Source organism: Tubulanus polymorphus, chromosome 4, assembly GCF_964204645.1.
Source record: "Tubulanus polymorphus chromosome 4, tnTubPoly1.2, whole genome shotgun sequence".
Classification (NCBI taxonomy): domain Eukaryota; kingdom Metazoa; phylum Nemertea; class Palaeonemertea; order Tubulaniformes; family Tubulanidae; genus Tubulanus; species Tubulanus polymorphus.
The window spans coordinates 8829173-8895530 of record NC_134028.1 but is presented as its reverse complement, the minus strand read 5'-3'; the positions used below and the strand labels follow the sequence as shown (position 1 = coordinate 8895530).

General features: G+C 37.4%; 4 protein-coding genes across 4 annotated transcripts; 1 reads left to right on the top strand and 3 right to left on the bottom strand.

Annotated features, from left to right (window-relative positions):
• Positions 1–13851: 13851 nt before the first annotated feature.
• Positions 13852–21992, top strand: LOC141903469 (glutamate receptor ionotropic, kainate 1-like). Its single transcript, XM_074791588.1, has 14 exons — positions 13852–14131; positions 14544–14732; positions 15273–15542; positions 15933–16111; positions 16303–16368; positions 16857–17117; positions 17770–17916; positions 18009–18101; positions 18392–18619; positions 19270–19969; positions 20212–20368; positions 20482–20677; positions 21068–21113; positions 21656–21992. The coding sequence occupies exons 1-14, from the start codon at positions 14023–14025 to the stop codon at positions 21685–21687; spliced, it is 2673 nt and encodes an 890-aa protein (XP_074647689.1). The 5' UTR covers positions 13852–14022; the 3' UTR covers positions 21688–21992.
• Positions 21993–24144: 2152 nt separating this feature from the next.
• On the bottom strand, positions 24145–34581 carry LOC141904281 (carbohydrate sulfotransferase 10-like). The gene is made up of 3 exons (XM_074792861.1): positions 34480–34581; positions 24515–24858; positions 24145–24376 (listed from the first exon to the last, which is right to left on the bottom strand). Exons 1-3 carry the CDS (start codon positions 34579–34581, stop codon positions 24145–24147), a joined length of 678 nt encoding a protein of 225 aa, XP_074648962.1.
• A 3236-nt stretch (positions 34582–37817) lies between these two features.
• On the bottom strand, positions 37818–43017 carry LOC141904280 (carbohydrate sulfotransferase 10-like). The gene is made up of 3 exons (XM_074792860.1): positions 42855–43017; positions 38238–38554; positions 37818–37928 (listed from the first exon to the last, which is right to left on the bottom strand). Exons 1-3 carry the CDS (start codon positions 43015–43017, stop codon positions 37818–37820), a joined length of 591 nt encoding a protein of 196 aa, XP_074648961.1.
• A 12365-nt stretch (positions 43018–55382) lies between these two features.
• On the bottom strand, positions 55383–57536 carry LOC141904279 (testis-specific serine/threonine-protein kinase 6-like). Its single transcript, XM_074792859.1, has 3 exons — positions 57243–57536; positions 55666–55678; positions 55383–55600 (listed from the first exon to the last, which is right to left on the bottom strand). Exons 1-3 carry the CDS (start codon positions 57534–57536, stop codon positions 55383–55385), a joined length of 525 nt encoding a protein of 174 aa, XP_074648960.1.
• Positions 57537–66358: the final 8822 nt, after the last annotated feature.

The window sequence follows — 66358 nt, the reverse complement described above, 5'->3', positions numbered from 1 at the left end:
TGGCTTTGCACCAAAATAAAATGCTATCAGCAAAATTTCGCTAAGCTGCTGTTAAGACAGTTGAAAGAAGTTTTATTTCGAACACGCATTATCATCTTTAACTAGCGGTCCTTTAAATCTTCCAACAAAAGTTTTGCCTGAATTCATTAACTGCGAATAATACGCCGCGTTTATGCAATTCTCAAAATTAGCAAAAATTGCAGTTTTTTCGCGGCCAGTGGTTTTATCCTGTAACATGTACATGTCATTACATGTACATGTACATGAGATACATGTCGACTGTGATCAATGAATAGGTTTCTAACGGGCCTATTGGAAGTAAAGATTGTTTAGGTTGGCCCAGACATGATTATTTATGGTAAAATGGCACAGGTTCCACATGTGAAAGTGAAAAAATTTGTCGATTGGGGAAATATTGAGGCGACCTATTTTCTCGTGTGAACCAGTGTGTTCAGAGAAAGCCTCCTTGCACAGACCCCCTGAACATGATGTGTTTCCATCACTCTTTAAGGTAATTCCTATCTTTCCGTAGTTACTGCAAACAAGTCATTTCCGTTTTGGAAATACAAAGGCAATATTTTTTAGGGCACTTATTCCACCAGCATTTAATAAGATAGCTACGTCTCAGTACCTAGAAATTGTATAAAATTGCACTGAAATTTCATATTTTTGAATGCTTGTTTTGTCTGCATGCATACACATGTACTTAACATGCCCTTTTCAATGTCCATGGATCCATGGATCCGTTCCTAGATATGCCCTTCTAGCATATTCAAGTTTCAAGTTTCAAGTTTGTTTATTCATCATAATCAAATGACATGATCGTCAATGAACAGCGAATTAGAAGAAAACAATATAATACATATATACAATACTAGGATTACAAACATGTTTACAAGAAAGAGTGCATAGGACATAGCGTACTGTACAATATAAGTCAAGCATAAAATTAAATGTAATGTTCAAATCCCGATTGGATATACTTCCCCAAATTTACCAATTCCGATTGACTACCTATATCATTAAAAATTCTATTTATATCATTTGCATCACCAAGTACCAAATCAAATTTCGTCCTGAGACTGTCGAATTTGCTACACGATAGGACGAAGTGCTGCTCGTCTTCCACACAGTTACATATATCACAAAGCCTGTTTTCTCTACTCAATCCCAGGTGTCTGCCTTTTTCTATCATCAGTCGATGGGATGAGGTACGTAGTTTGGCAATTGCACTCCTAATATTAAAATTCTTTACAACCAATAAATAGTTTTCTAGTTGGTAGGACTGTTTAATCGTATTATAAAAAGATAATTTCCTATGACGAATATGAAAATGATTGAAGGACAGGTCATTTATTATTTGTGAAGCTGCTGCGTCAAGCCCCATGGTGCTCTTGTTAGACAAAATAGCGTTAAGGAGATTCTTTTTCATGGGAGGCCCTATTTGAAGCATAATATGTAGTACATGTATTTTGCAGGTTACTTGAAAAGGTTCGCACTTTGTGGGATTTTCATGTCCATCTGGGCAATGGCCGCATCTGATGAGGCAAACGAGAAGGAACCATTGACCGATTCTTTAGAGAGAATGGTTCGCGAATGGGTGTGCGACCAAAATGGAGCCTGTTACACCACTCATAATGGTTGTTAGAGAGAACGACAGAGCAGCTTCTGGCAAATAACCCCACGACTCCAATTGAATACCATCGATATATCGTTTGAAATATTTGACCTTGTCTATTGGCTTTCAACGGGAATCTAGGAAGCCAGTCGTCTGTTTGTAATCTAGATAGTCCTAAGAATAAAATTGCATTTCTCTGCATATTATGATGTTTTCAATATTTTGTTTTTTTTCTGTTCTGACGCCACTAGTCATTTTCGAAAATAAAGTGTATTTCCTTTGCGAGTAGGCCGAAACAAAGATGTCTTCGTCAGAAAAGGAAAAGTACCGTATCGATGTAGGCTGTTTCGAGAACGTGAAAATTCTGACCAAATGAAATATAATACTTCTTCAAACAAGTTTTTTTAAGACACTGTGGGTGGCCATCGAAAAAAGACAGTGGACGAGCCAACCTGGATCTACATATATCATATGTTAAAGATAGTTTTAGTTTCCCCAAGCAGTAACAAGACCATAACACGACCTTTTTGCATTTTAAACATTCGATATCTGGAGTAACTATTGAACATTTCGTACCAATCCAAAATAGCTATCCACTCTCTTTCGCTCTAAAAATAAGGGCTTCGCAATAATGCATAAAAGCAATTATTGATTACATCTAGCACTACTATTGTCATTTCGAGAACATAGAACGAGCGTCAAAAGAACAAATATAGTACCGGTATAGATAATCCGACAGGAATGGGAATAAGACAGGAATTAGAATCGGCTCTTGTCCACATGTCAAACAGACTCTTTCAATAATAAAAACAGCTGGAAAATATAGCTAGCTAAATAGAGTTAGCTGAAACCGCAAAACATATAAATATTTTTTTAAATATTTTTCAAAGAGCTGGGAAAAGAAAGATTGTTTTAAAAATGTGAGAATGGACAATTCCAGGCAATATTGTCTTATAAGGAGTAATCGATTAGAATAACTGTGTAATTGGTTTTGAGCTCTGAGCTGGGAGTGTATCTGTGACAATTATGACCCACAGAATACATCATTTGCCATTTTATGAAAAGCTAACAGGCTGGCCATAGTGCCCTTTGGGGCTCTTGTTTAAACTAGGGAATAAAAAGCAGGGTCAACGTTATATGAATCTCTATGCCCCCTCCCATCCCCTCTCCATTTGTCTTGTCTATAGAACTCCCTCTCCCTTTGTCTTGTATGTAAAACGTCTCGTTGGAAGTTGGTTTCCATAGACTAGCGGTTGTCTTAAGTCAATAAGGTGATAGACCCCCAGTAAGAAGAAAAACTAACAAGAGATGATTGACGTTTCAACTTAATTCTATATGAGCCATTTTGAAAATATTTGAGTAATCGCTCATAGAATTGAGTTGTAACGAGAATTCTTTTTACTGTGGGTTTATGAACTTACGTCATTGGAATTTAGACTGAAAGGATCGTGATCGTCTTAAATCTATATTGCCAATAAATCAATATCCTAAAATTTGCCAAAGACTCAATACCAGGCCTACATGGTATTTGTTTAACAACTAATTTTCACTTGTTGGTTGGGAACTTCCTCTATTTTCCGCCCGATTAATACGTGTCGCAGATTCCGTTGATGAACTGCGACTTCCAGGTCCAGGTCCTCGAGAAATAGACGACAGAGCTCCAACTCCGATGAAACCACAGTTTATTTCAACTAAAGCTAACAAAGCCTTGGCGTTTTTCAAATATCGGGTATGAGTATTCCAAGTCACAGCAGGGATCCATACAAGACGAATGTCTAACTCTGTCTAACTGACTCTCTGCCACATAATTCTAGAAACATATATATATATATATATATATATATATATATATATATATATATATATATATATATATATATATATATATATATATATATATATATCACTATCAAGTCGATGCTCACTCAAGTAGAACGTTCACTGTCTCCAGTAAGCGACAAGAATGAACAAGATATAACATAAAATGCATACAGATACACATCAAATAAATTTACAGTTCTTGAAATTAATGATGATATATAATATTGAATCATATCTGGGACCAACTACGCTATATTCGGTCCAACCTATCCATTGCATCGGTCATCATTTTTTCCAAAACAACATTCACTTAATGGCATCTGTGCAAAACATACAGGAATGAAAATTGATCCCCATTCACTTCTGTATTATTTACTTGCAATTTCTGTTTTCATTGTTGAGCGCTTCGAATGGCCATTATGAGCTCCAAACTGAACAAACTGAAAACATATCTTAAATTACCAGCGATGTGTGCTGTTCTACTTCAAAATCCCCATGCAATTTACATGAACGAGCAACAAGGATGTATACGATCGCATTCGAAAAAAATCAAATAATTTGTAAATACCGTGCACTGTATGTGGTGGCTGATAAGAGAATCGTGCATTGTTTTATTCTAGTCGATCATGACAAAAAGAGCTGCATCCTCAAAATACATGTACCATCTTGTTTGTGCCCCATAAAATCTACGTAACACGATGGGATTGTTTTAACTACGTATTGCTATGCAAAAGCAGCTATCCCGCCAGATGGTGCGACGAACAGTAGGTCGTCCGTTGCCAAAATAGCAAAAGCAGCTATCCCGCCAGATGGTGCGACGAACAGTAGGTCGTCTGTCGCCAAAATAAGTAAATTTTCAATGAAATTTGAACTGGATGTTGAGACTCCCGAATCCATACATTATCACAGCACCCACCATTTATACTACTTGCATTCTTATACTCGGATATCCTTACTAGTTTTCTTAGTGATCCATTTATGAGAAACAATCATTTAGATTTATTCGAAATGTAGAAGAAATCGAATGCGGACGAACAAATCCGGATCCCCGTCTGCCATACGTGGCACCAGCGATTGCCTCAGTAGCGGAGTGGGTACCCAATTAAAACTCACTTGTGAATTACTACCTAGACCTTACGTATGAAAGTCCCAAAGATGCTCATCAATTATATGTACTTAAGCCGTTTAAATAACGATTCTTTTGCCTCATCATGATAAAAAGCTATTTGCATTCCGTGGACAGTTTCAAAACATCCAGTCTAAATTATGGGCCAAAGAAACGTACCGCAGTCATGCATATCATTTATTTCTTGATCGTTGAGGTTATGATATTTGCAAAACATGCATATATATATATATGTATATATATAATGTATATAGTGGGTTTTTATCTTATTATCAGATAACCACGTTTGAGATTGATTATCGTTCTATTATACCAGCGTTTAGCCTTTTACGAAGTGGATATTTAACCGTATATGGCAAAGTATTTACTTCCGCTATGTTACCGTACATTTTTACTTTTTACGACTTTTCGACTATTTTCGTGCTACTTTTGACATTTTTTGAGCTTCAGCGTCGATCAGTGTGAATGCACGAGATTAAACTTATTTTCACATACAATTACTTAGTTTAGTTGACACTTTTTTATAATAAAGTTTATTCAAATATTTATCGTTGAATATCTTTGCTATATGAGGAGAGACGAGACTAAAAAACCGATAACTTTTATTGTTCATGTAAAATATAATTCTCTACTGGAATCAAAGGTCAGCTTCCGAGCCTAATGTAGAACATTTTGATTGAATGAATCATGTGGCAAGTGAGGGTCTCTGGTTGTAACGGGTCCGTTTCGTAGTCCGAAAAATTCAGAGTTTCGGCGGAATTACAGGTATCTTTCAATATTCCTCTTTGAAAAAAAAAATTTTTTTGCGGTTTCAGCTAAACTCTATATTTTCCAGCTGCTTTTATTATTGAAAGAGTCTGTTTGACATTTGGACAAGAGTGGATTCAAATTCCTGTCTTATAACGCCTGAATAAACGGGATATTTACATGGTGATCCGCATGGTGAGTTAGTTAGCGATGTGGTTGAAATTATTTAAAAAGGCAATCGGAAGGGGGATGAACATAGCTGGAATTATTCCTGCCAAACACGTGAGTATGTGCTGAATATGGTATCAAGGAAAGAACATCATTTCAACTATTGTTGATTCTTGAGTCGAATCTTTTGGGATTAAGGCTCCTCTATCTATTTGCGATATTCATGGTGACGACATGTGAATTTTCTCCACGAATGTGTTTATATCATCCTTGCAGGTGCCGTTTTATTGATCACCCACAACGCTGAGCATCACCAACATGATCGGTAAGCTAACGATCATTTTAAGCTAGTTTTTCATAAAACCTTGGCGCGTATAGGATCCATCGTTTTCTATATCGGTACCCAGTAAACAGGACCCAGTTCTCCATATTTCGCGATCTGACGCTAGGGTTTTTGCTAAACTGTTGAAATGAGTCCTATCGATGAAAATGGCAACCTCAATGGAAAGTCTGGCCCATCGTTACCACTCCCTAATTCCACCCTTGTCATCAATTTAGATGGATCCTCTTGTTTCTACTGATTCGAGAATGAATCCTGTACAATCTCAGGCGCACGAGTTCGTTCACCCAATTAATTGGTTATGTTGGACTGAACTATGGAGCGCCTCCTAGCATTTAATTGTATATCGTTTTTTACAACGTATTCGAAATCGTACTATCAACCTAGAATATCGCAATGTTAAGATTTATTAGAAATAAACAATACGAATTTAGTGTATGCAAGACAATATGAAATTAATAATATTACTATACTTAATCAAATATTATCAAATGAATTATATTTAATTACTGAACTAATAGATACTTTAGATAATGGAACCAAAAATCCTAAAATATTTAATACAGTTTTAAATTATAAAGGTTATTTAGATGAAAACATAAAAGATATTCTTAAAATTCCTTTTAATGGAAGAAATGATGATTTAATACTTTCTAAAGGCTACAATGATTTGATTAACTTAAGAATTGAAAAACGACAATTTTTCAATTTTGATAATAAACAAATTATTTATAAAGAAAATTCATTAAATATTGGAATTCAATGTGAATCAGATAATAATAATTCTTATAAAGATATTGGAATTTAATGTAATTTAGATGGTGAATTTAGAAAATTCAATCCTAATGAAAAAGTGTATTGTTATTGCGGAGGTAAATATTTAAATTCACATAAATCAAAACATTATCAAACCAATAAACATATCAAATATGATAAGAATAATAATTCTTTATTGAAAATAGATTAAGTTGAAATATTAACATATTGAATGATACGTTTCAAATATATAAAAGTTAAATATTATAATCAAATCTTAAATATAAAATTGTATGTTTCAAATGTAAAAAAGTTAAATATTTCAAAAATGATTTATAAAATATTAAATTTGAATCTTTGATATTAAATCATATGTTTTAAATATTTATCAATTTTTAATTTTTTTTTTCTTAAATAAATGGATAGTTTCATTTCAACTGGAAAAAGTGATTTAAAACATTATCTTGTAGCAGGAGGATTAATTTTGGCCGCGCTATACTTTTGTTATGAGAATATTAGTAAAGATTTATTAATTGAAAATATGAAATTGAGTAAGAAATTAAAGAAGTTGAGTTAAATGGAAATAATCATAAGAATAATGATTTAAAAAAAGTTAATATTGAAAAAGATTTAGTGGATTAAGAAATTTCTTTACGCGACACTAGAATTATATTAGTTAGTTAGTTTATTAAATTTTTAATTGAATTCTATTTAGATATAAAGTAACAAGAAATATTAGATTTAGATAAGAATTGTAATTGTGTCGAGCCCACCAGAGACCAGCGCGATTTTCTAGTTTAACTATTGTATTTCTTTTTCAATTCTTTTTAAAATCTATAAGATAATTATACATTAGATCTTAACTATGTTTCATTATATAAAGAAATTTATTATAACTCTTATTTAAATCTAATATTTCTTGTTACGTTATATTTAAATAGAATTCAAGGCGAGGGTAGTAAGACTGTAGTACAGTAGTCTTAGTGCATTACACGGGACAATTTTTGATAATTTGGAGATGATACCAATGTTTTCGGATATCCGTTGTGGATATGATACTTATGTGTTTGTTCCTGTTTAGTTTTTAATCAATTTGAATGCCTATGAATTCGCTATCTTGAACCCTGGATAGGGATTTACCATAAACAAGTTCATTGGGATATTGCAATGTCTTCTATTAAAAACAATGTAGTACGCCTTTTTAAGATTTAACGATTATTTGTTTGCTTTAAACCAGTCTACACGTTCAGCTAATTCTATGTTTAATTTGAATTCATTTTAATTTTCATTTAATTTGTAATTTGAATAGAAATAACGTAGAGGGGACTGGAATTTTAGTCCGAAAAATCCAAATAAAACCGATCCGAATTAAAAGAGTTATACTGTACTGTAAAGATATGTTTTATCTTTAAGGTTACTTGCGTAGGTTCGCACTTTGTGGGATTTTTATGTCCATCTGGGCAATGGCTGTAGCTGATGAGGAAAACGAGAAGAAACCATTGACCGATTCTTTAGAGAGAATTGCTCGCAAGTGGGTTTGCGACCAAAATGGAGCATGTTACACCACTAAAAAAGGTTGCTAGAGAAAGTGACAGAGCAGCCTCTGGCAAATAACCCCACAACTTAATCAAATTAAGTGCCATCGATATATCATTTGAAACTTTTTGATCTTGTTTATTGAGTGTCGGGGAATCTTTAGAAGCCAATATTATCTATCTGTATTCTATATAGTCCTCGAAATAAATGGCATTTCTCTGTATATATCCTGTGTTCGATACTTTGTCCATTCTTCTGACGCTACTATTCATATTCGAAAAAAACGTACTTCTTTTGCGAGTGGGCCTAAACCAAAATGCTTCTGTGAGAAAAGGAAGTATCGATGACTAGAACCAGACAATTTTGACAAAATGAAAGATCACACTTCAACGTCCCTTGGATCCTCAAGGATTAGATTTAACAGTATATTTGGAAATGTTTCACTCTAAAGCAGGACGGATCTCATGCATTTCAGAAACATAAGGAATCAAGATCAACAAGACGTGTGCCAACTAAAGATCATGAGATGCCATCGGGAATCGTGAGATGCCATCGTGGGAGCCGCGACTGCCACGGTGGTACTCTAACCAAAAATGTTCTAAGAGCTTCCTAAGACATTTAGAAAAGGCAATGTAATAGTAATATAGCAATAAAAAGTACAATAATACTCTAACGACTCTAACAATTTTTTCGCGTTGGAATTCGATCGGGTATATCTTCTGTAACAACGATGGAACGTTTCAATACATCGGTTTCAATTACTTATGGGAAATCATTTTGAAATCGGACTACTTGTGACCACCGTTTGCCGTTTTGACTGTTGCTGACCATACGAGACCATAGTACCCCTATGTAGGTTTTCGATGATGGCTAGTTTCTATCTCAGCGTTGGTATAGCATCATCATGTATAATTACTAATCATTCTTGTTTGGCGATTTCTCTGTTATTACCATTTGCATAATGAAATTCGTGTAGAGACCCCCTAAAACCAATGTATCGTATAAATGAAGCTAATAAATGAAGCAAATAGATGAAGCTACCAGGAAATGTCAGTTGTAAAAAGTTTGGACATCGGGTTGTAAGGTAGGATCCTCGAATTTGAGGTCAAGTTGAGGTCACTACAAAAAATGTCTTTGCATTGCAATTTAGAAGCCAGAACAATAAACCGTGGTGCGACGAGCGCCACCCGAACGATTGCTTCAGACCTTATCCCATCTGCGGCGGAGTTGCGTCGACGGAGCACGTGGAACTTTCCATTTAGCCTTTCCCGCGGTGGTCTAAGTGAGGGTCGTCCTCTTTTTTTCTGGGAGCGTCATCGGCAGTTGGCGGAACTAACTGTAATCACGAAATTTTAGCAACGACCGAACAACAACGCCAGCGGCAGCGTTCAGTAGCTTGTTACGTACGTATATGAATTCGTTACACAGCTCTCAAGAGCCCGAACCTTTCCCATTATTTGATGGATATTCTGCTGGTGCCGTAGTACTTATTTAGGTGATAGTGTACGTTAGTCGACTCCTGACATGTGTTTATTGTATTCGCACATCAATGTCGGTTTCGTCATCGGGTCGCGTTGCCCTCGGCGATTGACTCGCGATCTATCGTCTCCTCGATCGTCGTGCGAATGAGGAAATCATAGAAATTCTTTTTATCACGCCAGTTCATAATCATAATTTACTCGTTCCGATAAGCAATAATTTCACCAGGATCCACTCTCGGAATTTCTAGTTGCGCAGCTTTACCGGCCCTGTGCAGTAAAATGGTTCCCGTGTTAGGCCTGAGTGGAACACGGATTAACGGGTTCTAGCTCAGACAAAGCCTAATTAGTGACCTTGGTTTTAAGTATATTTATGTATTGTTTATAGTAACTGTTATGTATATAAGATACTAACATACGTTTCAACTTGTCAATTCTACTAACCGACACTGAACTACGCTACGCTATATATTTATACCGATCGCTGTCTCTCGTGTTTGATCCGGGATTATCGTTACGGATTCGTGTATCAAAGTCTTACACCCGTATATAATGTCCGGCAATACACCGGGCTGCTATACAGGCGGTCGTTAAAGACATGGTGCCCACGATTGACGAACGAAGGCACAACGTCGAGGACAATTTGCCCAGTTTTCGCTAATCCTGGTTCGTGCGTTATCTGTAATGTGTGGGACGATGAATGTCACTTTTGTTCCATTGTAGAAGGGTCGCTAATCTGAGAAAGGAATTGAATATATCTATCTTAGATGTAAATAGTTTAATCTCCACTTTCGAAAACTTAAATTCTGCGACCAGTTTCGTTCAGCTAGCCAAATTTGCTAAACTCGGTTTGCCGTACTAATATTTTTTTTCAACAAAAAAAACGCGTTTCTATGAAGATATTTTTGCCAATGTTGTATCAATAAAATCCTCAGATAAAACTCTATCTTCAATGAAAAATTCTACATTGTATCTCAAAACATGAAAAAGTTACAGTCAATAACACAAAATTACCAATCTTTTTGAGGCGCCTCCCTTTAAGTGACGTACATTTTTTAAATTGTTGCCGTATCTGATTGTTGCAGCCGCGAAAAATAAAATAAACACCATCAGAGAATAGAAATGGTCACCTTTCTAACGATACATGACTTAAAGTTTTGAAGCAAAAGAGAGTGGACTACAATGAATCGCGCTAAAGGTTTTAGTTTACAAAATGTGTAAATCTTTCCAACAATGCGGGACCTGGCGCCTGGAAACCGGCAACTTCCCTATTATGTATATACGTGATTTTACCGAAACTGTATCAGTTGCAAACAATGTCTTTTTTATATTTGTGCCGAATAAAGTTTGAATTTGAATTTTGGTTCGACAACCTGGGTGTCATCTCGACCACTTTATTCAAAATATATCCTGAATGGTCATCATTAGTTGCAAGACGAGTTTGTCGATGACGTCATACGTAAATGATAGCATAACCACGTGCGTGCGTGATGCGGGGAACAAATTCAAATACAAAGACTTTATTTAACCAATTCTGTGCGCCGAATTGCTTAATCATAAACAAACTAGTATGTAAATAAACAAAATGAATTCTTTTCTTTTAGAAGTAGTAAATATCTTAAACAGTGTTTCCATGAAACTTTGATGAACGGTGTGAAACCCTCAAATCAGGCACGTAGGAAGCAATTTTGATTGCTGCGGCCAAATGCCGATTTTGGACAGGTTCTAAATATTGCCGCGGTGAATTTACTTAATTTCTTCAAAAACGTGGTGTAGAAAGACAAAAAATGTCATTCAGTAAATTATTGCTGCGGCTTTCGCATCTGCAGTCGCTGCACCAACGCCACTGCAAATACAAGAATGGATTAAAACGATTTTTTAGGTCAACTGCCAGTCCTTTGTCCTAATAAGACTTTTTTCAGGGATGTACCACCAAAACTGACTGAGCTAGGCCACCGTCTGATGTCTCAAGTCGAGTTGAAACGGCACGTGGTTATGTTATTATTTACGTATGACGTCATCGGCAAACTCGTCTTGGAACTAATGACGATCATCCTGAATGCGGGCATGCGGCCGTTTTCGAGAGAAGCTCTCATTTGGTAGGCTTCTTTGGACAATATCGCTTGTACGTCACTCTTCCATGAAGCCTATCTATGATTCATCCATGCAAATCTCCTGGAATGGATTGTAATGTTCAAACGTGGCATGATCTTATGTCACTTTGCTAGGGCAGGATCATTCGGGTCTGAGTGATTGACAGATATGGACCATGGTCATCTCAATCCGTTTCACACCCATCCCATCTATTTATGCATGTGTCAACAATCTGCCGCTTGGAGTTAGTTCCCGGCTGCAGATTGTCCGTAGTTAAACTCCAGTTTAGTTACATTTCACCATTAATCATAAAATGAAAAAAATCGCGGTGATTTATGTAACACGTATATACTGGGTATATTGCATTCATGAACAACAACATCCGGTTCACGACCGTCACAAAATAGATGACTTTTAGCAACAATTAATCGTCGAAGTTGTCTGTGTGTTTTATTCCCAATTGCATTTCTAATTTCAATTTACCAAGTGTTAGTCGTCGTTTTGTTCCATGACGCCATCACCATGACGATCATTTCGACTAATACGTACATTTTCCCTGGATATTGGGATATTTAATGCAGGCACTTTCATCCAAGTGATAATACTGAAACCGATTTAACTAGGGCTCCTCTATGAGGAGTGCCAAGTTCCCAACATCCCATCCACACAAAACCCCAGTCCCCGTGCAAAAACAAATGCAACAAAATCTTATTTTTTTCGTTTTCTGGTTGCGTTTGAACAGAGAACGACATTAACTACATGTAAAGTAGACACAGTTATTACGAACTCGGATATTACGATTCATTGGATATAACAGAATGAAATAGTGTCCCAATTAGAACACTTTAATCATTTGCATCTGGATGTAACGAAATATCGGTTGAACCTCCCTTCTGTTCCCGAAGTTCATAGTAATGAGGTTCTACTGTTTTTCAGTAGAAGTTTTAAACCAATCCCACCACCAAATTCTGTCCCCGTCCACCATACTGGTTGTTGGCTTTTTAAAGGCAGGTGATGGGAAATATGTCATCACACTAACCTTTGATGTTTCCTGGAGTAGCTTTAAAGGGTGAATGGAATACTGAACTATCTCGTCCAAAGGATCTTTTGGTATATTCGTACAAAAGGTTATTTAGTTTCATAAAAGCCTCTTCGCTTAATCTGAATCCAATCACACGCCTAACAAGCTTAAGGATATGCCTTCTTTCCAGTCTATAACAATTTCGACGGGATCACCATCTAAATCATTGAACATCTTTTACATATACAATTCAAGAACATTTATTCGTCTTACGGATTTCTGTAATTAGTCCCTCAATACCCCAAACTTGTCAACACTTCACTGCGACATACGAAAACTTTTATAGTTATACTACTTTTCACGATGACAACGGCTCTATATATGAGAATATTGATTCCCGTATGCTCCTCTCAAACTAAAAAACCAACCTCCGCGTTAACTGTATCCATACACAGTGAAACCATGGAGTCCATGGTGCAACCTAGCCACACATGTCCTTAGCACGCGAAGAGTAACACCGTCATGCATTCCGACTTACAGTCTCTTCCTCTACAATGGTAGAGAACCCGAATTGATCTCGGTATGGTACATCATCTTGCATAAAAAATCTATACGTTAGCAGTAAAGCTACCTTCTGCGATTTAGACAGCAACAGCGGATCAGACGAAGTAGTTCAGCATCAGCCAGGTAAACCGATCAACAAGAAACGACCAAATCTAAGATCTAATGTGCATCTAGCATCATGTATTGCTACGTAAGTAGAGAAGTGAGGTGCAAGTAGTATACAGGGTTTATATAGTCAAGTCACACAGCCAAGGTTCTATTGTTTAAGTGCCGGATTACTCAAGAGGCAACTCATAAAAGTGGCCCGGTTTCAATGTTTGCCCTAGGTGTTTGCCCTATCTACGTACACCCCTGGCTAAATTTATGAATAACTAATCTTACGTAAGGCCTAGATTAATTGTTCAGGTTCCTAGTAGTGCAGAAAATTATAATGCTGCGTTGGAAAGCTTTTTTGCGTTGATAAACGAACAGGTTTTAATCCCGTGGCCCAATTTTCGCGACCCGGTAAAAATATGAAGTACAATAACGCTTCCATTATATACCGTGCGACAAAAGCATTTCTCGAAGCGCGCGTTTGCTACATGCTATTTACGAAAAACACGCGCGTTTTATCTATTGGTATACACAACGAAAACCGTGGCTGCTGGCTTTTATAGATTCAGTACAGCGTTTTATCGCACAACACGCTGACTGGCTGTATGGAGTGTTGCTTCGGCTGGTGGTGGAACGCCTTCGAATAGACTGGTCGGGGAAATGGGCAGGATGTACGTTAAAATCAGCTCAATCTTATGGTTGTTCGTGGTGATTACAGCGGCACAAGACGACGATTCCGCTACACCGCGGTGCAGGAACATTAAAATAGGTCAGTTGGTTGGAGGTCCGCGTCTAGAGGTGACCTTGTCTTGCTTAAGGGGTGACCTTGTCCTTGCGGCTCTGGTTGAAATTGTATTTCTACGCGTCATTTTATAATTTTTGATAGCAGATTCGGAAACAATGAGCTCATTATAAAACTTGGGTCATAGATATTTTATTTCAGATACATGTTTTCATATGCGGCTCTGATTGGATTTGTATTTCGACATATACGTTTATATTCGTTTTATATTCTTTTATAGCAGATCCGGGAACAATTAGCTTATTTTGAAACTAGGGTCACAGACATTTTTTTTTCAATTTCTGATGCGTCTATTTGTTTACGATAATGCGATTTAATAATAATCGCTTACATATCGAAATGATGACAAATTAGTGTTATTTTTCTGTTATTTTGATAGGATTGATTGACCGTAGGGATATGTTAGGAAAGATCATAAGGGGTTTGGTGCATACTCAGCAAAGTGCTTTGGGAGAAATACAGATGCACTGGAATCACAACCCGCCGGTTTTATGTACGAATGAACGTCGTGGATACAAAATGAATACACAATTGGTTGACGTAAAACCAGAGCTATACGACGCTCAACGTGAGTTTCATCGTTCAGTCTTTATAAATTTGCCAGGGATCACGGTTCATATTTGTTTACAGTCAGCGAAAATTGGCGCGCACGAGCCTATTTTTGTCGAAACATAGTGCACGACAAAAACACCCTACGGCCTCGTTATACCTAGTCCCCTGTCAGTCCAGGGTTCATGTAATTTGATTATTTTCATGTAGTGTATTTGCAGTCCGGCCAGCCTTCCACCCGTGTCTCGTCAAAGGGCTGATTCATGGAGGGGGTGGATCGGTTCCGAAAAAGACCAGGAAAAGTAACTTGACTTAGATTTTCATAGATTTCCTTTTGGTGCTCCTCGTGTTTTGCGCGAAAATCTAATTTCCCATTCCAGTCTACCACTTTAAGAAAACCTAGACGCACCGTTGCGCAATCCAGATTCACGGGTTTGAATATTCCGGAATGGTTCGAGTCTGACAGTCTATCGCCGGTCTCTCTTTAATCAAGAGTTCATTTATAGTCAGTAGTTATTTAATTCAATTGGTCAATAAACATTCGAAACTTCATTTTTAGGTGATGCGATTCTAAAAGCTGATTACGACATTTTCATCGGCGAAGAAAACGAATTAATGCTAAACATAGCGACAGCTCATTCGATCCCGTATATTATATACGAGATGGGACAGAAAGATATGAAACAGCGACGCAGCGCAAAATACCGCAATTCTACAATAATCAACATGTTCCCCTTATTCAAAGATACAACACAGGTTTTCCTCGATTTCGCTAAGGTCCACTCCAGAACCAGGATCTACTTGCTCGCGGCTGCCGAATACTCCGAGAGTAAGTTGTTTACATTGAGATTAATGTGCATGGTAATCGTTGGTTCCGCTCATGGCAATCGAGGATCCTTAAGGTTCACTCGTAGGCTACATTTCGAATACGAATTTATGAAAACTTGATGAAAACTATACAAATCATCACTGTGTAGAAAAATGAATTCAAAGTATATTCAGTGGGCCCTGTGATAAATGTGTCGATTTAGTTAATATTGAAATAAAAAAGATTATATTTCGAGAAGGTAATGCCGAGTGCTCGTAATTTAGTCGAGTTCTTCATTAGTTAATCATTAAGTTAAGAATAACTATTTCAGTACTCATATATGGATAAGGTTTTTGTTTATTCTGAATTGACTTCAGTTTGCTGTTTAATTCGGGTGTGCTTCTCTTGTAGAAGCTGTCAGTATCCGGCAAGCATTTAGTAGCGATAACAAGTACATTGAGTTAAACGTTGGACTTCCATCTCATTCCAATACACAATTCGATGCTGCCGTAATCGCTAAAAGAATCGTCGAAAAAGGCATTGATATTGTTTTTTACTGGTTAGACCAAAAAGATTTTGATATTTTCCAGGTAAGATTGAGTGTTTATGCGCTGTTAGGAAGTCAACTCTCAACTCTGGAAGTTAACTCTTTGGACCTTAATATGTATTTATTATGTACATATATTTGACTGTTAACGTATTTTTATCGCAATAAAGACTCTCTGTCTACATGTTTAAAAGCGTTTGCCATGTATATTGAAATTGGCTCATTTATTTTTAGGTAATAGTTGAAACGCAGCGTCGAACACAAGGCAAAGGAAAAATTGTGTGGGTGGACGCTAACTTGGTAAGTGACCCTCAAGAGATATGCTCCCTCGCATGGATTCGGGCGATTTCCATGGTGCCGTCGTAAGGATCTGGCCCACTGCACTCTCGCAGGGAATATTTGAACCTGACAATGACGCGGGACTCTGCGTCATGTTCCTCCCTCAGAGGGATTCGAACCTGATCCTCGCTTTAATCGAGTGCTTCTATTCCAGCCCAATTCAATATCTATTCTATCAACGTGAAACTTTCCTATTGAAAAAGAACAGATCTAAAAGACGAAGCGCTCGGGTACCTGAATAGATAATTTGCGAATTGATTACTTTTCATTTCCCAAAAAATGGCTTGAAAATTGTATCCAAATTTCGAATAGTCTTTACCAAAATTTTTCTACACTGACGTTGAAGGGCACTTATGTAAATTTCAGGGGCTTCGTTCACTACACAAAAACTACGCCCTCGGCAAGGGCCTGTATTCATTTCATTAATTCTATTCTCACTCTATTAATAGGATGAAAATTTAAGACGTCACCCGGACGAAATTAGAAAGTCACACGATACAAGGACATACTGGTTTGCCATATCTGCATTACCGGCTTTAAACAACAGAAATAAGTTCGATTCTTTGGTAGACGCGATGAAAACGTTCGGGGTGGAAAACACTGATCAGGTTTCTATAGCTCTCGACCCGTTGCTGGTGCTGATTCGAGCATTACAGGAAGTACCGTTTAACGACTACACCCGCGAAAAATTGGCAAAAAAACTCAAAACGGTACAAAAAAAACTTATAGGGCATCCAGTCTTCTTGAAGACGATTTTGCTTCTAGAAAATATTTCTGAATGTGACTCATCAATGCTTTTACGTTCTGGTTGCATCATTCGTATTAACAGCAGATTGGTAGATTGCTATTTAGCCATTCGTTTTCGTTTTGGATTTTGTATTTTTTTGAACCCGTACTTTGTACTTTGATGATAATTCTGCTTATTGTTACTTTATCTCGGTATTTTCGTGAAAATAAGCATCACCCTACGGGGAGCATACGGAATACTCATTTGGTATCAAACTGAGTGTTGAGCGGGCGGTGGGATGTCTCGGTCATCTTTTGTAATTTGTGCAATATTCCTGAATTCCCACTTTTACACATCCCGCATCTCCTGCATGTCTGTTCCGCCTATTTTCTCAGTTCCATCATCTTCATCGCATTCTTTATATACATGTGAGCCTCAGAGAAGATCACATAGGACATGGCCATGTGACGACTTATATGTGACGAGTATGTGACTGTGTACAAATCATTGAATTAAGCTGTAACAAATGAATGCAATTAGAATTGTGTTTTAAGCCGTATCCTGACGTATTAAATTGGTATCTATGGGGGATCGGTGCCCAACACGTTGATAAATGCAGCCTTTTATCGTTTAAGGTCACTGTAAACAATGTTATAAATGAACGTAAGTGGTGGAGGAGTACTATGCATATTGCTGGTAACATCTTATTCGACGAATTCGGAACCAGGAAAAATTTCACCTTATTTTTGAGAATAAAGAATATGCGTGGCTATTTCAGAGATGTAAGTTGTCATAAAAAATATCATGTCGATACGAAGTAAAAACAAAAAGAAATGGCGACGCCTCACGCTGGTTCTTTTTTACTATAAAACAGAAACTCTGGTCATCAATTGACAATGTTTTGCCGCATCTATTCACATCAGCAAAACGAGACGACGTCAAAAGAATCACAATTGCAGCAGTGCTGGTAAGTCAGAACATCGGCTGCCGTCGTAACGGCGTATAGCATCGTGAGACCCAGCCACGTTCGTCACTCGTGGTTAGTGGAACCTGATGGCATCGTGAGACAGCCACGTACTTCCCTCTCGTTGATTTGAACCTAATAACATCGTAAGACTCTGACACGGTCAGAAAACCCCTTTTCTAGCTGATTCGACCACTCCTTTTGTTAGGAGTAAAACGAGCGAATTCACGCATCATGATTTTGTAGCATTGATATGAGTTATACGTGCATTTCATTTTATATCTGAATTTCAGGATGAGCCTTTTATTTATCACAAAACCATTGATACAATCGACTACGTGTACGACAACAAGACGAAACGTTTGTCAGACTTTCAAGGTTTATGCGTCGACATCTTGAAAAAATTAAGAAAATACCTTTATGATTATCAGGGACTGCGTGTAGAATTCGTTGTAGTACCCGTCGCTGGATATGGTAAATCACTCGACACAGGTGATTGGTCGGGAGCATTCGGTTACCTGGTAAGTGATGTTTTTTTTAAGGGTTAGCCTAGAAAATAATGATACCTTGTTTCTCCTAATCGGCTGGGTCTTTTTGTAAATCTCAATGGACAGTTCATTTCTATAGCCGCCGGGTCTGGTATAGTTTGCTTGATCATGATTTTAAAAAAGAAACACGTAATGTACAGTGCAGATAGGCCGGGTCGGCTCTGCAGAAAGAGAAACGAGGTATCAATTTATTTTGGTCTTATGGTTTACAAGTAGTAAACCCGACTCGATTAGGTCCTGGTGTGACTCGTGCTCAATTCTAGATACATGTAGTTCGTCTGCAATCGATTTTTTGGCAACATTTCGCTTAATTTTTTGAACACATACATTTTTATTGCCAATTGGTGTTTAATACACTATCGTTTTGATATCCACTCTACATGTATTGTTTTACTCCAGATGAGAAAGGAACAGCCAAAAATTTGTTTTTCTATCTTCTATCTAAATATCGCGTGTCAGGGCGATGTGTTTATCGGGAGCAGGGCTGGGAAAATTGGAGGGTCGGTGACAAAAATGACTTTTTCAGCTGTGCACAGTAACTATATCTTCAACTTGGACACATCTGAAGTTTTTCCTAACTCCGTCAGTTTTATGTGTGACATTATTTCGTCTTTCTTTTGCAGCAAAAATCCCTGTTTAATGTCAGTTTACTGGTCGGTGGAATATCATCTAATCTCCAACGTTTAGCTGTTTTTGATTTTACTGATGGGTACATATTCGACGGAATATCATTCATTTACAAGAAACATTCCCATTATAATATGTTTGGATTCGCAAAACCGTTCGATTTAAAAGTTTGGGTCGCCCTCGCTATCGCGCTTATCGTTAGTGCAATGTTTTACTACGCTGCCTATCGGTTAAATCCTAGCGGAATGGACAACGACCCGGACACAAGGTTCGATTTAAAGCAGAGTTTCTGGTATTCGTACAGTACCATCATTCAAGCTGGCGCCCCATATGAACCGGTTCAATTACACATGCGCGTGTTTAGCGCATTCTACTTTTTCTTCGCGCTGATTGTTATTGGTTGTTACACGGGTAACTTAGCGAACTTCCTTACAGAACAGAACTATCCAAGAATGAATACGTTGAAACAATTAAGAACAACGCAAAGAAAAGAAGGCAACGAAATCTTCTTGATAAAAGGGGGCGCCACCGAATTATATTTTCACGACCAAAAACGGTATTTTCTGAAGAGCGGGGAATCTATAGATTGGAAGACAGTGAATACAGCGACTGAAGGAATAGAATCTGTAGAAAACTATACCAATCCTGACACTAAAGTATTCCTTGGTAACTGGGTCCGTCTAGCATATGCAGCAGGTAAACAGTGCGTCAATATTATGTTCATCAAGTACAAGCATGCAAAGCGTCACAATGATCGGTGTGCCTAAAACGATCTTCGTTTTAAGCACATTTGGCCGTCAATGGTCTTTGTGGTCTCCAGGTTCTTCGTTTTATTAGGCGCACACATGCACGTAAACGTGAAAGCGGAAAAAACCTCTGCACAATTTGAGCGATACTCTGATGTTATATTTTTATAGCAATACGATTTTCTGTTTCAGGTCGAGCAGAGCGATGTGATCTAGTGGTTTCTCCCTCCCTGGTAGATATTCAACCATTAGCGTTCGCCATGCGTCGAGGTTTTGAATTAAAATCTGACATCCAAGCCGCGATGCAAGCATTATTGAGTGAAGGGAAGGTCGACCAGGCTATGAATTAGTGAGTTCATGAGTCAAATTAAAACCAACACAATTGTGGAACTGCGCTCAGAATTGGATCATTCTGTACGATTCGATACTAATGTTAATGTAATTATATCATGTTTTCTTCAGTTGGTTGAGTCAGCGAGGTAAATGTCAACTGTTTAACAAAGAAGATAAAGATGATATCGAACCATTGACTATCAACCATTTTGCTGGTATTATAATCGTTCTTGCTGTAATGGTTGTCTTTTCGTATATCGTCGTCGGGGCAAAATTGCTGTTCTATAAATGTGGAGGGAAACGGACTCCGATCAGGAAACCACCGGTAATCATTTAAAGTGGTTTCATCTCGCTTAATCTAATCCTCAATATAGTGGAGATCAACTTTAGATGGGTTCAAAAGTCACATATTTCATTCTTCGTAAATGATAAGTTTTCCATACTCGTTATCCATCCCCGGCAGGGATTCGGACCTGATAGCACCGAGATTGTCACGGTACGAAACCCTGCCACACTAGACCGATCATGTACGTGAAATCCGGTTGTTGCCGCAAGTTTCCGAGTGGTAAACCTGCGCATGTACCTGCACATCAAGTCTAGTGTGGCAGGGATTCGTAAAAAGTGGCTCAATGTCGATGCCATCATGGTTCGCTGCCGCGGGAGGATGCATACTCATTAACTTCACGTATGTATTAATATCCCTTATTCTTTTCAGGATGATATGGAAGGAACTGATACGAAGAAACTTAATTCCGGTGATGGTAAGAATTTGAAATTAAAAGCCCACAAAAAATCACCATTGTTTCTCATCTGCCCTATTTGGAAAAGTAACGAGGGAGGCAGGTTTTCGTTATAAATCAAATCAAATAAAATTCTTAGCCCCCTTTCAAAAAGGAAAAAATGTAAAGCCTTATATATTCCTAAATTCTAAAAGTATCGAGGGCGACTATCTTTATTTCATAAATGGGGAGTTTCGGCGTCAACGACCTTTTATTAGAGAATGGAAAGCACTTCGTTACGGCTCACCTGTTACAGTTGATCAGCGACCGTGAGACAAACATATAAAACAGTGTGAACAGTGTTTTACTAAAAAAAGAAAAGAAACGAAAACTGATTTCTGCTTGCGGAACGCGCATTTCTATCTTTAATTTTCACTAACGAACAACTTTTTTTGACGCGCGTGGAAACTGAAACTGATGAGAAACAAGCTAATTATTTACGTGGCCTTACAAATGTATCTATAATTTAGAAAATCAAAATTAAAGCGTGCACTGATATTCATCCGTGGTTTTCTTATTTGCAGAGGGAAACCAAACAGAAACCTCGGGCGTGTAAAGAGATCGAGATTTCATACGTACTAATTACAAGACATATTTATTCTGCCGTGGGCCTATACGTTGTGTGAGATGTCACAGATGATTAACTAATTACCCTCCGTGTCGTCATTCTACATCGCGTGACATCAAAGCTACAAATCATGCAACGTCGTACCTCTCGTGACGCTCTAGTTTATCTTCCTCCACGTGACTACGCAAATCAATCGGCTCGCGAATTTAATTCCTATCTGAGACTTTATTTACACCGTATGGCTTATTGCTATAAAACTAACCATGACTAAAATCTACACGGTTTTTCTATGAAGATTGGTTTTAACTTTTTTTTCATTTCTATAAAAGATTAAAAGCAGTAGAGCTGAAGAAGAGTCTGTTTTTAATGCATATATTGACCCACATTTGGATGTGCTCCTACACAATATTGATTACTTTATGAATTGAAGTTACTTGCCATTCCCATTTGTCCAACATAGTCCAATGAAACAACAGAATCCAATGAAATATCGCTTAAATTCCAGGATTAGAATCAAAGAATCAGCAAATATCGATCCAGCTGTGACGCCATTTGCAATTTGGTAATTGCTTACAACGTTGTTGAAATTTCTTTATGTTGTGATATCACTTCGTAAATCGTGAGTAGATTTAATGTCCGATCGATTTGAGGAGGAATTCATCACGGTAAAGAAATCTTTCCGACCGCGACTTCTACATGTAGCTGTAAGAACAGATGACAGACGACAAAAAGTTCGAATGAAGACCGAACGAAAATGAACTGTTTAAAAGTACAATTGAAACATAAAATGCGGAGATAAACGAAATCATAAAAACCGAGCAAACATCTCTACAGTACACCTGAATTCAGACAAGAACTACAATATGCATTAAACAATGTTTCTGAACTACATGAAATAGGCTTTATAGACTTATAATGTGGGTTAAGTTTTCATCACGCAAACACGAACATTTAGACAACGTTTAGGATAAAATGATTTTGGCAGTTTATTGAAAAGTTATTCATTACTTCATGAATAATAAATATAGAATACGGAGGTGACATAGTCGAAATTATGAATAAATGATCTCATATGTCAACAACGGCTTCCGTAAATACAAGCTTGAAAACAAATGATAAATTTGATTAGGGAATTTCAGTTCCTTATTGAAAATGTCTGAGAAAAAAGAGAAAATTTTCTAGCGAAACTTTAACATTGATTAAGTTCGACATTAGTGTGACTACAATCCTTGGCAACAGAAAAGTCTGCAGATTATAATTTCTGGAATTATGTCCAAAATTTGCACAGAACAGAATTTCAGAAATTTCTGAAGGATTTCTTTCCGGAGTTAAGCCGGATATTCATTTCCAGGGTGGGGCTGGGGGATGGTGCTAGTTAGAAGTTCGGTAGGATTTCTAACTGGTTGATGTCTTGGTTGGGGATGGGGTCAGAATCCCGGAGTCTTACTGAATTTAGTGATTAACTATTAAGGATCAATAATTGATAATGTTATTAACTGAAAAATGTGATATTAGATGAATAGATTTATATTCTACGTACGGACTCTATTCTCTCAAAAAGTTTTGCCGGAAACGAAACTGCAATCATGGTTTAACGAACACAACAACGGGTATGCTGAATAATACTATAATGCCTAGGGACGAATGTATGGTGGCTGAAAAGGGGCCACCAAAATGAAAATATCCGTTTTTGCTCTATGATTTTTCGTTTTTGCTCCATACTATTCGTTTTTGCGCCCTAGCAAAAACGAACTTTCGTTTATGTTCATTATTTTATTTTCATATGACCTCGATTCTAGAAAAACGCAAAACGAAAGTTATAGAGCAAAAACGAATATTTTCGTTTTTGCTCTATAATATTTCGTTTTTGCGCGGTAAAATTCGTTTTTGCTATAAGTTTCGTTTTGTGTTTTTCTATAATCGAGGTCGTTTGAAAATTATTGTATTTGGCCCTTATCAGCCACCATACGAATGGCCTGGAAATGAATTTGATAGAATATCATAGAACTGGAACTATAAACTCTGAATGACAAAACAGGAAAATGCTAGAATCTCAGAAAACTGATATTAGCACACATTGGAAGACGCAACAGTAAAGACATAGATTCTATTTATTTTCTGTCCACTTATTTTTCACCTACCATCATTTTCAATGACAGCATACTACAACGAAACGGGCTTAAAATTCACGTGGCCTACAGATGAGTCCGATGAGGTTCCCATAGTGATAGACACTAACTGTACCCATCCGTATCGATGCTGAATGAGGACCGGCGGAAGGAGAAACACATTGGTCCGGCCACTTTTGCCAGTGAGGAGGTATGTTACTTTGCGAAGCACTTGGGGGGGGGGGATCTGGGGGTGCTCTTACGGCCAGAGATTTTGATCAAATGACGCAGATTGAACCCCATTCCTGATCACGATAACTTTATTCAAAATAAATTACTATTTCTGCAAGAAATTTAAATCGTAATCAAACAATATGAAATCGGCTTTGTATTCTTCATACAAATCATCGATCAATTTTTTAGGAAGGTCTTTGTAATATTTGTTCAACTTTTCCGAGGAATACGTATGAGGGAGTGTGGCCGTTTTTGCCAGTTCCGGTTCCAGGTGGAAACGATTTTGAACAAGTTTGAAATCATTTTCGATCGTATCTCCGTATTTCCCGATGAAACTGTAATCAATATCGCATGGACGACAAAGCTTTTCATATGGTGCCCAATGTATATCATAATAACTATGAAGAAGGATGAACTCAGCGAATTCTTTAAACGTTGCTCTGTCTCCAGCTTTGACATCATTTCGGGCTGACCGAATAATCATTGGCTCAAGTTTTGCGTATCCTTTATCGTATTTACGCACAATTTTATCCAAATACGCAGATAACAGTCTCTCAAAAGGATGTCGTACGAACAGAAATTTGAAGTAGGTTTTTAAGCGCTCGGTTTTTTCATCTTGAGAATAACTCGATAGTGACCTGATTAATCCCAATGATTTGAAGTAGATACTTTGTTTCACGTCAAGGTCATTTATGAGGGATAGGTTTGTCGTGCGAAGTTTTCCGGTCGTGTGTAGTAACGTGTATCTCCATATCGACGTGCCCACTTTGGGAATTTCGCAATAAAGAATCTTGTGTACGTCATCGACCGTAAATCTCTAGTACGTGTACATGTATGGACCTAGAAAATTAAGAGAGATTTGTTTTGAAATTTAACACCCGAGACCTCATAACACGATAGAGAGTCCCAGACCACAAACATGTCCCATCCGACGTATGTGTATTTATATACCTGTCGATTTATTGGTAAGTTTCTCACATCCTGATTTTATATGAGCGAGTCTCTGATGATAGGTAGTATCCCAATCGCGGATTGGCGGACGGTTTCTATTATTCTGTGCCTGAAATAAACATGCGCGTATATAGATTTTACCAATCGATCGAATCAATCGACTTTCATTGTTGATTTCTAGCGTCGCATTCAAGTCGACTGCTGCGGTATCTTACAAAAAAGAGAAGTCGGACGCACTGGCTTTCGCATTATGAACACTATATATTTATCTAAAACCTCGACTGTACCGCAGACTTGGCATTCCAGTGCTCCGTAGTTTCGGAAGATTGACAATATTGACAAATGCTCATCGGGTCTATTCCTGTAAGATTACGAGACAATGAAATCGCACAGCAATGAAATGATTTTGGATTTCGGTGGCGGAATTGTAAAATTCCAACAGAAATGCTGTTGAATATAAACGTGGTTGCGTTATCGAAAAAAAACTAGAAAATTCATATACAAAGCATAACCGATTGTAGGCTTGTAGAAAAGATGGATCTAGATACGAATTTTGGAAATGATAACTTCAAGCATAACTGAGATACGTACAACCTAGTTGAAGAAACATGAACTTAATCTGATAGGGCATCAATCGAGTCTTATTTGATAAAAACTAAACTTAGTGATGATATCTATGGCGGCTGATAAGGGCCATCGTAAAAAAAACACGAATATGCAAATGAGGGCGACATTACGACAAAACGACAAAACTAAAATAACGCGACAAAACAATAATTTTGGTTTTGTCGCCCGCGACATTTCATTATTTTTGTTTTGTCGCCCGCGACAATTCAATATTTTTGTTTTGTCGCCCGCGACAATTCATTATTTTGGTTTTGTCGCCCGCGACAATTCAATATTTTGGTTTTGTCGCCCGCGACATTCCATTATTTTTGTTTTGTCGCCCGCGACAATTCAATATTTTTGTTTTGTCGCCCGCGACAATTCAATATTCTTGTTTTGTCGCACGCGACAATTCATTATTTTGGTTTTGTCGCCCGCGACAATACGTTATTTTGGTTTTGTCGCCCGCGACAATTCAATATTTTTGTTTTGTCGCCCGCGACAATTCATTATTTTGGTTTTGTCGCCCGCGACGATTCAATATTCTGGTTTTGTCGCCCGCGACAATTCATTTTTTTTGGGTTTTGCCACCCACTTTATTAGCTTTTGAATAATTAGGCCAGTTAATAACGTAATAATTCGCCTATTTTGAAGTTGATTAATCTGATATTGTGTCGATTATTAAGGTCATTTTGGCAGATTCTTTTTTCTTAATAAAGTGATATTAAAGCTATCATTCAAGTGATCCTACTTAATGAAAGATCACATATTACTTCTTTTTCTAAGGATGTACGGAAGCTTATATGGGACCCGTACAAAACCGTCGCGACCTTTTATCACGACGAAATTATGTCGAAAAAACGTGATATATCGCGATTTATCGACATAACTAAGTCGGTATATCGTGTTAATATCAAGTCGTAAAATCGTTATACGGATCATTCCTTTCACCAATGTCGACGTGTGTATCTCAACATAACCGTACCGTCGACATAATTTTCACTACTTTAGCTAAAATGTCGTGATACGTATGGCAATTTATTGAGACAATCTCGCAAAAAGTCGACATAAAAATCACCTCATTTTAAATAAGGTCTACCTAGGTACATCGATATATTGAGATAGTTAACCTAATTTCAATAAGGGGACGCATACTTAATGATGTTTAATGTTAGATGAATATGAAAGAAGAAATAAGGTTGGCAGAAAAATTAAAATGACTTTATCATGACCAGAATCTGGTGGACATATGGAATGTTGGGGTTCAAGTAGAATGACCCCAAATGCTGGGGCACAATAATAGTATTCGGTAGATGTTCGATGTACTAAATAGGTCATTCTCATCAATACTTTGTCACGATTGATTTGCGGCATGCGACAAAACAAAAATATTGAATTGTTGCGGGCGACAAAACCAAAATAATGAATTGTCGCGGGTGACAAAACAAAAATATTGAATTGTCGCGGGCGACAAAACAAAAATATTGAATTGTCGCGGGCGACAAAACAAAAATAATGAAATGTCGCGGGCGACAAAACCAAAATAATGAATTGTCGCGGGCGACAAAACAAAAATATCGAATTGTCGCGGGCGACTAAACAAAAATAATGAAATGTCGCGGGCGACAAAACCAAAATAATGAATTGTCGCGGGCGACAAAACAAAAATATCGAATTGTCGCGGGCGACTAAACAAAAATAATGAAATGTCGCGGGCGACAAAACCAAAATAATGTATTGTCGCGGGCGACGAAACAAAAATATTGAATTGTCGCGGGCGACAAAACCAAAATAATGAAATGTCGCGGGCGACAAAACCAAAATTATTGTTTTGTCGCGTTATTTTAGTTTTGTCGTTTTGTCGTAATGTCGCCCTCATTTGCATATTCGTGTTTTTTTTACGCATGGCCCTTATCAGCCACCATAGATATCAGCTTGTAACAGAAATACATACGTTTTCACCCGATCGGAATATGAACTTATTCAATTTTATTGATTGCTATTTTATATATGGTAGAGGGTACACACGTTTTTACGGAGATGGCTGCATCTGTATTTCATAGTAGATAACGCCGATTAAAATGTGTTTTTCTTTTTCGCAGGTGTCACCCTGACGTTTTCATCCCGATCGTAATATGAACTTATATGAACTTAAAACGACTTTATTGATTGCTATTTTATGTATGGTAGAGGGTCCACGTTTTTACGGAGATGGCTGCCGATAACGCCGATTGTTTTTCGCAGGTGTCACCCTCCGTTGTATGCTCTTGCACATGAACTACTGAAATCGTGAAAAATGTCGTGTGACTTCTGTCATATAGGTTGAACGTCATGTTCTGAATGAGACATCTGTCTGACTATACTATTTCTGATGCTACAGTCGACCTCGTTTTAATCTTTGGGTAATTTCCATGGTTCAATCTGTTTGACCACCTCAAAAATTGTTTCGTTACCACGAAAAAAACAATGATACCTAAACAATGTTAACCATTCAAGCGTCTTTTTACAAATCACAACAGTAAATCGATGTGCAAAACGTCACAGGTCTATGTGTACACATACAAGATATTTGGCGAAATATTATTGACAAAGATGTAGAATGTCTTCCTGTGATTATATAATTAGCCCTATTTGATAGTCGAAATAAATTATTTTTATCTATTTATTTATGTGACATACACATATTAATTAGATTAACATATAAGATATAAATTGTTGCCCAGCCCAAATGGGCTTACAAGTCACAATTGTATTTACAGTTATACATAAAAGCTACAAGTTATGTGTGAGAGAGTGAGAAAATAACATAGATCAAACAAAATCATGGCCAGATTCATACGAGTAACAGAAGAAAAAAAGAATCGGCTACGATAGGCAGATAGCACAGGAGAAAAAGGGGAAAGTTCTTCGATGTTTTTTATTCAAGCACACGACGAGTTCCTTTTTGTCCAGTCTGATGAGATATAGTGTGAAAATTCAATTTGAAGGTTTTTCATGATAGGCCTACATATAAATAAGGATCAGGGTGATTTTAATTCAAAGTCTTCCAATTTATTTTTTGCTGTAGTATGTAAGATAGATCGAAATTCAGTATAGTTGGGGCAAATCTGAACAAAATGATATTTATCTTCAATAAAACTGAAATCACAAAAGGTACAAATGCGGTTTTCAAGAATAATGTTTAGACGACGGCCTATTTAAATATGTAAAGGCAATGTTCCACTTCTAAATTGGGCTATCAATGACCGTTTATATCTCGATTGGCATTGTATTATATATGGTTCAGTATCAATAGTCAATTTGAATTTCTTGTAACTGTGGAGATTTGGTTTTGATTCAACCGCTTTCTTAAATTCTTTAGCTGCTAGTCCAATGATTTCTTTTTTCACATAGTTTGAATTTACATTAGTTCTTAAACTGCTCACGACAAATTTTTATCAAAAGACGGAATCCAACCCGAGAAGATATCGTTGGTTTTGAAGTTTTGGAACTCTTTACAGAAAATCTTTTTTGCCAGTCGGTTGTTATTCACATTATCACCCGGTTCCAAAATCGAATTAGACACGAATAAGGCTTAAATTTGCAGGGAAGCCAACCCATATCAGCATATAGAAAAGACAAAGGGGTAAGAGGGTTCACTCGATCCTAATTAGTATCGACATGCTCTATTTTGAACTCGTTCCATTTCCATCAAATCTCTGTATCCCCATACTTTTGCACTATAATTTCGAATTGGATCGACTCTTTTTTCGTACCGTTTTTCTGAAAGTCTTATATCCCATATTTTTGAATTGTGTGAACTTAGGCATTAATTGGCCCAAGGCCCTGCCACCGGAGGGTGCAATTTTAATGAAATGTTCTTTTGAAATTAAGATTACAGTCTAAATAAACGCTTAATATTTATAGCATTTCATCGCCATACCATTTAAATGTATAATTCGTTCTCCCCTTTCTTGGATTACGGTAGTGAACGATTTGTGTTTTATCAGTATTAAGTAGTTCCCATTTTTTACGCCATTAACTAGCTTTGTCAATAAGCAATTGTAACTCAATTTCTGAGTTTGCGATGAGCACAATATCGTTGGCATACTCTTGTCAATACATTTTGATCAGTATTCTCACTGAGTTCTAAAAGAAGATCATTTAAAAAAAGGTTCGCAAGGGTAGGCGACAAAGGGTCGCCCTGACGCACTCCGTTTTCACTTTCGAACCATCGTGTGAAAAAGTCTGGCCCTAATTTTACTCTACATCTGGTATTTTCATAAAGAATTTTTACTGTCCAATACATTTTACCACAGACTCCTATTTCAGCTAATTTAAATGTAAGAGCAATTTACGGTAAATTGAATAAAAAAACCTCTGGAAATCGACGAAACAACAAAATGTGTGTTTCTTTTTAGCTTTGTTCTGGTTAATGATGCTTGTCAGAGCGAATACTGGATCACTTAGATCCAGTTCTTGCAATCTTCTAACCACGTATCGCTACCGTCTTAAAACCTTTGGTGGACGTAGCTTCCAATGTATTGCTCCAACTCTGTGGAACTCTCTCGACGCAAATATACGGAATATAACTGAAATCAACACTTTCAGACAGAGAGTAAAACATTTGCTTTTCTGCAAAGCCTATGCTCTGTGAATTCAGCACCACTACCATTCAAAGCGCTGGTGAACATTATTATTAGTGAAACAGGCGCTATATAAATGTGACATTATTATTATTATTATTATCATTATTATTATCATTAATACATGGTCTTGGCATGGTCTATTTTTCCTAAAACCATCCTGACAATCTGAAAACAACCCGTTTGCCTCACAAAATTTAGAAATTCGGCATTAAGAATAGCAGTATACAAGAGAAAGATGAAAGAAGAGAAATATACATATACATGAAGAAATACCACGATAGTTAATTGGGTTATACGTGTCTATCATTGAGCTTTTCGGAAACATGCAAAATATTAGCATGTACCCAATCCTTTGGAACTGAATTATTGTCAAAAGTAAAATTAAAAAGAAATATTATTTTGCATTGAAATCACGAACAGACGTATTGTAATAGTAATGGATGTATGATTATATCAGAAGCAGCAGGCATAGATAGAAATGATAAGTAAATCGGATTATTCGGTCAAAACGGCGGATGTATACACGATGCGGCCGGAAGTCTGATATAAAAGTAAGAATGTATTTCCCCTACACTTTTTAACCTGTATATTCATGACTTAGAGCAATATTTTATTAAAAATGGCCATCCCGGTGTCGATTTTGGACTACTTAAACTATATATTCTTCTTTATGCAGATAACACTGTCATATTAGACAATTCGCACGAAGATCTTCAACGTGCTTTAAATCTTTTATCGGACTACTGTAAGGAAATGAGATTATCTGTAAACTCGGAAAAAACCAAAACTATGAAAATAGGCCGAAAGAACTTATCTAACAAATTAGAACTGTATTACAACGGATAAATTTTAGAAGAGGTATACCAATTAAATATCTAGGCATAGTTGTATCCTGCGACGGGAAAAATTCCCTAGCTGTCAAATCTCAAGCAGATCAGGGCCTCAAAGCTTACTTTGCACTTTAAATGTATCTTTTAAATGCTAGGCTTGTATCGCCGAAGATGAAACTCCAAATATTTGACTCTTTAGTAAAATCGGTCCCATTGTACGGTAGCCAAATTTGGTTCGCTGATAATATCAGAAATTTAGAACTTGTTCGTACTAAATTTTGTAAATCTGTACTTAACCTTCGCTCCTCGGCCCCAAATGTAATGGTGTATGGAGAACTAGGACGTTTCCCCATTTCTATTGATGCTAAAATCTCAGCAGTTAGCAATCTGTTGGTAACCGAAATGTCTTTTTGAAATTAGTCGAGCAAAGACTAAAAGACCAATATATTCAATCGTGGTCTGAGACGCTTAACAATAGCCAAAAATGTTCATTGTAAGAGAATTCAAAAACAACTTTTAGTACGAAAAAAATCTTGATATTAACGATATTGTCAATATTATTTCAAAATTTCGATGTAGTAGCCATAATTTGGCAATTGAAAGCGGCAGATGGACCAGACCGGTAACTCCTAGAGAAAACCGTATCTGTACATTATGACCTATTACCAAGATACTACACTGTAATCCAAATATTTTCAAATTTGTAGAGCTTCTGTGCTCGCAGTCAATCGGGAGATTAACTAATATTGAAAAATATTTGTTAGGGATGTTCAGACACAGAAGATCTCTCCTAAGTGATACTAATTAAATGATTTAAATAATTATATTATCTATATCAATTAAGATATTGTATTGTGAAAACGTAATGCCATCTATATTTATAATTTTGTTCAGTTTATTATTATTGTCATACAAGTGTAAACACTTTGACGAAATAAACATTATATCAGTTTTGTTCCCGACAATAAAATCAACGTGTTTAGACTTCTTTCGTGACATTTGATTTAGAGTATCGTAACAACATTAGAAATTTTCCCTAAAACGTAATGAAAATAAACTGAAAACGTATTTTTGAGCACCCACTCGTAACACCGTAATTTACTTAGTTGGCAGGACTGCAAAGTATGCTAGAATTGAAAAAAATGTAAAATGCCCCCCATACACACTGTGTAACAGTGAATTGAATTTTGCGGTTGTAGGTAAACATCCCCTGGGTAAAAATCCCTTAGGTAAAAATATCCCAGGTAAAAATCCCCAAATCTTGAAAGTAGGTAAAAATCTCCACTTAGCGAATTTTCAAGAACATTTCAAAGCAAGATATTTCTTCAATTCTATTCATTTGCAATAAAACTGCAACGTACAATGAACTCTTTCGTTGCAATAAATTTGTAAATAAATTCTTAGAAGTAATGGAATTGATGAACTTTTTTTAATTCGAACTGAATAACTCTTTTAAACGTGGTATAGGCCTATTTCACTGTGCGATGCGATAAATTATGAGAAATAATTAACTTTTAATTTGGAATATTTCATATTAAAGCTAGTGTAAATTTTAACTGTGCGATGAACTCTTTTTAACTTGCGATATACTTGAACTGTGCGATAACTTTTATTTTAAATTTAGTATTAATGAACTGTGTAGTATTTTCTAATTTCAATTGTACAATAATTAATATGCTCATGATACTCTTTTGCTATACCATACAATAGAATATGAATAAATTGGATATATCAATTTGAATTAATTCACCTTATGATTGAATCTAGTTGCACACTGTAAGTCAAAAGGTGGGGGATTTTTACCAACTTGAAAGAATTAGGAATTTTTACTGAGGGGATTTTCACCTTGGGAATTTTTATCTAGGGGATTTTTACCGCATACTGAATTTTTAAACTAAACCTCAACAATAGAACATCAGATATTGAAATGCTAAAACAAATTACTACAGATCGTGAGCATTGGAGAAGTAAAGTACACAACATCTTGGCGCAGCGGCGCTTGCTGTGATGACGAACCCGCCAGAACTTTCAGGCTAATCATTCCTTTAGGTTTATGTTTAATACTATGTTCAATCATTCCAGTTTCAAACTTATGGAAATTTTATTGAAAATCTTTACAATGCTGCCATATTAGATGTTTTAGATGTAATAGGCGTCCTGAAAGTTAATTTATCTAACAAAAACTAAATTATGAGTTGGAACAATATGGATTAAAAGCTTTGAGCAATTTAACTTTGGACCTTATAAGTGATTTAGACCATTGCAGATTATCAGTGAAATCTGTAGTAGCAGGACCTTTCTATATATAACAATGTAGCCTCATCCACACTTACAAATACAGAACAGTTATTCTATGATGAGTGAAAATTGAATTAATATTATATATGAAGCTAAAAAAATGCGCGATCCAAAGATACAATTTCACTATAAATGGCTATATAACACCCATCAATGGTGACTGCACTGGTATAATACCAGTGTATTTCTGATCGGAAATATGTTTATGCTGGCGGAATAAAATCGATTTGAAATAAGTTCTGCGGAATTCAGCTTTGCAGTATAGTACAGACCAGCGGAAACCACTTTAGGTGTCTGTGTAGACCGGTATGCAACATTCAAAACTTTTCTGACGCACACTGAAATTAATATAAGATGTACCAGTACCAAATAGTTCAGGCTCAATCATAACACAAATAGACTACGATCTGTTTAATACACTATTGGAGCTTGCCACGTCAGGAAATCTAAGGCGGCATAAAACGAACGTAGATAAAAGTCGCAGATAATCAAAGGTGCACGAATATTTTAAAAACACTTTGAAATTTTTAAGTTTTTCAACACAAGAATATTGAAGTATTCTATTGAATTTTGCTGTGAAATCAAATTTGGGGGATTTTTTACCTGGGGGATATTTACCGGGAGGAGGGGGGGGGGTATTTTTACCTGGTGGAATCCCTCCCCGTTGCTTGCAAAAAAATCAAAGTCAAAATGTGAGAATAATTAGGCCAAAAGCGTTCAACCGGCCAAGCCATTCGCCAAATTTGCATTCAATAACCAGTCTTAGCTTAACGACTGGTTAGAATTAAACAACCTTTAAGCAACCGGCCCCAGCAATATAAGTCAGAATTTTATCAACATTGGACCCGAAATTGCCTGACTTAGAACATTCGCATTTCATATATTCGGCACAGTAAACTAACAGGGGAGTAGCAACCAAAAGATTAATGGTCAAACATATAATATAAATAAATCATTGCCTCGGAGCGTGGAACCGGAGAAGAAACTTTTGAAAATTGACAATGTAATTTAGTGCATTCTGGGGATTTTTCAGACCAGCAAAGAAGAACCACCTTGGTAATGATTGGTCCGACATATTTCGGACCAACCGCACCGGTAGCTACGCCGCTGACTAAACACAATTACCTGCCTCACATTCATCAAATTGCGACGCCGTCCTTGTTCAGCTTTAATCGTAGCGATATCACCGTAGCAAGCTTGAACCGAAGGACGCAAAAATAGACCCATGCCCACCGACTTTTTTTACTTCAAATATGTCGTTTTTTTAAATACGATGTGCCACTCTCTAGACAAACATCTGATTAATGATGTCGTAAACTGATGACCTATAGCAATGCTATAATTCTCAAGTGCAGAATCATACGATCATGTCCGATTCATTCCCTGAAAACGTAGGCATCCATCAAGGGAACATATTAAGCCCTTTACTTTTCAATATTTCAATTAATTATATCATTTACATTTTTTAAGACTGCGATACACCTCCTCTTAATGATACTTAATCCCCTGTTTAATGTATGCTGATGACCTGGCAATTTTCTCGCAAACGAAAGTTGGTCTACAGAAAGTTAAAATAAACTTAGTGAATCACGATTGGTAGAACACTATATCCGTGTTGACGCGATGAGGAGAGAATCCCACAATGATAATAAAAAAAGTCCGAAAATGAAACTTCGAGATAGTAGTTTATTTCAACGTTTCGACTATATCCTAATAGTCATCTTCAGGAATAAAGCCTGAATAAATGAATAAAGCCTTTATTCCTGAAGATGACTATTAGGATATAGTCGAAACGTTGAAATAAACTACTATCTCGAAGTTTCATTTTCGGACTTTTTTTATTATCATTGTGGGATTCTCTCCTCAAACTTAGTGAATACTGTAGTTCCTGGGGTATCGAAGTAAACTCCAAAAATTCTACTGCGATGGTACAGAGCTGGGGTGGTACCCAATGGTGGTACCTTCCTTGATGATGATATCGGTGGTGACGATATTATCATCAAGACGATATTACAGTTTTTTCATTTTGATTTGATTTGACAAAAGCGCATAGAAGAAGATGTACAAAAGAAAAAGAATACATAATCTAACTAGAAAAGCAGAACGCAGACCTGATTTTTACCTAGGGGATTTTTACCGCATACCGAATTTTGCCAACCGTCACTATTCTAATTACAGAGCAACAGCAGCTGTTATAACATCATCATCTACTCTAACCATATAACAAGAGGCCTATTGATATTGAAGTTTCGGTCATGATGTTAAGCATTGATATATCCATAACCAGGGGACACAATCAATATCGGAGAGCTTTGCATCGTTAAACGATGATAATCAATTGTTTCAAAACAGTATTTCTATGCGTTTAGGACCAGGGTTACTTTTTGACGAGGCGTAGCTGATTTTTACAGGTATGCGTTTGTCCTTCCTTATAGAATGGCTCACAGTAAGAATTATGTGTTTCGACCAAACAGTAAACAAAAAAAAAACAGTCCCAAATTATTTTTTGGGGGACTAATAACCCGCCAGAACTTTCTGGCTAATCATTCCTTTAGGTTTATGTTGTACAGTTCGCTATAAAGTTTCCTGTGATACATCAGACACTAAAAGGCCCTTAGTGAATGTCACACAAGATTGAATTTCCTATTCCCATCACCTATTTTCCTCTCACCGTTCCTAGAAAATCTCACAGAAGTCCGTGCATACTTTTTAAAGTTGTTTAGCTTACGATGCAATTTTGATTGGATTAACAATTAAACAAACAAAAAAAAAGGCGGCGGAAAACCTCCTTGGTAGAGTAACAGAACTACCTGTTTATTCATGTATCGAATACAAACTATTGCTAGGCCTTTAGGGCCTTAACATGGAGATTCTAATGGTGACGGATTCGGGTTATAACCTAAAATTCCACGCACGCAAAAAACAAAGCGTTTTAGCGAGCGTTTTTTTTGCGCAAGTGGTACCTCGCGTATGGAATGCGTATGGCTTATGTCGAGCTAATTTCAAATGTGCATTTAAGAATCATCTTTTCGGCAAGCTTTTTACCTGTTTGCTCTATTACTGGTTTTTGTAATGGCTATTTCTATTCCGTATGATATTTTGATTGTTTCCTAATTGTAGTTCTCTTTAAAATTTGGTAAAGCGCTTTAAAGCCTTCGGGAATGAGGCTCTGTAGATGAATGCCGCGTCTGTCATTTGTGCATAAACGTTCCAAGTTAGTTGAGTCGTTTTCGTTTAGTAACGAAATTTGTTAGCAAAACCCGAGTACTCTAAATGTACATTCAACCGTGATTATTCAGTTTTTGTCCCGTAAATCCGCATACCTGAGATTCTTCCATATGCTTTTTGCGTTTACCACAAAAAGAACATTTTCGATGGTTAATCTGTGTTTGCTATGTCGGAATAAAAGTTTTTTTGATTTTTCGAGTTTAAACAATTTATAATTACCTTTATTTTTAGACTTGAATCGCTTGTATTTCGAAAGAGATGAAAAATGACTATTATCCCTACTACTGGAACTGCAAACAACCACACTTTGCGCAACATTTTTTCAAAATGAATTGAACATTGTAATGAAAGCAGATCATGTAGATTCATTTAGTCAGCAGGTATAAATACCACCACAGCTGTTACTATAGTGTACGGATAGATCGAATAAAAAAAACAAATGTTTCAGCACCTGCTGAAAACGACCATTTGATTTTAGCCACACTCTGAAAACCATTAGGCGAGAAGAACGCCAGAGAAGAACGCTAGAGAAAGAACTGGACGTAATGCTCCAGTTAGGGGCCGTAGAAGAAGTCGATCATCTTTAGGTTCAATTTTGAGACCTTGCATCCATTATAGGCCCCTGTTTACAATACCTACGTATTCGTTGGTTCGTTGGTTCGTTAGTTCAATGGTTGGCTGGTTGGTTGGTTGGTTGGTTGGTTGGTTGGTTGGTTGGTTGGTTGGTTGGTTGGTTGGTTGGTTGGTTGGTTGGTTGGTTGGTTGGTTGGTTGGTTGGTTGGTTGGTTGGTTGGTTCGTCCGTTCTGTTCCGTGCATCTAATTGCTTGTTCCGACCGTCTTGCGGACAACCCGTGGAAGCCACAGGAGTTTCTTTAACGTACAGTGGAACCTCGTTAGATAAAAAAATTTCGTTGTACCAAATATTGTTAATTATGTACTTGTCATAAAAGTATTCTTCTTTGACAATAAAGTTTATATATATATAAAATAATATGAGTACTTCGGCCAATAGAAAATCATTCGTATTCACGACAATTCGTAACATGCAACCCGCCATTAAATTTCCCGCCAATACCTGCCTATCGAATCGTATCACGCCCCATATTCTCTGTTTGACGTTACGTTTGACAATCACACGTGGGGTGTTTTTGGCCCAGAACAACTGTTCACCCGGGCGCCAAATGGGCCCGTACCTGTTTGGCCCGACCACGATAACTTTATTCAAAATAAATTACTATTTCTGCAAGAAATTTAAATCGTAATCAAACAATATGAAATCGGCTTTGTATTCTTCATACAAATCATCGATCAATTTTTGAGGAAGGTGTTTGTAATATTTGTTCAACTTTCATGAGGAATATGTGTGAGGGAGTGTGGCCGTTTTTGCCAGTTCCGGTTCCAGGTGGAAACGATTTTGAACAAGTTTGAAATCATTTTCGACCGTATCTCCGTATTTCCCGATGAAACTGTAAGCAATATCGCATGGACGACAAAGCCTTTCGTATGATGCCCAATGTATATCATCAACATAATGAAGAAGGATGAACTCAGCGAATTCTTTAAACGTTGCTCTGTCTCCAGGTTTGACATTATTTCGGGCAGACCGAATAATCATTGGCTCGAGGTCTGCGTATCCTTTATCGTATTTACGCACAATTTTATCCAAATACGCAGATAACAGTCTCTCAAAAGGATGTCGTACGAACAGAAATTTGAAGTAGGTTTTTAAGCGTTCGGTTTTTTCATCTTGAGAATAACTCGATAGTGGCCTGATTAAATCTAACGACGTTAAGTAGATACTTTGTTTCGTGTCAAGGTTATTTATGAGGGATAGGTTTGTCGTGCGAAGTTTTCCGGTCGTGTGTAGTAACGTGTATCTCCATATCGACGTGCCCACTTTGGGAATTTCGCAATAAAGGATCTTGTGTACGTCATCGACCGTAAATCTCTTGTACGTGTACGTGTATGGACCTAGAAAAGATAGCGAGATATGTTTCGAAATTAAACACTCGAGACTTAATGACGCGATGGAGAGTCCCAGGCCACAAACATCTATCCCACCTGTCGATGTATTGGTTAGTTTTTCACATCCTGATTTTACATGCGCGAGTCTCTGATGATAGGTAGCATTCCAATCACGAATTTTACTGTTCTGTGTCTGAAATATACATGTACGTATATAGATTTTACCAGCGAAGCAATCGACTTTTATTGTTTAATGTAGATTTCCACCGTCACACTCAAGTCGCCTGCAGCGGTTTATATCGTAGTAGTGGAGATGTTGGACGCGCTGGCCTTCCCATTATGGACAGAACTATATTCGTCTAAAAGTTGGACCATACCACAGTGCACAATGCATATTTGAAATATTGCAAATGTTCATTAGGTTTATTCCGGAAAAGTTACGAAATATCACAACGATGAAATTGAATGGGATTTGAATTTGGTGGAATTGAATTACAGTATTGCCAGATTTGAAATGCTGGTTTATCTAAAACAAAACTCCTGTTGTGACATTCTGCAGAAACCGACACGCTTTGTGTAGCAGTGAATTGAATCTCGTGGCGTGTGGCGAGATAAAGATCAACCAACGTGTATAATTTTTTTTTGGAAATATATAGAAAAGAGATTGTACTGATACTGATTTCACTGATCTGATCACAGAGCCACCACAGCTGATACAACATTAATATCTACTCTTTCTTGGCAGCTTTTTTTTTCATTTGAACATAAACGACAGCATTAGTATGGATCTAACGTGGCGTTACACCGTGTTATGTAAAACAATTTAATTGGTAAGTAACAGTCTCATATATTTCAATACAGAAATATCAGTCAGAAACTTAGTGTTAAAGGCTGCTACGCGCTCTGATACGCGCTTTTTGTTACGCGCTAGAAGAAGAAGTCGGCGAAACGTACTCTTTATTGGTAATGTACAAAACTGAGACTAATCACCCATTTTTAAGTAACTAAGCTTGGTATGGTTTTATGAATCTCGTTATATACGCCGGGTCGATCCGTTAGATCTGTTATACAGGTCCAGTCAGGCCACGCAAAGATAATGGCTTGTTTCCCACCAGTTTCATTTTCCCCGCGCGTCAAAAAAGGTTCGTCAGTAGGTAATAGAAATAAAAATGAAAGTGAAAAAAAGTAAAAATAAAGAATAGTCGCCCTCGTCACTTTCGGAATTTGGAAAAAAGGCTTTCTACATCTCTCTTCTTTCAAAGAGGGAGGTAAAAATAAAAACCTGCTGTATTTTTTTGCGTGGCTTTCACTATGCCACGAACACAACAACCTAGGTTTTGGTGACCGTTCTTTTGCGCAAGGCGCAAGGCGTACCTCGTATGAAGAATGCGCAGGCCAGGTCATTTAATGCTTTCAAATGTGCATTGAAGACTCATCTTTTACCTTATTGCTCTATTACTGGTTTTTGTATGGCCAGATTCTATTTCGTATTACATTATAATTGTATCTTAATTGTATTTCTCTTTTAGATTCTATAAAGCGCTTTGGAGCCTTTATAAGAATGAGGCGCTGTAGATAAATGCCGCGTCTATCATCATTTGTGTACAAAAGTTCTTAGTTAATAAGTCGAATAGTTTTCAGTTACAAGATTTTCAATATTCAAAATTCGAGTACTTCAATTCGTGCATTCTAGTGTGAAATAATCCACGTTTTGTTTCGTCTATCCGCGCACCTTGTTATGATTATATTCTTCCATATGTTTTCTTTTGCAGTTTATACACAACAAGAACATTTTTGAGAATATCATTCTGAGTTAGCTGTGTCGGAATACAAACTATAGTTTCTCAAATGTAGTGTCCTATTCGAGAGTTAACAATCTATATTTACCTTTATTTTTGCACCTACATCGATTACATTTCGAAAGAGATAAAGAATGACCAGTGTCACTACTGTTGGAATTGCCAGCGACCACGCTTTAATGCGCAACATAATTTCAAAATGAATTGAATAATGTCATGTCTGCAGATAGTTATATCTAGTTCGCATGAATAGCAGCCGCCACAGCTGTTACATAAGTGATAATCAAACAAGACGGACGCTTTCAGGAATTGCAGAAAACGTCCAGTTGTTTTCAACTATTCATTTAGAACAAAATCAGTACCAGAAAACAATTTTACTAAGGTTTATATCCCCTTGGAAAACAACGCCAAATGTCCAAATGCACTAACTGAGAATAACGCCCTAGAGAAGAAAACTGGGAACTGTTATCCACAATGGGTATACATGCAAAATACATGCAAAATAAATTCGTTGGTTCGTTGGTTGGTTCGTTGGTTGGTTCGTTCTTTGGTTCGTTGGTTCGTTGGTTCATTCATTCATTCAAACGATGGGCATCGTTTTGACCGATGATGCACCTTTAACGACGATTCCCGAAAGGGTCATGTGGTTATGTTTGTAACTGAATAACTGTAGGGTCAAATGTAAGTTGAGAATTGTGAAGGCGGGTTCTTGACGTGTGTCACCCTAACAACCGTAATGTAGAGAACACTCTGGGCCCAGTTTCACAAAAAAAGATTAAGGCCTCAATCGATTTAAGATTAATGAACTGAATTAATTAAGACTGAATTAATGAAGAAATTAAATCGATTTAAGAGTTAAACTTTTTTGTGAGACTTGGCCCTGGCGCTGTTTCTAGCATTACAATCCAGCAGCTATTTTCACAAAGTTGCACCTTTGAACCCTTGAAACTTTTATCAAAAGAAATTAACTATGAACTTTGAACTACCCACTGGTTAACTCTAACCAAATTTTGAGCAAAAGGTGTACATAACAGTCCATGGAGCTGTTACCACGTTACAAAATCGTGTCCTTTTGTCGTATATGCCAAACTGGTTTGGTACCATAAAAATACAACAATACCATATTTTAAAATTCTCAAGATTTCTCACGAGTGGTCTTCTGATTATTGTTCACCAAGAACCAAGGCCGGAGTAACATGGGCAACTAGCCGGATACGGCTTGCGACGAGTCGGTAGGCGTCGGGTTGCCGTCGCAAGCCGGCTTATGTCGAACCGATAGAGCAGCAACTGGCGGCCTCTCGTAGGCCGCTAGTTGCCGCTAATCGGCGATAAACCCAGTTGCGTCGGTAGGCGTCGCCTTGCTTGTCGACATAAGCCAGCCTTTAAATTCTGATTACGCTAGGATCGTAGAGCGACAGAGATCTCTGCGGAGACAAACACATTACCATGACTGGGCGAAGATTATCGTCGCATTGAGCATGAACAAATTAAGGTTAGATGGTCACCTAAAATGATTAAATTGCAATTATATTACAGGTAATATTAGGAATCATTTCTCATCCTCTATACGAGACCACTTTAGAGACAGATGAGCATAATTCTGTAGATGCTATCGATCACTGGTGTCTTTGTTGTGTAACTTCTGTCTCGATCCGTCGATATCCTCACGCCGTTTCTATATCGGCACCTGTCACTTTGTGAAGTAGTAAAGGATATAAAAACATTAATCATATACATGATTGGATTCATTTTAGACCTAAGAAACAGTATTTACCTAATTTTAGCAATTCGTACTCGTTCTGTGTACTCAATAATTGAGTAGATTTATGTACAGATGGGTATCTATAATAATAATGTTTTATAAATTTCTGTCGTAAATCATGAAATCTAGGGCATTTTAGAATAAAATGGTATTCATCTTCAAGATCAGTTCCATCGCAAAATCTACAGTTCCTCTGTTGTCTCTCCAGTGGTGGTCTTTGCCACCTCCCCGTTTCGATTAATAAGATATGGCTACTCATTCGTATTTTAGCTATACTTTTACGGTAATTCGTATAAATCAGTCTTAAATATGTTTCTTTTTCAAAAATTGAATTTGATTCTCTGTAGAATGTAACTTTTCTGTATTCGTTTAGTTTCCCATGCCAGGTTTGAATGAACTGATCTTGAAGACGACGTTTTACAGTATTAATAAAGGTTGTCACATTATTTACATAACCATTAATCCATGCGTATTGCAGATACAAAATAGTTTCTATTTTTAGATATCTAAAATTGTCAGTGTATTGTTTTATCGCAAACAGCGCACGCTTTGCTTTATTAATTATATATTCATGATGTCTCCAGTTTGACCGTTACTTTGCATGATATAGCCCAAATAGTTGTACTGGGTCACACTACTTCTATTTCTTTTCCATCGATATGGAATATATAATTTCTGCCGCCTCGCCTCTTAAAAATTACGATTTTGGTTTTCTCAACATTAATTTCCATTTGCCACTTTTTACAATACTCTAAAAAGTGGTAAAGACCGTTTTGTAGACCTTCAGCCGAGTCTGCAATAAGCACCGTATCATCGGCGTAAAGTAATACATACAGTTCTAGCATATAATAACTAACTTCGTTGTAGCCAGCGTTTATAAGTTCATCTTGTAAATCATTTAAAAACATACTGAAAAGAAATGGCGAAAGGCTCTCTCCTTGCCTAACTCCACTATTACAAATAGAAGGGTTAGAGAAACCATTATGCTTTACTACTGACTTCACTATAGAATACATACTTCTAATAATCTTATATCTTATAATAAGTATTTTACCATATATACCTAAATGTATTAATTTAAACCATAATGCGTCTCGGTTAATGTCATCGAACGCCTTAGAAAAATCTATATAAGCACAGTACAGTTTCCTGCTGTGGATGATAAAATTATTAATTACTGACTGTAAGGTAAAAATATTGTCCATAGTTCCACACTTGGGTCTAAACCCGGATTGACTATCAGAGAAGACATTGTAAGCTTCAGCCCAAGTTAGTTAGTAAGATGAGAAGTGTTTGCCAACAATGCTAAGGATGGTTACCCCTCTACAATTATCAACTTTGTCACTGTCACCTTTTTTGAATATGGGTACAATAATCCCTTCCATCCATAGGGCCGGATAAATTCCAGTATCGAGTATTATGTTGAAAATTATGGTTAAATGTGGAGTCAGGATATCAATTCCATTTAACAAAAATTCAGAGATAACATAATCACATCCCGGAGATTTTCCTTTTTTAAACGTCTTATACCTAGATCAACCTCTTCCTTTGTAATTGGAAATTCTGTTTCCCATGACAACAACATCGACATGTGATTCTAACAAGTTATTAAATTGTTTGTGTAAATTCTGAGGCAGGAATATCTGGGTTATATAAACTTTGAAAATAATCTCGGAACTCGTCGGTTGCAATGGATTTATTTACGCCTGGTTTTCTATTAATCCTTTTTAACTGTTTCCAGAATAACTGCTGCTAGCGAAATACATGTAATTTCATCTCATATATGGATGTTGGTTTTATGAATTATTGCAAATTATGCAATTTGCATTATTTTCGCAACCATTTAGGCCTACCACGAATCAAAGTAGAATATTTACATGCCTTTACTTGCAGTCCAATAAATGAGATACGAAACATTGTGTGGCAAATGCCAATGGTCAAAATTTGATCGATTAACGCGAAAAGATACAAAACCTAATTGAATTTGGTATGATAATCATTTTCACTGGAGGTTTAGCATTGACCCGCAACTCAGTCAATACAACGCTAATAAAACGTCTCCTCATTGGTGGTCCATTCAGCCTTTCCTATTCAGAATGGTCTTACGAATATAATATGATACAAAGTGCAAAATAGAATAATCAAACTGTTTGTGCGGAGATTTAGGTTGGGCGGACGTAGACGTGCTAATACATACGAAAGAACAACAATTTGAAGAATCGCAGCCATTCGACACGATAAGTTGAGCGATTTTGTCTGAATTTCAAGTACTTAGGGTTTTCGTCGTGTTCTTTGACTTCGGTGCGTCTGGCTCCACGGCTTTTGCAATGTCTGATAACAACATCACTAGTACAAGCATTGCATTGACAACAACTCACCTCATCTGGTGTTCAAAAAGAAAGATAACACCAATTAAATGGATCAACAAATTCTGCGTATCAATATACTTAGGCTGGTATCTACCGGCGACTGTATTCGGTTTGATATTCAACGCATTCACGTTGTCTAAAACGGTTTGAATCTGATAATTATTTTCTCATCAAAATTCTGGCTTTTACAGATCTTTCGTTTATGATCGCTACGTTCATTCTGTATCCGCTGAGAACTGCGTACGTTTACGCCGTTTTGGGTGATATGGTAATTCGCTGGAATGACTGGAATTTTGGAAAGAGTTTTATCACAGTCTCCTTGCCGTTTTTCTACGTATCTCAGATGACACGCAACTGGTGCACTGTACTGCTCAGTTTAGAGCGGTTGATCGTAGTATTATTTCCACTGAAATCGCGTAAAATTCCCAAGAAGTTAATATCACAATGCGCAGTCATGTTTATTTCACTTTTGGGTTTTTGTGGCCATTTTATTCGCTTCATACCTGAGCGTGAACTAGTATTTATCAATTGCCCGGATGAGTGGCCATATATTATGGTACTAGGTAGGTATTATCACTATCCTCAGTGGTTTAACCACGCAAGATGGCGTTACACAATCTCTGGAATCTATCTATTGATATATCTTACTGTTATGATCCCAATTTGTTTTTTAGTTGTCATCAATGTTATCATTATTGTGGTGATATTTTTGCGTCGTATTACTCAACGTTCAGAGCTCGGTGTAACTGATGAATCGTCCAGAAGGGAAATTAGGGTTTTAAGGATGGTTTTATCGGTTGTGTTTTTGTTTATCATCTGTGAAGGTTTTGGTTTTTACGAACGTTTAATGCATTTAGGTCATGTCCCATTTGTGCACACCATGAACCAGATAGCGATGGGATTTTCTATCATCGATTCGTCAGGAAATTTTATCGTGTATTGTGTGACAAATGATCAATTCAGAAAAGTAGCCATTGATATTTTAGGCAATGTCTGCCACAAACAACGGGCTTCGACGAATCAGAAACGATAAAATGCAGACAATACAGCAACAATAAAGAAGTTTCCAGTTTCTAGGCGCCATTTTGTGGCGGTCCCTCGAGGTCCCCATTGTTGCCATAATTTGCGCTCATTTTTAAAACATAAGTTTAGATTGAATATCACATAGTTCTGCAGTCCCTTGCTCGATGAACTTAATTTATACACCATTTTAAAGGAAATGAAATGCAGATATTTGTTGGCGATTCTTGGAATTTTTGAATGCAACAATTGAGAACAGTGACGATGTGAAACCAAGGACCGCATATCTTAACCGCGCGTAAAAGAAATCGCAATATTTATTGATTTTGAAATATCTAAGTATAGCTTGAAGCTATATTTCCAATTTTCACAGAGGTTAAAGAGGGTTATTTGCAGTTTAAGCCTGCGTTGAATTTTTTTGAATATCTTTCCTGACGACTGATCTGTACCCGCTTGAGTTTGAGATTACGCGCAAAAGGGGTCTCCAACTGCGCACCGCCATTTCACTGAACATTGAGATTTGTGAAAAGAAATCTTTAAATGCAATTTGATTTCTTCACTTTTTCCATGGGGATATTTTGAGATTATAATCCGTATCTTGTTTGTACTGTATTTTGGCGGGGGCAATTAGTTTAGCTGGTTTCGGGATCCGGTTTGTCCCGCTTTGAAGTTTGAACGGCCCAGTTGGGGAATTGTCGCCATGCAGCCCGTCCAGCCTAGCGCCGATTTTGTGTTCGGTGAAATCATGGGCCCAAAACGTTTTAGAGTCCATGGTGAAATGTGCCAGTCAATTTAAACGCTTAGGACATATTTCAACACACATCTCTCTCCGGTAATCCCTCATCCTGGGATCATACGACGAATTTACTGAATCTCAACCTTTTTGCTGGAAAACATCGACCAGATAACCTGACTGATATAAAATATCAATATTATATTTAAAGGGGATCCCCCATTTGATATTCTGTTTTAGGGGCTCAACGTCCAGTTGGGCTACTTAAAGCTGCGCCGCATATTCAAAACTATATAAAAACTTAGATAAGATTGTTCTAGTGTCCATCCATGAGTGGAACATTCTGTTGAAAAGCAAATTAGGCTCTCAACTAGGCCACCTATGCAACCAACACAGAACGTCCCCACTCTTACAAGAAATCCTTCAATTTCCCATCGCTACAAAACTCGAATTCCTCAAAGCACTCAAAGTCCATTTTTAAACGTACGAAAATAAAGGTAATATATAACCATAAGAAGCAATATTGATAATTACAAACCAGTATAAAATCTTATTTTTGCGATTTCTTTTCACAAATCTCAATGTTCAGTGAAATGGCGGTGCGCAATGGGAGACCCCTTTTGCGCGTAATCTCAAACTCAAGCGGGTACAGATCAGTCTTCAGGAAAGATATTCAAAAAATTTTAAAGCAGGCCTAAACTGCAAATAACCCTCTTTAACCTCTGTGAAAATTGGAAATATAGCTTCAAGATATACTTAGATATTTCAAAATTAATGAATATCGCGATTTCATTTACGCGCGGTTAAGATATGCGGTCCTTGGTTTCATATCGTTACTGTTCTCAATTGTTGCGTTCAAAGAATCCAAGAATTACCAACAAATATCTGCATTTCATTTCCTTTAAAATGGTGTATAAATTAAGTTAATCGAGCAAGGGACTGCAGAACTATGTGATATTCAATCGAAACTTATGTTTTGAAAATGAGCGCAAATTATCGCAACAATGGGGAACTCGAGGGACCGCCACAATATGGCGCCTAGAAACTGGAAACTTCTTTATTGGATGCCTTGTCCTTAATCTGATCATGGACGTATAAACTAGATAATATAATCTAGATTATATGTCCATGGTCTGATGTAGGGGTTTATAGTGCGATGTACAGGTAAATGTAAATTGAGCAAATCGGGGAATCTAGAAATCTATTAATGCGCTAGTAATATGCGAATCTATGAGAAAAAGATCCTTGATAGGTGGCGTAACCTACAGCTGATGACAAGCGACATTCTACCCGGGTGGTGACTCGGCCGGACGGTGACAGTAGACACCCTACATACCAGTTAGGTGATGACTGTACAGGACGGTTGACGGTATCAAACACCGTACATCATACGCACATAATCTTATATCCACTTTGGCGAGGTACTCTCCGAGATGGTCGACTCTCACGTCTTTCACTCGTCTGCTTGCGACGGAGGAGAAAGAAATATTAGGAAATATGCGCCCTTGCGTACGTACGTATAATGTTATATAATTAAACAAGATATGGAATGGAGCTTATTGAATTTGAATAATTTGAAGATGAATTTGTCAAATAAATAAGGATTCATTTGTTTTGATTTTCGTTAACGACGCTCGAGATTATTCATTTCATTAGTAAAAAAATGGGGTTCGAAATGAATAGGGTCGCTGATCGAGTGGATTATCAGTATCAGAATAGATACATGTGAAGTATAACAACAGAATTTGACATCATGCTGCAGGTTTTATCAAATGAATTTTGAAAAAAGTGTTATTTCTTTATTTCCATTATTCGGAATCGTGTACTTATGGGCCTACGTCAAACGGGGAACACGGGGGCGTGCTGGGAATCGATACGCAAATATTGGCGGGAAATTCTATGTTGGATTGCATGTTACGAATGAGTTTCTATTGCCCCGAGTACTCGTATTAACGAGGTTCCACTGTATCAACATTCATCCTGATTATGGCTTAAGATATCAGCATCTTAACTTAACGCCCCCACACGTGTCCCCTCACACCCCCACACGCCTAATCTATTAAGTTTCGTAATAAATAACGCCGTGTCTGTCGATGAATAAACTGTATATTATATACTATATACCACTTCCACAAATTGAACTTAATAATGCACAAGACTCGGATAATCACCTGGTAAAAATCGAATGGGCAAAATATTTTCGAAAACGCAAAGTCATCAACGCAGGAAAAGTAATTGGGACAGTTAATTTCAGTTATATATAGACGGGGCGAGTGAATGCAGTACACCTTAAACTGCAGCGAAAAGATGGTTATATACTGGTGTACCAGAACACCAATTCAATATGGCGGCTATCGACGGATTCGTGGCGCCACCGTACTACATCCGAGAGAACATGCGCCGACACAACGCAAGTTCTCTCGAATGTAGTACGGTGGCGCCACTGAATCCGTCGATAGCCGCCATATTGAATTGGTGTTCTGGTACACCAGTATATAACCGATTATATACTGGTGTGATCTGGTATCGACGGTGGTCAGAGGTGTCACGGTGTCAGAGGTGTCAGTGGTATCGGGCATCAGAGGATCTGATATCGACGGTGGTCAGAGTGGTGAGATGATATGGTCAGTTTAGTAATTAGCCGGACAACCGTGAGAACACCTGACAAATGATTCTGCAACAATACAATATTATCTTATCGAAGTACTTACCTGATAGTTGGTAGCACCTGATAAGGAGTGGTGGCAATAATGGAGTGGTGGTTTAATGGACGCAAAAGAGATTCAAGTGCGTTCTACTGTTAATTTTCTCTTCTTTCGATTAAATAAACAGAGATATATAATTTCGTGATTTCCATTCGGCACATGCAGCAATATTAAGTCTTATGCTATCTTGTGTTAAAAACCTGAATAAATTGATTTCCATTACATGCGTCATCTGCATAACTATACGTATGACTTGTATGAATGCTGAAAAATTTTGTTTTATATTATATGAAATGCTTATTATGAGAACGAGTGATATGAAAATGTATCATATACAGTGCTAAAAAGGACAATAATAATTGAATTGCAGATATTCAATTTCGATTAATTTCAAACTTTAAAAATGATTCGAATGATTTGTTTTCAATGGGGGTATCCGCACCACTACTGTGGCAATCGAAGATTCCATGTATGGCAGGCGAGGATCCGCCATGTGTCGCTAGTAGATAGTCGGTCTTACACATTCGTTTTCTTCTACAATACAATTAAAACTGAATGAAATTTTCTCTTGAATGAATCAATTATTTAAGAAAAATATACCGATATCTGAGTAGAAGAACGAATATATTGTATATTCGGTTGGTGCTGTGATAATATATGAATTCATGAGTCTAGAAATCCGGTTCGTCACGCCATCTGGTGGGATAGCCGGTGTTTCGGGTTCCCCTTTCTGAATCGTCATGACTGCACGCACGATTTTCGTCGGTTTTCATATTTTCACTGCGTTTGATCGCGATCATTGAACTTACGCATACATTGAACCGTTCATCTACGTTTCAGCAACAGCTAATCGTACAGGAAAGACAAGTGAAGTTAGAAGATTTCAGAGCCGATGGTCTGAAATTGGTTAGTATCGCGAGTGAAACATCTGTGTAAGTAACAAGCGTCAGTTGAAATGCAGCTGATGATAATTGGCCACTGAGATCTCATTAGCTAATTACATTACCAATCACTTATACGTTCATTTAATGATGGGCCCTCGTGGTGGACGCGATTTAATATGATGTTTCGACGAGGTTTCATCTTGGAATGATGGTTATTTATTCCACCAGCCAGTCGACCGGCATCAGTTTTAAAAATATACAATTATATAGGAAGGGTTGAAACTCTGCTAAAATGTAGAACATTTCATATTCATTTTAATTTCAACTGGAATCTTAAATGGCTCTCTTTTTGTATCTTGATATTTCAAATTTCTCGGCGCTGTTATGAACATGTCCCCGAAAAAAAGACTTATCGCTCAATACGGCCTTCTTGCGAGATTGGTAGAAGAAAAAGTATCAAGAAAAACCCCACAGTATATTAAGAAAGTAGTGAAGTGATGGAGAGAAGTGATATCCGACTCATTTCTATGAACTGTTTTCAAAACTGTTCAGTTTCAGTCTTGAAAAGAGGTAATAAAAATGTAACTACTCGCTTAGTTTTAGTTGGAAATTGTTGCTTTTTTCTTCAATTGAGTTATAGGCAGTCAATTGCAGAAGTATTTGGATTTAAACACAGCTGTATTTGAAAAACTGCGTTTACGAAAAGTGTTCACGAACATCGCAGAGTCTCGAGAACCCGTTCTCGAACCTACCAAGCTATATTAAAGACAAATGGCTTCTTCATTTCACCCTTAGCCTGGTAACATTTGTGTACAAAACCTCAACAGTTGTGTAAGGGGAGTCTGATTTTCCCTTTTCATATTCTTAAAGTTTCAATTCAAGACACTTATAGATTTGAGGTAATCTAGCAAATGGGTTAATTCGCACGTTGAGATATAGTCTTTGATATATTTTGGGTAGGTACACTGACCCAGTTCCGGGATGATGCCTTGTTTCTCCTAATCGGCCGGGTCACTTTTGTAAAAACTTCAATAACATTTGTAGTCAGTTCATTTCTATAACTGCCGGGTCTGTTTTGGCTAGCTTGAACATGATTTAAAGAAAAGTAATGTACAGGGTAGAAAGGCGTCTGGCTGGGTCAACGATTAGCTCAAAAGAAATGAGGAACGAGGTATCAATTTCTTAGCCTTCGAAAAGGTCACATTATTTGATAGTCTACCTCCACGTTATCGTTCTATTCTTGGGAGGGGACAAGTTTGTGTTTTGGATAACAAACATAATCTTACATACGATATAAAATGTTGAAATAAGTTGAAATGTTGATTGTAAAATAGGCCCAGTTTGAGATTCGAGTGCAACTATTCCGCACTGTCTGAATCAGTAGTGGAATGATTGAAATAGGATCGTAAAAATAATTGAAGGACGTAACGGACATTCAGCCCTGGCGCTGGTTCGTTAGTTTTTCTCTTGATTATCACCAATTAATACCACGGTTTAACCAGAGAAGTGAAAGCCAAACCTCGGCGTCGTATTTATCCAAAAATGGGTTTTACCAGCCCTTCGGGAAACGGGATCCTGGTTGAAAGTAAATCAGTTTTATACATTTCTGTTTCTCTTATTGGTTGAAAATGATTGGCTATAGAACAAAGTTGGTCAAAGACTGGCCATGAATTTACGCCGTGAACTCGGCCCTGGATTCAGTGTAGTTGTGGGTTGAAATTAGACTAGAGTTGAAAAGCTAAATGAAAAATTTAATTGGAATTGAATTGAGCTCAAAATGGAATTGAGACAATAAATTTGAAATAAGGCTAAGAATGATACCTTGTTTCTCCTAATCGAACGGGTCATTTTATAACGTGCAATACAATTAGTAATCCAATTCATTTCTATTTTCGTTGGGTCTGTTATGGTAAAAATGATCATGATTTTGGTAAAAAGTAATGTACAGGGTAGATAAGCTGCCGACTGGGATGACTTTTAAGCGCAACAGAAAGGAGAAGCTTGGCGTCGATAGTTTTTTTAGCCTCGACTAAAAACTGTGCAACCGTGCATTCTCATAACTATTGATGTATTTAGAAACAACATGTTTAATAATTATCTCAATCTATTTTTGAACTGTTGACGAAAAAAGTTTGATGTTAAATATAAGTAAATATAGAATAATGAAATATTATTGCAAACGAATATGTGTAAGTGTTTTTCTTGGGAGAAAGTTACTGGTGGAACTGAGAAGGATTGATCCGGTTTGTGTGAACGGCTAGATTTAGACGATAACCCAACTGCCGGATTTAACGTCGGTTTCAGATTGAGTTTGTTCCCCGGGTGGTGCCGACTGGACGACCGCCTGACACTTCGCTTTCCATTTATCGATACACTCGCGCGTTTTCGGATCGACCTGGATTCGAACAACGGTCGTCGGATTCACGGTCGGTTCGTGGCTGTCTTTGCGCCGCTGTTGAGCGATGCTCGAACGGCGTCGTTCGTTGCCGGCGCTCGCGGCTACTTTGGAGGCGAGCGAATGTCTCACTTGCCGCAGTTCGTTCTCGCAGTTGTCATGTTCCGGCACGGCGTTAGGTTGGACGGATTCTATGATGCTGGTGTGGGAACCACGCGGACTGTTGTCTGTAATCGATGTCATTAATGTTCCGCGACGATACGAATTTAATGGCGTCTTCCCGGAGGCGGCCATGCTCAATCTGCGGTGATTGATCGGACTGGCCGCCGATGAATCTGGATATAAAAAATGAATTTGTCGAATATTTGAACACGAAGTAGGATACTTTTAACATCGGTCTGCCATTTGCCTAGTTTGAAATTTTCAAAACTAATATGCACGTTTAAAGAAACATCAACTTTCCTGCGGAGAAAAGCCAATCGGAATAAGACACACGGAATAACAAAAAACAGAGAAAACATTTTTTCACGAAGAAAAAACCGTTTTTTCGACGTTATGTCGAAGACGTTATGTTACCGATGTTATGTTATCTGTATATGTATCTGTAACAGTAGTTGCAAGTTTGTCCTGATGAGGCACTTGGCAAAGGGGAGGAGAGCGTTGGGTTTTTCTTTTACAGATCCATTCTCGATGATTTACGGTAACGGTTTTAAGGAAACGAATCTCAAGAGCGGACATCGATTCGGAATCTTCCACAAAACCCTCGATATTACCTATATAGTTCTTTCATCGAAGGACCCATAATCTAGTTTATAATGTCTTGAAAACTTACCTTTTCTGGCACTGCTTTCGATGGACAAACTTGCTCTTCTGATTGGATCCCGTGCTGTCGTGACCGCGTCGTTGACTTTTACCATCGGGGAAGTCTGAATGATAAGACTCCCTTTTCGCAGGTCTCCTCCCGGTACAATACTTCCCTTCCGCGCATGCGCTGCGATACTTTGCTTTCGCGGTGCTATGCTCGGTTTTCGCCCGCTGGCGCCGCCTACATCGCAGTTAACGGCCCACGATTTTTCGTTCGCATTCACTTCGGTAGCTATGGCGACGCTCAGACGACGACCGGCGGGTCCAGTAACTCCGATCGAGGAAGCGGGATCACCGAGATCGAAATCAGACGTGGCTTCTTCACTGCGTAAAAAACAGAAATGTTCGTTCGAAGAAAGATCTAGTAGCTATACCCGAGACCAAAAAAAAATCAAGTTGGTGCAACATCGCGATATACTGTAACAACTCAGTGATTCAAGATTGGGATACTGGCACTCACAAGATGGCGCAACAAACACTGGGTTATTGGTAGTGAAAAATCAGTTCATTTTCAACGATTTTGAACTCGATATTTAGGCTTCCAAATCCGAACATTATCAAACGAGTCATCGGATAGATGTTAAATCGGCACTCAAATTCTCACTCACTCTATGGTATAGATCTACTAAAAATTGACTTACAAACGAAAAAAGACGATTATTCGAATTTGATAGAAATGTAGAAGGAAACCCAGAGCCACTAGTGATCCGGTGGATTATTGCCTATAGCGTTGCTGGTATCCCACTAAAAATCAAGAAAAATTAAAAGTGACCACCAGTCGATACATACCAATGTTTCAGTGCAACGGCGTGTAATACGTCAGAAACGAGCGTTGACCGTCGCTCTTTTAACCGTTGATCGCAAGTAAATCCGTGTTCAGCCTCATCTAACATTATATTAATTCCACTTCGACTACGATGCAAGTTCGACGCTGAAATAAATTGGCCGTAACAAGCAAGGATGTTGGCATAAGAATTGTTATTTCCACATCCGTGTCCATATCCATGTCCATGCCGATGCCCATGTCCATGTACATGTTTTGTAACCTATTATGTCATGATTACGTAAGTTATGTTATCTGTATGTGTATCACAGTAGTTGCAAGTTTGTCCTGATGAGGCAATATTGGCAAAGGGGAGGAGAGCGATGGGTTTTTAGTCAAAGCGCTAAGTTTACCAGTCCTGCTATCTTACCTTTCATGTTACGATATGTTAGAATACATGTTATATTCATGTTATGCTATGCTCTGTTACCTGCTAGGTTATGTTATGTAACGTTTACCCGTGTAGATGGTGCCGCAACAACCAAGTCGCTTTCCTGCGGTAGAGTCATACACATCCATTCAAATCTATTGAGTTGAGTTACCATAGGTCGATCTTGTGGGTTTACGCTTAGCAGACACAGAATCAAATCCCTACATTCTATTGTAGATGAAAGAATTTTCCGTTAATCAGTGTTGGAATGATGGGTTTATCAAAATTATGTTCAATTTTTTGGGAATCATATCATTCAATACGGATCTTCAAGCAACTCCGTTGTTTATTTACATTTCAAAATAGTTTCACTAAAATGCGGTCTACACACGTACATCAAATTAGATTCATTCTCGGTTATTTACCTTGAGATACCGTTTTAAGGAAACAAATTTTGTGAGTGGTCATCGATTCGCGCAAAACTGATAAATCCATATCGGAAAATGGAAACCATCCGCAAACCATCGTGTACAAGCAGATATACCTGTAATTCGTATGCTCATTTATTAGAACAAAGTTATCCTTTTCTTGTCTGAGCCAACGCATCCGAAATGTTGTGATAAAAGACGCTGATAGAATGGGGTTACCGGCGCCGTAACTGTGGCAAACGAGAATTTTGCAAAGATCCGCTAGGTTCGCTATTGTTTACTGCACATCAATTACTTTTACATTTCAGCTAAATTCGACTTTTCCCAATAAATAAATCAATTTTCAGTGAAATCTATGTCATGCACGTGCACTGGGTAAGAAAATGAAACGAATTCGATGACACATTTAATGATAGTATGCGGATTTGGAAGAATGCTGTTACAATTCTAGAGAAATTCACTACGAATAACTCGATGTTCAATGCTGCGCCATCAGATGTGTATGCGAGGCGGTAACCCTTACCGTGCGAGGATCGCACTTAGCAGCTCGAAACTAACTTTGGACCGGTCCATTAATTGTGGGTTTACACGCACTTACTTTACCTGGGCTTAACTTAATTTGAATTAATTGCTTGGTCCCGATAATATGACAAAATATAATTGCTTATGGGTGTTATTTTAACTATGATACAAGAATGCATTCCACAATTCTCGAAACAATAGCCAGAGTAAATCGAAATAGTTTCGAATTCACGTGTATCGTTATACCTAAACTCCGCAAATCAGCCTTATACGCGTCATAGAGCTCTCCACCCATCACTTCCGGTGCTGCGTACACGTAGGAGCCGCAAGGTGTCGAACAGTGTTCCGTCCGGTTTGAAAGACGCGCTAATCCAAAATCTATTCGAATTCAAATGACAAGAAAATATCATTGTACATACTTATTCGGCGTATTTACTACGTACAACAGGTATCGATCTGCAGTGTGGGATCCCAACCTTCAGGTATTCACTTATTGTATATAAAAGAGTCTGGATGTTCACTTTTTGAAATTTTGTAGGCTTCTTTTAATCGAGTAACGTCTCGGGTTTAAGGCCATGTCAATTAAGTGCCGAATGTTTGAGGGAGGAGTGTAAGTTTTCAAACCTTACAAATTTTGATCTACTTTTTTGATGTTTCCAGGACAATAGACATCTATATGCGCTCTTATATACTTTTAACCGCTTTCAGGGTAGCCAAAAACGTGTTTTGGAAGTTTGGATCGTAATTACTTACAAACCAATAAAGATAATTGAAAACGGTAAAAAGTATATAAGACCACATATAGATGGTCTATTGATCCAGGAATCTTCAAAAATGTAAATTGAAATTTGTAAGAATTACGAACTTTTGAATGGGATGAGCAATAATTCAAGTTGAATTATCGGGAAGACGATATCAATGTTTATAACTATATCAGTGCGCATTGTTGCACTAACTTTATAAGTGAGTGATATCGCAAAAAAGTTAATTATCAGCTGAGTTCATCGATATTTTACTTTGCTTCTATCTTAACCTAATCCAGAGATATAAACGGAAAAAAAATAAACAGGGAGAAAGGGACAAAAATTCAACAATGCGGACCCAGCGGGTACCCCAAAAATGGCGCCTGGAAACTGTGAAAAGGTAAGAAATTTTAGTCAACACGTTCCACGGTGTCCAGATTAATACATATACGTACATCCAGTGCCAAGATGGAATAAAGCTAACCGATAATGAATACTAATGTGGAAAATGAGTTCCGTCACATAAATGGCTGCGTTGTTAATAGGACTGGCGGATTATATTTCGATTCGGGTTTCCCCACTTATCCACTCCCTCTATTTAATTTCGCTCAACATGTCGCATTCACAGGCTAATTAGTTAAAATTATCATGATAGCTAAGTTCAGATAATTATGTACCGGTAATCTTAATGTTGTATTCTTCATCTAAGAGAAAATTCAGCCTCGCTCAGGTGCCCGTTCCTTTTCTCGTTTACGTATTCCAATAAATCGCCGTTAGGTACGAATTCCTCCAATAGGTACAAATGGGTTAACGTCTCAACTGCTTCTATCAACTGGACCTGAAGGAAAGATTGTCTAGTTTATTAGTGTGTCAATGTATGTTTAATCTTGGATGTGTAACGTCAAATTATAACACTAGATGGTGAAACCATACGGTTAGTTTTTACAACTCGCACAAGGAGGTAAAAATCTATCCAGATATTCATCCGGGAAATATATAGTGTTTTGTATGAATATATGCTTTGGATATGTTGTGGATAAAGTCTAGTCTTAAGCCACGACGATTCAACGTCGAATTCGATACAAATCATTTTGGCGGGAATGACCGCCCAAACTAGATATTGGTAACGTGGCTTGTTGTATCTTATGAATAATTCAGAGATCGACGTTTTTTGGTATTCCCGGTATTTCTTTTTGACTTTGCCAAACCAAAGTCCTATTCGACGCAAATATTCCCTATAACAGATGCGCAGGATTCGGTGGAAATCTTAATCTTGCCAGATGAGGATGTAATAGTCTCTGGTGTAGATAGATTTCCCGTGGCAAAAACTTTGACAGAAACTCTGCAGCTATTTTCTGTTTCGCGATGATTTTCACAGCTTCATCTCTGTTGAATCGTCTCGAATGCGCCCTCTTGACTTTCGTAAACAGACCTTGACCGATGACCTCGTAAACTGTGTATCCTAATTGGCTGAGAGGATCTTGTCGTTCGGGTTTCCACAAATGGCTTTTCCGTTTCAGAACGATTTCGCTCTCATCGAGCTGTACCACGGTTGGGCGGTATTCGTCCATGACTGCAGTCAACGCCCTATGGCAACGGTTACTAAGTCAACGGTTGCTAGAAAACACTTGTGAGATACCTTTACAAAACCAGTAGACTTCTTGCGTTTATTCGAAATTAGTTCATTTTGAATCAAAGTTTGAATTCTATACAAATCATTTGAATTATTTTCAAGGGAAAATAATTAGAAAAATCACAATGAGCCTGGCGCGCTGACCACTCGGTCACAGCTACGGGCTATCATCTCAAGAGATCTCGTTGAGATGATTGGTCGAAGGTCACAGCCTGAATGCCGGGTGTCCTATAAGTCTTTCGAGTCTATTGATAAATCCGAAAAATTATGAAACAATGAAAGGTGAACGCTAGTCATCAGGATTACGAGTTATTGTTCACAATAAAAACAAAGTTCCGACCTCGAGTAAAAAATCTAGGACTTTTTGTACCAGCAAAAATGACTGCCATTGCTCCTAATGTAGCTTCCAGGCCGTAGGCTAGTAAATATGTATCGTCAATGGCTGCCAGGTACGACTACGCTAACCATCAGCTACCAGTGCCTTTACCTGGCAGCTACCACCATTAAGTTCCTTGTAAATGTAAATTTTTAGGGTTGTTAATAGACATTCCTTCAGTTTATGATTTATTTTCGACGTTTCGACTTTATCCTTCAGGAAAGTAGCTGAATTCCCGAAAACTCCAAGCATGAACAAGGTTGGTAAAGCGACCAATGACACAGTAAGGTAGGTTCCAGATCTGTTTACCACGGACATAGGAATGATGTTACTGCTATAAGTTCGACCGATCTGCATCCGAGTGGAATTCATGATTCATGATAACTGCAAATAAATCGAAGGTATGTTCCCGGCTTGCTCAGCACAGACACAAACGCTATGAATTTAACCAATCTACATATAAGTTAACCTCTGGACAAAGAAAGCGCTGACAGAATATACTGTTGAATGAGTGTATTGTCTGTATCAATAGTCTGACGAAGTTGAAGCCATCTCCTGTTTAGTGAGGCCTAAAATATACTTTGTTTGCATCAAATGAAAAATAATTTGTCCAAAAATCTCACAATAGACTCAGACTGTGAAAATTGGACCATTGTCTAAAATATAAATGTAACTTAATCAAATATCAATATCGGTTGTAAGAGAAGTATTCATTATATTTATCGTGAAGATATTTCATCGTAAAACATCCGAACAGGTCGGGTACAATTTAAATCGTGTTAGTAAGGTCATAATGATCTCGCAATTATTTTCTTTTTGTAAGCAGGACGATCACACCTGACCCTCGGTTCATAGTGGGTTGGGCAAATATTTCGGATACTGAAGGTCCTGACTTTAAGTCTAGTACCCACACAACCTCAAGTAATTTTCTATTTTTGTGCAAAGATTAATAACCATATTTGATGGAGAATTTTAATTGTCCGAAGTTTTTAGATTTTTTGGAGTTGAACAAACCAAAAATGAAATAGAAAAGTAGTACCGTACACGTAACAAGTATCAATGAAAATAAGTCGTAATAACTGAAATCGCTAGTACAACAGCTTGATTATCATTTGTTTTTTAGTGCTGATTTCCGAGCGCCTTTTAGAAGCTCAGTGCAATGAGATAACTCGAATAATATTTGCAAGACCTATACCAAAAAATACGCCTAATAAATGTATCAGACTGCTTACTTCTGAAATTCGAGTTGGGGCGCGCACCAACACCCACAGGTTTCCTCTTGAGGGGCAATGAACATAGATTTGCTTAACATCTCTAGTGAAATATTGCCAGCCTCGAGTGCCAAAACTTATGATAAGTATATAAACAACAAATAAAGGTTACACGTGCGCTTAGTGCATTTTAGATTTAAGATTTCAATGGAAAGAACTACTCCAGTAAATGTAACTTCTTTAGTTTATTTACTGATAAATTAGTTTTTCAAAGATTGATATTTTTGTTTTCATTTTTGTAAGTGGCTGTCTAATTCAATGATTGAAAAAGCCCAAACGACGGATTTAAACTAATACAGGATTTAACGATTCTGATGAGCGACTTAGAAAACAAATCTTTATCCCAAGAGCAGTTAAAACTACATTGAATACTAGAAATTGAATCATTTTGCTTGCAATGTACAAAATGTGCTACTTTAGAATATGAATGTTTTGATAGAATTTCATAAAATAATTCTTGTTTTGAATTACATGTACCTATTGCTATTCTAGTATATCCCTTCAATAAAGACACATTACAGGTCGCATTTAAACAAGAATTCTTGAGCTTGTTTTCATTCACGTATTTTTGAACCAGTTGATTGTATTGGGTTTGCGTTGATCATGAAAATGGAAAGAGAACACCAAATGAAGAGGAAGATATGCAGATTTATTCAGAGCTGCAAGTTCACTTTAAGCAGTGGCACGGACGATCCTGATCCTTCTCCTAGTTTTCAATATCTACTTCCATTCTCATTGGACTCGATACCTCCCACTTTTGGACTATTCTGCCGGGATACGAGAATGTTCTCTCAAACGAAGCGAAGGCTCCCTCTTCCTCGCAAACTTCACATAAAACTCTTTACCACTCCAGTAATGAAAATTGTCTCGTTATACTATGACTCTACTATACGAATACCAATACGAACATTTATTACACTCCAGCCACTTCCGTGGTATATGGAGAAAAAACAGTATATAAAATTAATAACATAAACGGTACGAAAAGCTTTCAAAACTTGATAAACTGGGAACACACTTATATACATAATACACTATTTACAATACATATTTACATGTACAATACATATACTACAGGAGAGATTTAGATACATCTAGACCTATTTTGATAAATTGAGCCAAATTCAAAGTTGAATTTAATACATCTACGTAAGTTCCGAAAGGTATTTACATCAAAGTAGTTTTCACGGAATTCGGCGAGTAAATTACAATCGAAAATGAAATAAAGCGTTGCAGGCAGGGCATATTCTATAAAACAATATCACGAAAGTCATAACTAACGTATTTACACACTTGAGTCCCACTGCTGCATAACAATTCAAGCCCAACATCTAACTGATTTCTTTCCGGTCGAATCAGTGAGGTGTGATACCTAACAGTTTTAGGCTCCATACATTGTCGTCTATATTCACGAACTTTGTTTCAATTTCTATTAAAGGGGAAGCACTTCACACAAAAATTAATCAAACTAATAAAAAACACGGTCTTATTGACAATGCACAAAGAACGGAGGGCTGAAACAGAACAGAATGAATTTCAACATCAACGCAAATAGTACATGTAAGTGTAAAATGTGACAATTTGTTACTGAAATGACGCTTATGTGTGTTCAGATGCGAAATATAACAAGTATTCATTGACAATTGGACAACATCTGCATATATACATCCCCTTATGAGTATTGTGAATTAGTTAATGTTTCATGGAAATAATCATTCTTCCAGCTGATACAGTTTCATGGCTACTGGTTGTTCATAATCGCTTGATACATAGACTCACGGGGTACAAACGTCACGCATGGGCGCCTACAGTTTGGAATGATTAAAATTGCATCGCTTTCCGATTATATGACCACGCCGTGTCCTCTTTCTAACTATCGCAGTCCGTCGTCGCATATCAGGAATAGTTACGTAGATATTTCACTGTTTTATATTCATTAAGGAGTATACAATTGGCATCCTATGTGTTACAGATTTCGGATATAAGTTTCCGGGGGCACATCTTTAACTGACAGCCAGTTTGAATCGTTAAAAGCGCTACTACCAAAACTATTTTCAATAACCCGAAACGATGAGCGAAAAAAAAGATGCAAAAGAGAAAGAGAATTTGAAAACGGCGGCTCTTGACTTCGCTAATGAAACGAACTTCCACGGAGTGAAATATATCGCTCACTCGCCAACCTACGTCACTAGGTAAGTAGCTCATTCACCAAACTAATTTCAGAACTAGGTAAGTTTTCTCAAATGAGGTAACTATTACGTCTAATTACCAGTTCGATGTTGATTAACAATCACTGTTGAGTTAACTCATCATTTACTATATCGATGTAATTTTGTTCTAGATCAATGTATTTTCCTGTGATTCGTATTTTCAAAGCAGTTGAAATAAATAACATGCGCGATGCAAAAAATACAACGTGAATACAAAACAACGGTTACAATGAAAATTGGGCACCGGTAATTTTCGTGTTCAGGGAGGTTTACTGAACAGTCCCACATATGGTGCCAACATGCCATGCATAACAAACTAAAATTCCGAACATAAGCGAAATCCAGCGACTGCGAACCTACGAACTTCTGTGGCAATCGAGGATTCCTGTAATTCGGACGAGGATCCACCAGGTTCGCTAGTAGTAACTCAGTCTTTTGCGATCGATTTCTTCTACATTTTAGATAAAACTGAATGAACTTGTTCTTACATTAGTCCAAATCCGAGTCTGGTTGATATCTGAGTCGAAAAAAGAATTCACTGTATATTTGGTGGGTCCTGTGATTTTATTTTGATTTGCGAGCCTAAAAATTTAGTTCAAAGCTGAGTGCTCGCCATTATCCATCTGGCAGGGATAGCTGTTCTTGTGGGTTCCCGTTGTAATTTGAACTACCGGTAGTAAAAAGTTTAATAAAGTAGAAATATTTCGGATGCTTGCTCCTTCTGTATAAAATGGTATAATGTGTAATAGAAATGAATCTGAAATTTTTTTCCTTTTTGTTATACTTATCATTTTAGACTGGTGACGAAGGGTGGTGTCAGTATCTAACCGAAATATTTCTGCTTATTCGAAATAGATTTGATGATTTTTTATTCAGTGTTGATGATGGCATTGATACATAATTTTTGTACAGTGCATAATTCATGTCTAAAAAAACTAATTTGAACACACACAACATTTGAACAACTGATTATCAAAATTTTAAAATCTACCCTTGAACCTAAGAACGGTGGCTTTTTGTTTGTATGACTTTATAAAGTATTGTAATCCATTTCAGGTTGATTTGGTTGATACTATTTTTGGGGATGACCGCAGTACTATGTTATCAGATATATGATCGCACCAAGTTTTATCTTTCGTGGCCTGTAACTTCCGTTATATCAGTGGGAAAACCAGAAACCGGGGAAATCTCATTCCCCGCTGTCACTATCTGTAATACAAACACTTTCAGGTATCGTCTTGCTTTCAATTACAAATATCGAATTCGTAAACTAATACTGGCAAACTGTACACTCACAATGAGCGAACAAGAAATAGTTTATAATTTATAACAATACCAGTACTCGAAATCATCCTCTGAACAAATGTGGATCATTGAATTGAATCGTTCAAAACGATACATTTATTCAAAATATTTATTTTTTACAAGTTGATTCGATGATAACATTGTAAATGAAAATAGACTAGTTTTTCTCATCGATTTTGTAAGAAACTGTCTTCGTTTAAAGGTTGTCTGATGCAGAAGCGGCCGGGATTTATGAGCAGATATCGGGATTTTACAGCGACAAAGAACAGAACTCTTCATCAGCTTCTGTCGTACAAATTGATTTACACGATTTGATGTTAAACATGAGCCACAGAATGAAAGATTCAATCAAAGAAGCGTCGTTTCAATCCCAAGAATTGAGTACGAATAATTTCACTGCGATATTTACCGATTACGGCTTGTGTTATAGTTTCAACGTCGACCCATCGCGACAGGTTTCCTCACAAGGAACGGGTAGGTTTTAGAGAAACTAAGAATCATTAAGACGCCTGTCAAACGCATGTCAAACACGAAAGGGCAGTACATGTAGACAATGAAATAGTTAAGCCCAATAGAATGTAATATAGAGCTGTAAAGCTGTATCGGAATAAAGAAGTTTCAAGTTTCTATAGGCGCCATTTTTTGAAACATAAGTTTAGATTGAATTCCAAATAGCGCATAGAAACTGGAAATTTCGTTATTCTACACAAATCGTTTGGATTATTTTCAAGGCCAAATAATTAGGAAAGTTCATGATCATGGTGTATTGCAAGTTTTTCGTACGTTACTTTATGTCAGAAGTCAGTCAGAATAGCAAATAAAGCAAATAAGCAAAATGAAAAACACTTATCACACTGATGTATGCTAATGAAGCTATATGAATATTCATTAGGTATCGCATTCGGATTGAGTCTATTGATAAATCAGGAAACTTATCAGACAATGAGAGGTGAACACAAGGCATCGGGATTACGGGTTCTCGTTCACGATAAGAACGAAGTTCCTCGAGTAAAAAATCTGGGACTTTTTGTACCCGCAAAAATGACGGCCATTGTTGGTATCAATACGCTACAGGTAGGGGAAAACTGGACATTGACACTGAAAAATTATTTGTTAAAAGCGATTGAAATTAAATTGTCGAATTTTTGGTGATTCGTTTCGGGATGTTGTCTATACATTCGGGACCAGTTGTACAGTCGTGACTTATACCCAACAGTGGTCTCCAAATCTCGAAACCGGTCTTTAGTTGTTAGATTGCCCATATAAAACTAATGTCCTAAACTTACGCCATGACTGTTCAACAGACCCCTGAAATAGGAGAAAATTTGGTGGATTAAAATGTGAAAAAGTGTATTGGAATATGCGTGAGCAATTGATTGATTTTTCAGACGACTGAACTGCCTTATCCGCACGGTACCTGTAAACATGGCGTCGCTCCGTTAGAAACGTGTTTGAGACAATGTCACATTAGAATAGCTGCCGATGTTTGTCGGTGTTTGCCTTATTACGCAGAACTAAATCAATTCGATGGAATGCCATACTGCAGCATGAAAAAACACCGCGATTGTATGCAACCAGAAATGTGTACGTTTTAATCATTCAAGCGTTTATGAATATTTACTTAAACTCAATATTCTTTCTATCTGGTTAAACTACACAAATCTGCTTTTGAATTTCCATAACGAATACCTCTCTGAATCACTAAATCGCTATTATTGCTATGTTTAACAGGCGCCAGTTCAGTTGTTCAAAAGTTGGTTAACCAGCGGATAGTTGACATAGTGAAAATTAAAAGTTCCTTGTTACTATATGGTATTTATCAGCCGGTTATCTTTTAAGCATCTTTTGAGCAACTGACCCGGCTCCTGATTATATCATTTACAAAAAATGTGTACACATTACTTCGTACAAATTAACTATAACATTTGCATATTGTATGTAGTTACAGTAAAACAGAACGCGTTTTATTGAATGCTAAGTTTTTCAGAGTAAGTTTAATTAGATATTCTTAATTTATATTTCAGCCGAAGTAACACGGAATTCATCATCAATTTGTAATTCGGAATGTTCAATTCCTTGCGAGAAAATCTCGTACGATTCGCAAATTAGTTATTCGTCGCTATCGTCCTATATGGCTAAAACAATATCGGCCAAATACAGCAAAGAAGAAACTCTGGTCTCCGACTATCAGACTTCAATCGACGCTTTACATCGGGTCGACTCGAAAATAAAAACCAAAGACCTCGAGATAATCTCGAAATTCAACGACGATTTGGTCGACATCAAATCGCAAATAGATGATTTGGTGACGTTTCTGAAAGTCGAAACCGATACGGTCAGCGCTGCGTCGACGAATATGTACAACGCATTATGGATTATCGTGGAAGAACTGGAAAAAACAAAGAAAAACTATATAAAAGTATCGGCGGTTGATCGAGTGGAACCGATGATTTTAACTCCGTTAGCCGAGTTCAGACAAGCGTTGAAGTTAGAGGTTCCACCGCTGTTAGGTATAATGGAAGACTATCTGTTATCACAGATAGGAACGAAAGATGAATATCTTGAAAGCTCCGAAAAAGTATTCGATATTTTCGATCGAATTTCCGACGTTCAATTTCGAGTCTATAATGAATTTCATGACGTCTATCTGAGTCTGAAAGAAGAGAGCGAAAAACCAAAAGACGCGGATCCCTTGAGGCGTTTTCCTGCTGTATTACTAGCCGACGAGCTGGGAAAGATTAAAGAAACTATAGACCAACTTGCGGATGGAACGAACGCTTTGATTGCGGTTTCGAACGGAACTGCTAAACAAATCTGGGCTTTCGAAACCCAATCGCCGACTGCGTCCGAATGGGCAGAGTTTGAAAATTCGATTCAAAACTACACGAACTACGCTAGCGATATCGGCGATACCGCTTTGACACTTTCCGATAGACTCGAGTATATTCTAACCGCTGTACAAGACACGGTGGCTAAAACTAACACTCATCAATTAGCTATAGACTTCGCGTACACTAGATTAATGAATGCTCTTGACTACATTCAGCCAGATCCGTCGACAGATATCGATCTGAAAATAATCATGAACGAGGCGGACAAAAACTTCTCTCGACGTTTTCAAAATGTAACCAACAACGGTGAAGTCATCGGGAGAATGACGGACGTTCTAGAAGCGTGTGAGGAGATTTATCTCATCGAAGGCTTGCTATGGATATTGGACGATTTTTTAACGTATGAGATTCCATCAATCACATCGACCTATCAAGAACTTAAAAAGTAACGTATCCAAGTGTGAACTGATTTGATTTAATTTCTTTCCGTAATACTCTGTCGGCTTTCGGCAATGGTGGCCCTGGCAGCTGCCATAATAAAAGATGTTAATCATAGGTTAAAAATCTAAAAGTTACGGAAGTGTCCTGGGGACATGAAATGAAAATATCTTCAGAATTAATTCTGATTAGATAAAACGTGTTTTTTAACTAGATTTACTCCCAGATGGTATCTCGGAATGAAATATCCAACATCGAATAAAAGTCAAAATTTCCGAATCAAGTTATCCGAATGAAATGAAACTTGTAAGAGTAAAGAAAAAGTTTAA

Coding starts and splice junctions, on each gene's coding strand:
- LOC141904279 (XM_074792859.1), bottom strand. CDS start 57,536: ATGGACGAATACCGCCCAACCGTGGTACAGCTCGATGAGAGCGAAATC.
- LOC141904280 (XM_074792860.1), bottom strand. CDS start 43,017: ATGTTTTTAAATGATTTACAAGATGAACTTATAAACGCTGGCTACAAC. Junction 38,555..42,854: donor TTACCACTTTTTAGAGTATT/GTAAAAAGTGGC, acceptor TATCTTTTCTAG/GTCCATACACGTACACGTAC. Junction 37,929..38,237: donor CTGCGTATTTGGATAAAATT/GTGCGTAAATAC, acceptor TCCTCATGAAAG/TTGAACAAATATTACAAACA.
- LOC141903469 (XM_074791588.1), top strand. CDS start 14,023: ATGGGCAGGATGTACGTTAAAATCAGCTCAATCTTATGGTTGTTCGTG. Junction 14,733..15,272: donor AGAGCTATACGACGCTCAAC/GTGAGTTTCATC, acceptor CTTCATTTTTAG/GTGATGCGATTCTAAAAGCT. Junction 16,112..16,302: donor AAGATTTTGATATTTTCCAG/GTAAGATTGAGT, acceptor ATTTATTTTTAG/GTAATAGTTGAAACGCAGCG.
- LOC141904281 (XM_074792861.1), bottom strand. CDS start 34,581: ATGGGTCTATTTTTGCGTCCTTCGGTTCAAGCTTGCTACGGTGATATC. Junction 24,859..34,479: donor ATTTGATGAATGTGAGGCAG/GTAATTGTGTTT, acceptor TACACGTACTAG/AGATTTACGGTCGATGACGT. Junction 24,377..24,514: donor CTTGAGCCAATGATTATTCG/GTCAGCCCGAAA, acceptor TATTGATTACAG/TTTCATCGGGAAATACGGAG.